Source organism: Phaseolus vulgaris, chromosome 8, assembly GCF_000499845.2.
Source record: "Phaseolus vulgaris cultivar G19833 chromosome 8, P. vulgaris v2.0, whole genome shotgun sequence".
Lineage (NCBI taxonomy): Eukaryota > Viridiplantae > Streptophyta > Magnoliopsida > Fabales > Fabaceae > Phaseolus > Phaseolus vulgaris.
In genome coordinates, this window is record NC_023752.2 from 59,398,523 (window position 1) to 59,470,611 (window position 72,089).

The 72,089-nt window shown below is 32.1% G+C and overlaps 2 protein-coding genes and 3 pseudogenes across 5 annotated transcripts in view; 3 read left to right on the forward strand and 2 right to left on the reverse strand.

Annotated features, from left to right (window-relative positions):
• LOC137825422 (probable LRR receptor-like serine/threonine-protein kinase At1g06840) overlaps positions 1 to 10,846 on the reverse strand; it is a 54,158-nt pseudogene extending 43,312 nt beyond the window's left edge.
• LOC137823405 (probable disease resistance protein At4g27220) lies at positions 2,306 to 7,897 on the forward strand (annotated as a pseudogene).
• A 13,267-nt stretch (positions 10,847 to 24,113) lies between the features above and the next one.
• LOC137825756 (probable disease resistance protein At4g27220) lies at positions 24,114 to 40,798 on the forward strand (annotated as a pseudogene).
• Positions 40,799 to 41,830: 1,032 nt separating this feature from the next.
• Positions 41,831 to 52,351, reverse strand: LOC137825757 (probable LRR receptor-like serine/threonine-protein kinase At1g06840). Of its 4 annotated transcripts, none has more exons than XM_068631522.1 (21): positions 52,222 to 52,351; positions 51,768 to 51,928; positions 50,930 to 51,080; positions 50,384 to 50,455; positions 50,135 to 50,206; positions 49,688 to 49,831; positions 49,477 to 49,548; positions 49,294 to 49,365; positions 47,406 to 47,480; positions 46,914 to 46,982; positions 46,667 to 46,735; positions 46,432 to 46,503; positions 46,208 to 46,294; positions 45,900 to 45,968; positions 45,220 to 45,701; positions 44,515 to 44,673; positions 44,029 to 44,312; positions 43,721 to 43,772; positions 43,293 to 43,543; positions 42,611 to 42,745; positions 41,831 to 42,415 (listed from the first exon to the last, which is right to left on the reverse strand). In XM_068631522.1, the coding sequence occupies exons 2-21, from the start codon at positions 51,865 to 51,867 to the stop codon at positions 42,068 to 42,070; spliced, it is 2,835 nt and encodes a 944-aa protein (XP_068487623.1). In that variant the 5' UTR covers positions 51,868 to 51,928; positions 52,222 to 52,351; the 3' UTR covers positions 41,831 to 42,067. The 4 variants fall into 4 exon arrangements, with proteins under 4 accessions (XP_068487623.1, XP_068487622.1, XP_068487620.1 ...); XM_068631521.1 differs by having other exon boundaries at positions 52,129 to 52,250; XM_068631519.1 differs by having other exon boundaries at positions 52,107 to 52,246.
• A 19,322-nt stretch (positions 52,352 to 71,673) lies between these two features.
• LOC137823897 (root phototropism protein 2-like) overlaps positions 71,674 to 72,089 on the forward strand; it is a 3,309-nt gene continuing 2,893 nt past the window's right edge. Inside the window, exons 1-2 of the mRNA XM_068629218.1 lie at positions 71,674 to 71,916; positions 72,059 to 72,089. The exon at positions 72,059 to 72,089 is cut by the window's right edge and continues 39 nt beyond it. Coding sequence (XP_068485319.1) covers positions 71,861 to 71,916; positions 72,059 to 72,089 — 87 coding nt within the window. The 5' untranslated portion in view covers positions 71,674 to 71,860. The remainder of the gene's footprint in view (positions 71,917 to 72,058) is intronic.

Here is a 72,089-nt window from a genome sequence, read left to right on the forward strand (position 1 = left end):
CTCACACCCTCACTCTCCATTCGTGCTATTTTAAGTTTTCTTGATCAAGAGTTCATTTTGTTTCTACGAAAGTTGCTACAACTGCCACTGCCTCCGCTGCTTCTCCTTATTTTGTTCTATACCGTACGAGATTCTTCTGTTCACGCTTCTCTGCTATTTTGTTGTCACTCTTGTCGTTGCTCTTGCCTCCATTGTCGTCACAGCTCCGTTCACGCTACAGGTTAGTTTTTTTTATTTTTAAATATTTAAATTTTAATTATTACTTGGTTTACAATTATTTATATAGATAATTAGTTTTATTATATTGTATTCGAAATATAATGTATTATGTTTTAAATTGGGTAATTGTTTTAGACGAAACGCTTTGGTCTAAAACGATGACTTTACCTCATAGTCGTCGTTTTAGAGTAATTTAATTTAAAAAATACCACCGCGTTTTGAAGGACAATGTTTAGCCATAAAGCGCTGTGAATATATTGTCGTAAATAGGCCTTTTTGCACTAGTGATCTATTTTTGAGCTTTATATTAATTTTCAACACTTGAAAAAGACTAAGTATGAGAAAAAATTAATACTTTAAAACTAAATAGATTATTTATTTTCCTCTTATATAATATATATATATATTTTCATGGAAGAAAAGACTAATAGAAGCTTAATTAAATCATGAAAGAAGAAGACCTTTATCCGAAAGATAAAAATATTTGATAACAAGGTGTCAGAATCCTCTTCATTAGTGGTGGAAGATTTTATACACAAAGAGTCTATCAATACAATGTATCGTCATACTTATAATGGTATATAACTTAAACTAAAGGAATAAGAAAAAATCGTTAAGACGATTAAGCCTAATATCTATAATAGACAATTTGTCACACTCCTACTTAATGGTCTATATCAATTTGCTGCATCCCTCCATAAGGCAATCAAGGTTTTAACTACCAATTATTTAGTTTCTAAATTTAGTCTCTAAAACCTACCTTGGTTGCTAATTAGATACCAATTTAAAAACTATTTAATAATAATATAAACTAAAATGGTCTCTAATTTAGTTACTATTGCAACTAATTATTTTGGTCTCTAAAATTTGGTTTCTATTTCATAATTTTCTAGTGATATGTCCTTATACAGTAAATTAAAGGAGTGAGATTAATGTGAATGACGAAAAGCATATGACCATTTATTAATTTTGTCTAACATAGTAGCAAGTATTGCATGTAAACTCTTTATTGCTGTAAGAAAGGATAACAAGATTGCGTGAGTTGTAAACATTTAAGGGAGTGATCATAAGAAAATGTTACAAATATATGCATTACAAGAAATCAATTTAATTAAATTAGTTTATTATTGTTAAATAGTTTCTAAATTGGTATCTAATTAGCTACCAAAGTTTTTGCTACCGAATTTAGAATCTAAATGCTGCCATGAATATATAGAATATACTTTATGATTTTTAATATTTCATTTAATGTTATATTATAAGAATTATATCACATTTAATTTTTGGTCAAAAATAATTTCATACTATGATACACTAAAAAAACATCTGTTCGTTAAGTAAAATCTATATAAACTTTTTTCATCTAAAAATATTCATTTTTTTTCTCAAAAGTATTAACTAAATCATTACTATTGAAAATACTAACTATATTTTCAAGAAAAATAAAAATTAGTAATTTTTTAGGGACATAAAAAATACATTGTTTTAAATCTAAATTAATTTTTGTTTTAATTATTAGCATCAATATTCTATAGTCTTTAATTTCAAAATCTTTTTTATGATACTTGTAAACAATCTTTAATAATTATATTATTATCTTCAAGTCATATCACATATTATTTTTTATATTAATTTAATTGTTGGAAGAATATAATGAAGTTATTTTAATTAATATAATTACATAATTATATATAAAAAATAGTTGTCTTGTATATTTGAAAGATACGATTTTTTTTAAATAAAGACAAGTAATAATAAAGAAATATAAAAATAATAAATGTATCATTTTATATATATATATTCATGTATGCTTTACTTAATTTTTTTTAATAGCTAAAATACACATGATAATTTTTCCAATCATTTCATAGCTTTCATGTGTAAACTATTCTTTAAGAATTAAGGCACATGTTAATCAATTTAAAAATTAATTTATATTTTTTTATAAATATTTAATGAATTGTAGAAATATCATATATAAAACACAAAGAGTCTTTGTGCACATCGTTAATACTAGTTTTTTCTTAGATTAAAGAATTTGTTTTTCTCTCTATTTGTAAAATAACAAGATCTATGGAAGGTGTAGGACACCTTTTTAATTTACTATTTTCTTTTAATTGCATGATCTCTTATTAAAATACATGACATAATATCATTTTTAGCTAATTAAAGAGTGAAAAATTCATTCATGTTTAGGAAATTGTATAAATTCAAATGGAGGACTTCTTTTTTTTCTATCGCAACAAAGATTGCAGAATATGCAATAGTTCCAATTTTAGACCATGCTAAATACTTGTGTTGTTTACACAACTTTGCTTTGAATCTTCCAAATGCTAAAAAACAACTGGAATTGACTCGAGAGAGTGTGAATGAGCAAATTAGAGAAGCCACTAATATGATTGAAAAAGTTAATCCAGCTGTTGAGGAGTGGCTAAAAGATGTCAATAAAGTCTTAGATGAAGTAAAACTGCTCGAAGAGAGAATATTGAATGTAAACAAGAGTTGTTTGAGAAGGCAATGTCAATATTCTCTTGCAAAAAATATAGCAAGAAAAACAACTAAAATGATTCAGCTCCATCGTGATAGCAAGTTTGAACCGTTTTCTACAACTATTGAACTTCCAGGCATGAAGTACTATTCTTCCAATGATTTCATTATGTTCAAATCTACAGAAGCATCGTACAACAAACTTATAGAAACATTAAAGAATAAAAGTGTTTCCATGATTGGGTTAGTTGGATTAGGAGGCTCAGGAAAAACTACTTTGGCAAAAGAAGTGGGTAAAAAGGCTGAAGAGATGAAACTCTTTGAGAAGGTTGTCATGGCAACGGTGTCTCAACCACCAAATATCATAAGTATACAAGATCAGGTTGTCGACCAATTGAGTTTCCCATTAAATGAAACATCAGATATAGGTAGAGCACAAAGACTATCAGAGAGATTAAGGAAAGGTACAACTCTTTTAATCTTGGATGATGTATGGGAAAAACTAAACTTTGAAGCTTTAGGTATTCCATTTGATGAAAATGGTAAGGCTTGTTGTATACTTATGACAACTCGAAGTAAAGAAGTATGCACTTCTATGCAATGTCAAAGCATAGTTGAACTTAATCTCTTGAGTGACAAAGAAGCATGGACTTTGTTCACACATTATGCAAACATAATTGATGTCTCCTCGGAAGCTTTGAAAGGTGTGGCAAGAAAAGTTGTTAATGAATGTAAGGGATTGCCCATTGCAATTGCCACGGTGGGAAGCACACTAAAGGAAAAAACTATTGAAGATTTTGAGTTTGCATTATCAAGGCTAGAAAATTCTAGGCCACTAGATATTCCAAAAGGCTTAAGAAGTCCTTATGTTTGCCTTGAATTAAGTTACAATAATTTGACAAATCAATTAGCTCAATCCTTGTTAATGTTGTGTTCTATGTTTCCAGAGGATTGTGAAATAGATTTGGAAGATTTATTCCGATTTGGAAGACGATTTGGAACAGGTTGGACATTTGGAATAATGGAGAATGCAAGGAGAGAGATGCATGCAGCTATTAACATTCTCAAGAATTGTTGTTTGTTAATGCAAGCCAAAAAAAAAGATAAGGTAAAATTGCATGATTTGGTTCGTGATGTAGCCTTGTGGATTGCGTCTAAAAGTGGTCAAACAATTTTCACACGTACTGAAGTGGACCTGGGAGTGTTGACAGATGATGAAATCATGAAAGATACGCATGCATTAGCCTTATGGAATATGAAAGGAAATGATTTTCTTAATTATAAAATAAAATTTCCAACACTTGAAATTCTCTTGCTTTGTTCTAAAGGTGGCATAAAAGTACCAGATGTGTGTTCTGAAAGCTTGGAAAAACTTAAAACCTTAGTAATCATAAATTTACATGAGCGGGGTAGAGCTGTTTTTCCTTTGCCAGAGTCACTGAAGTCGTTAAAAAATCTTCGAACACTATGCTTGAGAAATCATGATTTGGGTGACATATCTTTTGTGGAAAGACTGCAAACACTTGAGATTCTTGACTTGCATGGCTCTTCTTTTGAAGAATTTCCTGTTGGGATAGTAGAATTAAAGAAGTTGAAGCTTCTAGATTTGTTCGAATGTCGGCTTAAGAAAAATATAGTTGATGAAGTTGTAAGCAAATGTTTGCAGCTAGAGGAATTGTATTTGTAAAAAGGACTTTTCACATGATGTCTCTTTCCCCAAATTACAGAGGTATGCTATAATAAATTGTCATTCTTCTAGGCCTTGGGAAGTCCCAACCCTGAAGAAATATGCAAAGTCTAGAGGTTTATTAATACATGATTTTGACGTTACTGTTCAAAAATTTATATCATTACCAATCAAGGATCTCTTTATAAGAGCAGAGTTCCTTAATTTGATAAACCTTCAGGGAGATTTTAAAAATATAATCCCATCCATGGATCCACAAGGCATGAATCACTTGATTACCCTAGAACTCCTATAGTGTGAAAAGATAGAATGTCTCATTGATAACACTATGAATACCAACAACAGTGTACTCTCTAAACTTGTTTACCTAAGTTTGAAATGGTTATGTAGCCTTCTAGAGGTTTTTTGTGATCCCTCATCGCGATGTTCCCTTGAAAATTTAGGAGAGCTCTTGATAAAAGATTGTGGAAAACTGAACAGCATCTCCTTTCCAAGGAAGTCTAAGCTATGCAATCTGAAGATCCTTTCAATATATGATTGTCCTATGCTAACTTCTCTCTTCGTGCCATCCGTTGTCCAATCTCTAGTGTTGTTAGAGGAACTAAAAATAATTGACTGCAACGGATTGAGGCACATAATAGAAGAAGTGGAAGAAGGGAACAATGTTTTTTCAAGCACCCCAAGTCATTCATATTTGACGCTCCAAAAATTAAGGATTATTAATATTATAGAATGCAACAATTTGGAGTACATATTCTCTGAGAATTTAACCGTACGGCTAGTGATTTTGGAAAGTGTGAACATTCGAGAAAACTCGAAATTGAAGTATGTATTTGGAAGTGGAAAGGAACCTAATCATGCAGTTTACCCAAGTGAAAAAGAGACTAATATCATAAATTTTTCTAATTTGCATACTCTATGGTTGTCATCTTTACCAAATGTGATTGACATTTGGCCTCAATATTGTCGTCCACAACTCCCCAATCTTAAGAACTTAGAGTGCATTGATTGTCCCAAATTGCTTGAGTCTTCCATAAGTAAGATGATGACTGCTTCAAATCTCCCGCAAGAAACAACTTCAAAGGTAATATATTATTTCAAAATCATGATATCTTTAACTAACATAACCACTTGAGCATTTATAGAAACATAGTTATTATTTATTATTTCATTAAGTTGATTAAAAATAATGAACTTTAAATATGAATTAACATTGAGATGTTAAGGAATCAGTATACTTTGTCAAGTGATGTTGTTTAAATGCATTAAGAATAACAATCATATCGCAGTAGTTTTTTATCATTACTTTTATTCTGATAACTATCAAGATTACAGTTTATATTCTTATTGTGTTTGAGTAGAAAAATATATGCATAAATTAATCATAATTCTGTGAAATGGATAATCTTTTATCCAGTCTAATAAACAAGTATTTATCAATTTAATCAATTATATTTTAATGAATTGTATTCAGACCTACTGATTATGATTGTTTTTTTTTTCGATTAGTATTGTAATTTTTTTATAGGTTTTTTTTAATAATGAGTTTTGATCTAGTTTTTTGTTTTTATTTTTTAATACATTTTAGGTATGCTAACTCACATTAAGTTTATTGAAAAATAATATATATTATTTTCGAAGATGCAATACATGTAAATAAAAAAAATGATATTGTAATTAGAAGTGATAGATATAAGATTTTGAAGTAGTGTGATATTTGAAGTACGTTAGATTGATGAATTAATGATTGAAATATATGCACTTAGTCCTTTATTTGGCAAAAATAATAAATTAAATCTGTAAAAAATTCCATGCTTTGTATTTATCTTTTCATTACTAAATATGCAATTGTATTCATAATTTTTTTCAAAAACAAGTTTGTTGATTTGAATTAGCCATAACTTATGAAGTGTAAAATGTAAGATATTAAGAATGAATTATGTTGTGTATACAGGATAATCAAATACCATGGTTTCCACTCCAACTTGAAAGGCTTTGCTTTTCTGATGTTAGAGTAAAAGGTCTGTTCCAATTCCAAATGGGAGAAGAAGGGGGCAGTGGAGAACTTCTTCCTCTAAACTTGGATATAACTTCTCTAGAGTTGACAGACTTACCTGAGCTGAACTTTATATGGAAGGGCCCCACAGGTTTTCTAAACCTCCAAAAGCTTCAAGAAGTTCAAGTGAGCGGATGTCCAAAATTGAAAACCATCTTCTCCATCACTGTTGTTACAAGTTTACCAATGCTGAAAGAACTGTATATAAATAACTGTAATGAATTGGAACAAATATTTGATTTAGGTGATGCACGACAACTCCAAACCCTGTATTCTTCCCAACAACTCTGCTTCCCAACACTTTATTTCATTTCAGTTAAAAAGTGCAATAAGTTGAAATGTCTTTTTTATAAGCTATCGGCTAGTCATTTTACCACTCTGAAATATTTGGAAATAGAAGAGTGCTCTGAGTTACACAAGGCTTTTGGTTTTGAACATGAAGCTGATGATGGTGGTGAAGAACAGACGGCTAAAAAGGGAGAACAACTACTACTACAGGAACTGAGAAGTATTACACTCAAAAAATTGCCAAACTTCGTAGAGATTCACCACGGATTTAAGTTAAAAGAAAATGTTGACCGTCATACCGTGGAGGAATGTCCTAAGTATTCTTCAAGTTTATATCTGCATACAGGTAAAATTCACATGTCCATTTTCTAGACACACTAATACAATGTCTTTGGATGATGTTGTTAAGTGAAATATTATTTTATCAGATATGTAAATAGAAGGCTACAGTTAAGCATGTAGAGTGAAGTATGGAAAGTGTGGTATTGATTTAAAAAACAAAGTGTGGAATGGACAATGCAACCGTGTCTCAAGTTATCACCCAACTCATCTCCAACTGCTACAATAAATTGGTGAGATAACGTTTTTTTTTCCGCTAAGAAAACATTTTTTAAATTAACCAATGCTAACTCACTGGCCCCATATAATTATTTTGTAGGGAGACAATTGCTTGAGGAAAGCTAAATCTGTAGTGTTCATGGATGATATCTGAAAAGGAGTTCAAATTGTCTTTTTATATTTGACAGCATAACTAACATGTATGGGTGGGTAGAGCAGTGGAGGGTTGTTTGCATGTTCCTCACAGAACTAAATATGTTGTTTGAGACAAGAAATTTTGTTAAGCAGAACAAAGTGGAAAATATAAGGAATGGCAATGTGGTATCCTCGAAATAAAGAAAAGGGAAATTGAGAAAATGATAAGAGTTTCCCAAAACAATTTGGACATCAGCCTTATGCAACAGCTAGCATACTAGCAGCAATATGTGTGAAGACTCACCTCATCAGCAATATGCCGATAAAAAAAAAAAACAATATGTAATTGTATTCCTTAATAGTTTAAGCACCTTGCAAGTTTCTCTCTAATTAAAAGTTTTATGAACTAGAAATCACAAAGGTTTTAGAATCTTAAATCGGTATTCACCATACATTAAAATAAAGGCTTCCACAGCTTCACTCCTTGTAATGGTAACGTACTTGCAAACACAAGATCACAAAATGCACTTACAATTTCAACAGTTTTGACATGTTGGCATAAGATTCTGGTATGCTATTTCCATCGAAGTTATTGTTATCGAGTTGACTGCAATAACAAGAAGATCCAAAAGTTACTTAAAATATTTATTTATTTTGAAGACTTATTTATTGGTTCAAGTTCAGCTAACATTGTAGAAACAAAAACATTAAAAAACTAAAGCGCCTAAAAGTACAATGACAGAAATTTCAACTTTCCAATATTATGACTTTAGAATTTCTCTTCTTAGGTTTATAATATTCAACTTTAGAATTTCTCTTCTTGCAATTCTGATTTGTAATAATAGGTTAGCATCACTTCACAGTGTATGAGCATGTTACTCCATCTTCACTACAGTTGAACATCTGTCAGCAGTTAGCTTAGGTTCCTTTGTTAGAGTCTGTAGCTTGTTGTTCAGTTAGTTAGAAAGTTATTTTTCAGTCAATTTCAACTCAGTAAGGTCAGTCTAAGTATAAATAACATTCTTTTAATACAACACTGACTTTTATCATTCAGAAATTCTTTCTAAAATTTTCCTCTCAAATCTCTGAACCCTACTATAGTGGCAGAGCATTACAGATCTTAATTACATTCCACTTAATGACCTTACTTCAACTGTATTATTCGAACTTGTAAAAATTCATAATTTCCTTCTTTTTTCCTTGGATCCATAGAGGTCTGAAACACTGGTCTGTGGAGGCCAAAGGGGAAGGGCAAGTTATAATGCTGGTTAAGTACAAACTGATCCCAGATTTCCCATCCATGTCCATCATCACTCACTCTTATCTCTCCCCCAAAAAAACTAAAATTGGTACAGATTTTCTTTTATGAACTACCAAATCATATTTAAATAGTCACACATTTTCAATGCTTCTTTTATTTAACAAAGTCTCAGTAAAACGGTTCTCCCTAAGTTAATCCACAGTTCTATGAAATAACCAATGGCTAAACCGTTTAAAGATGGAAGGGGAGTATCATAACATAAATTTGATTAGAAATTTCCAAGGGCAAGCATCATATCTAAAGAAGAAATTTCAAAACAGAGAGTTCTAATGGTACCTTATATTTGAAATATGAGTATACGTAGTATACTAATAGGTAATTTAATTACATAAGGAATAATGCCTCATATCAGTGCTTCACTTGGCAAAGTGAAGAGAGAGATACACAAAACAGTTATAAATAGTGCTCCACAAATTTTGATAGGGCCACAATGGCAGCGGATCTTATCGTGTAAAATTAAAATGAAAAGCTTAATTCGGTCAAAATCAGACATTTTGTCAGAAAGAATGAAAGTGTCTAATAAGAGATTAAAAACCACAGGAAGACAAGTGAGATGTGCCTGAACATAGATAAAGACATGCATACAAGCCTATTTAACACAATAATAAATCATACAGTATCATTAACTTTGGCGTCTCAGAGAGCTCAGATGGGAGATTTCCTGTCAAGTTATTGTTGTCAAGAAGACTGCATGTCCAAAGATACATCTTGTTAAGAAGATATGAATGTGAAAATGAAGAATTAAATAAAAGCCAGAGAAATATGTCACTGACTGCAATCATGTCACCAATAACTTACAGGTGAATAAGGCTTCCTAATTTGGAAAGTTGTGCTGGGATTTGTCCACTAAGTGAATTGTTGTTCATGTGGCTGCTCCATTGAGAAAAAAAGAAGGCATTATTTTCTTTCATTTTCTTGCAAGAAAAGTCAAAGGTAGACAAATAAAAGAATTCAGTAGCAAGATTGGTAGTTTTTAAAACTTTAGTAACAATAATAAAGAATCTTACAAGTGTTTTGTGCTGTTTAAGTTTGCAAATGATAGTGGTATGGATCCTGTAATATTGCTCTCATCAATTTGTATTCTGTCCAGCACTGGAAGATGGCCAAGCTCTTCAGGAAGATCCCCTGTTAGTTTATTTCCACTCAGAAGTCTGCAAAAAAAATGATTTGATAAGAAAGAAGGCAGAAATATTGTAGCTCCTTGTGTCAAAATACCAGCCGTTTATTTATGCAACCAATTGAATTGAATTTCAGTCCTATAGAAACAAGTATTTGACTTAAACTTCCTAAGAAAACACTACTCTCGTTTTATCAAGATGTGTTTGTTCAAGTACTAATATGTATAAATGACTAGGAAATCAAATCAAAAAATTCATCAAGGTGATATAATAAGACTACTAAATCATTCAATCATGTGTCATAGTCCAGCATGCTGGCCAAGATAGATGACTAAACTTACAAAAGTTTCAAAGTTTTGATATTGCCAATCTCCTTCGGTATACTCCCACTTATGTCATTCCACATAAAGTCCCTTTCAAGAATGCAAATTAAAAGCATTAGTAGAGGAAGTAATTGCAAGCTGCTACAGAATGGAAATATTCAAATGAATCTATATTTTTACAAAAGTTGAAGCTAGAAATTGGAAAATTGAAAAGTGTTCGTATGTAACCGGTTTGCATTAGAAACACCAATGCAGCCACTTCCTTACAGTATTTCCAAATACGATAAGTTGCGGATCTCTGGTGCCAAAGTTCCAGACAGGTTCAAATTCAGTAGTTGCCTACAGACAAAAAGAAAAGGTTCTCAAACAAATGTATCAATAGTGGTAGCATAAGTTGTTCCAAGAGATGTGTCAAAAGGCAATCAAGAAAGTATAATCTGAATTATGAAGCTTACATGTGTATACTACTTGACACTGGATTATTGCGCAGTGCATTAAATTATAGTATTGGTTCTAGAAGTAAAAGAGAATTGATGAAAAGATAGAAAGGTATAGTAAAACAGAAATTTTGCTTTGACTTCAAGATATATGAATTTGTCAAGATACAAAGAAAATATCATCATACAGCATTGTGCACTTATACCTAACAGCCATTGTTGTAGTCACTTGAGCGTACTAACTTTTCTAATTTAAACAGTTACTGATTAAGAAAGTTTGGACTCACAACAGCCATTGTGAATCTATTCAAAACTGAGCAGATTAAAGGGAGAAAAGTTAATAAAACATGGACCAAAAAATAGAGATTAAAGTCATAAAATATTCTAAAAAATATCCCTTGATCAAGGGAAGAAGGTGGGAGAAGTAGGGGTCTGGTCAGACTCTTAATGGCAGTGGAGGCTGAGGTGGAGAAGGAACAGGTTCGAGTGGGAAGTATTACATGAAGAAGAACTTCATAGGAACATATCCAGGATTATTCTAAACAAGGAGGCGAAGGATATTCAGATATGGAGAGGTGATGTTTCAGGGATGTCCACGGTGAAGTCTGTGTTTGGATGCTTATCAAACCAGGGAACTGTAACCAATGATGGGTGTTTCAAAATGCTTTGAAATCCTAAGGCATTGCCCAATGTGGTGATCACTGCATGGAGGGTACTACTAGATAAGATTCCAACAAGGCAAAATCTCATTAGGAGAGAGGTGTTGGTAAATACTTCTACGTGTGTTATGCCAAGGGGTGGATGAATCATCTAAACATTTGCTTATCCAGTGCGTCTATGCTCAACGAGTGTGGTCTCTTTGCTTTAAATGGATTGGTATTCAGTCTAGGCTCAACGAGTGTGTTCTCTTTGCTTTAAATGGATTGGTATTCAGTTTGTACAATGTACAACATAATGACCTGAAAAGCCATTTTGAGAATTTTCATTTATTGCATGTGAGTAACAAGCATAATCTAATCTGGAAAGGTATTTGGGCGGCTATAGTGAGATGCATTTGGGATCATAGAAATAGAGTAATCTTTAAGAAGGGGCATTTGATGCGGAGGAGATCTTCTATATGTCAATCCTTAAGACATGGCTATGGTTGAAACATAGGGCAAAATTATTGGAATACTCTTTCTCATATTGGTATCTGAATCCAGTATTGTGTATTAAAAACTACAGGTAATGGAATGGGGTCCTATTTTATTGGTAGGCAGGAAGGTGATGCTGTGATGCGTACCAAAGTTGGTTGTCCGTGTTCAGCTTCTGTGGAATGTCTTAGTATCATGTAAGGAGGTCATAGTATCATTGCAACAGACCACGACTGCAACAAATATTGATGGAGCGAGGCTCTTAGTCTGGTTAAGCTACGCTGGAGTTCTGCTCAACATTAGATAGGCTTACAAGGAATGGAAGAGTTGCACCAATTAAATATAATAGATTAATTAAATTAATATAAAATCAAGGTATGCATATAGTAATACTCCTTAAAATCTGGATAGACTGAAGTAATGCATCTTTTACTTTCAAGAACAATCAGAAAGAAAAATATAAATCTTTTTTTTCAATCTTGTAAGTTATTAATCAACTTTAAAGTATAGTAAAACTGTGAAAGTCTTCATGCTTCTTTTTTATCACTTCTCATTCTTTAAAATTGCATCTCCACACCATTCACTTAACTTCATTCTTTTTCTTCTTCTTCACATTCTATCTGCACAAATCCTCAGGTACGTTTCTCAAATCCTCAGGTTTGTTACTCTTATATTACTTCTATTTTACATCCATCTCAATCATATAAATTAAAATTACTTTCCAAAGTGGTTCATCTTTTCAAGATATTAGTCATGTACTTTTTAGGCTTCATCTTGTTTTTTTTTTATACAAGTCTAGTTTCACATGTTTATTTAGCTTAGTTAAATCTCTATCCTATCCATGCTGGCCAAGATAGATGACTAAACTTACAAGAGTTTCAAAGTTTTGATATTGCCAATCTCTTTCAGTATACTCCCACTTATGTCATTCCACGTAACCCTTTCAAGAATGCAAAGCATTAGTAGAGGAAGTAATTGCAAGCTGCTACAAAATGGAAATATTCAAACGAATCTATATTTTTTACAAAAGTTGAAGCTAGAAATCCCAAAATTGAAAAGTTTTTTTTTTTATCAGCAAAGAATGAAATTAAATTAAGAGGGATACAAAAGGGGTATCCCAACCCTTTTACATAAACCAAACCACATTAAGAATCTCCAAGAAAAAAGAGATGAACAAACACCCCAGAAGCAATAGATAGATAATGTTTGCTGCATAAGCTAGACATCCTATTCCAGCTAGCACCGTGATCGTATTGGAATGTTATAAGCACTGCAAACTGCAACTAAAAAACCATCAAAATACACCAAAAAATTGGTTATCTCCACCACCTCAATGACATTCCTTCTACCCAGCTTGCAGTGGCACGATTGTAGCACTTGTCACATAATTAATCACTTCAATGCAACATCTTCCATTCGCTCATTTTTGGACTTTGGCTTCCCCCTGTTTGCTCCTTTTAAGCTCACTTTTATCAGAAACCAACTTCCTACTTGTTAGGGTCCATCTCGCACTTAGAATGGTTGGAGTTTACAACTTCGACTTACATCCCCCAACATGTATGAATCCCCACCACAACCTCTACTGCTACCATCCACATGTGAGACCACTAGTTGATCAGCAAACCCACTTAGGGATTTCCACAACAACCAAAACACCACATAAAAAATACAGTTTTGTTTCCTGCAAAAAGAACCCTGAACCAGCATACACCCTGCCTCTATTGGTCTGTTATAAGACACATCAAAACAGAATCCTCCATCATGTCCTTAACATTCTTTTTGACTCCCTTGCATACAAGCACATATGTCCTTTCCATCTTGCACCAGCTGCAGGCCGTGACAAACCCACCAACACCTCCAACCAACTATAAATCCAGTATAGGCCGTAGTCTTAAAACTCTTGGCATTTGGGAGTCCTAATTATAACTTCTAATGCAAAGCATTGGATTAAGAATCCAGTCTACGAAAGAATAAGTAACGGAATGCACCTTGTGCTTCATCCAAAGCCAGGATTTGAGTTGAGCCTTCTGAAACACCTCCTCCGCATCTACTAGCCCTTTTTTTGAATACAATCAGGTTCCTTTGGTCCCAGATATACCTAATAACAGATGCCCAAACACCTTTCCATACCAGATTTTGCTTCTTGCTAGCATTGCTCAGATAAAAACTCATAAAGTGCATATTTAAATCATTTTGTTGAACAAAAGAGATACCTATCCATTTGAAGCACAATGACCATACCCATTGTGCGTATTTACACTCCAAGAAGATATGTTGACAAGACTCCTCCTTAAGCTGACACATTGCACATATTGTAGATTCCATCATCACCCCTCTCCTACTCAAACTCACCCTTGTTGGGATTCTATCCAGCAGCACTCTCCAAGCTGTCACGATCACATTTGGGAATGCCTTAGTCTTCTAAAGGAGATTAAACACATCGGATTGGGTTCCACGAGACTGCTTGGCAAGGCACTCATAAGCAGAATTCACAGAAAAAAGGTCTGGTTCTTCCTTCCCTTACACCTGCACATCCACGTTATTCCTTCTCATTAGTGCCCCTGATAGCAGTGTAAAGAGGTCTGCTTCCAGTGAAGATTCCCACTCAAATTTGGCACGCCTCCAAGTCAGCCTCCATCTCCAATCCGAATTAATCCACACACCAACTTCACCCATTGTTTGCCCCTGGTTTAAGGATAGAGAGAACAGTCTAGGAAACAAGGATTTGAGATCAGAGCTCCCAACCCACACCTCCTCCCAAAACTTTACTTTGTCTCCACACCCTAGTTTCCAGCTTAGTTCTTCTTGAAACCATCATTTTCCTCCTCCCTCCTTGCACACTTTATAGATATCTTTCCACCACCAAGATTGGAGTTTGACTAGTGTATGGACGCTTCCAGGCTCCAACCCATACTTTGAGTCCAACAACTCCTTCCACCTTCCCTCCTCTTGAGAGATACATCACCATCTTCATTTAGCTAGAAAGCATGGTTTAACTTTCGTATTTCTCTTAAACCCAATCCTCCCTCTTCTTTAGGTTTGCACACATCTTCCCAACTAACCCAGCAAATTGGCTTGCTTTCTTTCCTCCAACCCCACAAGATTCTCCTTTGGATAGAGGTAATCCTCTTACAGACTGAATCAGAGGCTTTGAAAAGGGAGAGATAATACAGAGGTATAGCAGAAATGACAGAGTTGATAAGACAAATTCTCTCTGCCATGGATAAAAATCTCTCTTTCCACACACTGAGCTTCGCTTTTAACTTGTTAACGACAGGATCCCAGAACTGCCTCTTCCTGGGGTTACCTCCCACTTCAAGGCCCAGATATTTAAACGGTACTCCCATTTGTTTGCAGTTCAACGTCTTTGTATAACATGCTACATCACTACTTTGAACATTGATGCCTGCAAGCTTTGACTTATGGAAGTTGATCTTCAACCCTGAGGCTAATTCAAACCCCCTTAGGATGGCCTTCAAGGTTACCACGTTATTGAAGGAGTCTTTGTAAGTCAAAACATGAATAAACGTAAATTGAACACATACAATAATGTGTTCACATATAGATCTTATCATATCATGATTCTCACACAATCATACAATCAAGAAGGAATAGGCACTTACCTTGATCCATGAGTGATCCTAATTGAGCAGTTACTTTATCTCCTTTATCCCAATCTATCTCTTAGCAATTCCGTTCTTGTCACACACGTTCGTGATGGTTAACAGTGAGACAACTATTATTTGCAGAGACAGAACCCTATAGCCTTTAGTACCCAATCTCCATCAGATGTAGGTTTTTCATTAGGTATATCATCAGATATATATTTCTCACATTAACCAATGGGCCTTTAATTCTATTATTATTATTAAATCATATTTGGGCCCAAAGCCCAAACTCTAAGTCATGTGAGTCACTTTATAGAAATTAATTTACATAATTTCTTACATTCTCCCACTTGACTCATATGAGTTATAATACTTTCATGATTTAATTATGACATAAATGCGCATTTAAAAGGCCATACATAAATTGGTTCTATCATTATTCATAATCAAGAATACAGAAATAATAAGAGTCATGGCGGTTACATGTCATTTGAATCAACACATTTCCTTCCATGTACTACTATATCATTCTTTCTCCTTAATATGACTTTATAGTGAGAAATCCATAATAGGTTCAAACATAATGTTATTGTCATCAATAACAACATAATTTGTTTTCCACACCATAATAACATAATTTGCATGCATATACATAAAGTAGAAAACAACATAATTTCATAAACTTTATTTATCAATGAGCTCAGAGTGTCAAATAAGCATTAATAACAACATTCATCATTCACTAGTAGACATAATGCCCATATTTACAACATGACCAGTAAATGTTTTGGGCGGTAACCCTTTTGTTAAAGGGTCAGCAATCATAAGATCAGTGCTAATATGTTCTATTGACACTCTATGTTTCTGAACTTCTTCTTTAACGGCAAAGTATTTCAATTCCATATGTTTAGCACCTTTGGAATACTTGTCGTTTTTAGAAAAGAAGACTGCTGCGGAATTATCACAATAAATTTTCACGGCTTGGCAATACTGTCAACAATTCCAAGTCCTGAAATAAAATTCCGCAACCAATTAGCCTGAACTGTGGCCTCAAAGCATGCCACAAATTCAGCCTCCATAGTGGACGCAGCGATGACTGACTGCTTCGCACTTTTCCATGAAATCGCTCCTCCGGCTAAAAGATACACATAACCAAATGTAGACTTTCGTGTATCCACACAGCCAGCAAAATCTGAATCTGTATATCCAATCACCTCAAGGTGATCAGATCTTTTATAAGTAAGCATGTGATCCTTCGTTCCTTGCAAGTATCTTAAAACTTTCTTTGCAGCTTTCCAATGATCCAATCCTGGATTACTCTGGTATCTACCAAGCATACCAACTGCAAAACTAATATCTGGTCGTGTACAAGTTTGAGCATACATTAAACTCCCAACAATAGATGCATAAGGTATATTCTCCATCTGTTTCCGTTCCAAGTCATTCTTTGGACATTGCATGAGACTAAATTTGTCTCCTTTCTGTATTGGAACAGGAGATGTCGAACATTTATCCATTCTGAATCTCTCTAAAACTTTATTAATATATGCTTTCTGAGACAAACCTAATAGTCCTTATGATCTGTCACGGAATATTTCAATTCCTATCACATAGTATGCCTCACCCATATCTTTCATCTCAAAGTTATTAGAGAGAAACTTTTTAGTCTCACTTAATAGACCAAGATCATTAGTTGCAAGCAAGATATCATCAACATATAGAATCAGGAATATAAACTTGCTCCCACTGATCTTCAGGTATATACACCGATCAACAATGTTTTCCTTAAATCCAAAGGACACAATAGTATCATTGAACTTAAGATACCATTGCCTAGAAGCTTGTTTAAGCCCGTATATTGATTTCTTAAGTTTACACACCATGTGTTCCTTTCCTTCTTCAATGAACCCCACTGGTTGGTCCATATAAACATCCTCTTCTAAATCCCCAGTCAGAAAGGCAGTTTTGACATCCATCTGATGCAACTCAAGATCATAATGAGCTACTAATGCCATGATAATTCTAAAGGAATCTTTCTTAGAAACAAGTGAAAATGTTTCTTTATAATCAATGCCATCCTTTTGAGTAAAACCTTTGGCAACAAGTCGAGCCTTGTAACGTTCGATATTGCCATGAGAGTCACGTTTAGTCTTAAAGACCCATTTACACCCGACTCTCTTGCATCCTTCTGGCAATTCTATAAGGTCCCATACATCATTCTGTGCCATTGATTTAAGCTCATCTTTCATGGCATCTAACCATTTATCAGAATTATCATCATTGACGGCGTCTGAAAATGAAACTGGATCATTATCAATACTTAAGTCATTTTCTGACTCTTGTAGATAAACCACATAATCATTCGAAACAGCATACTTTCTTTCTCTTTGAGATCTTCTTAATACTATTTCTTGTGGTTGTTCTACTACAGGTTCATTGTTCTCTTCATGATCATTAATTTGTTGTTCTTCTTCATCGTTGAGTGACTCAACTACATTAGGAACAACAATACTTGAAGTGAAAGGTACTAGTTAAAGGAACTTGTACTCTAACTTCCTTAATCTCCACATTTTGTGAAGTATTACTCCCACTGGTTTCACCATTTTCAATGAACCGTGCATTTCCAGATTCAACAATTCTTGTGTTATGGGTAGGACAGTAAAACATATACCCTTTTGACTTTGCTGGATAACCAATGAAATATCCACTGATTGTTCTTGCATCCAATTTCTTCTCTTGCGGATTGTATATTCTAACTTCTGCCTGACATCCCCAAACATGCAGGTGTCTCAAACTGGGTTTCCTTCTTGTCCACAATTCAAAAGGTGTCTTTTGAACTGCCTTACTAGGAACCCTGTTCAACAGATACATGGCAGTTTTTAAAGCATACATCCACAATGAAACAGGTACAGTTGACTTACTTAACATGCTCCTAACCATATCCATTAAGGTTCGATTACGCCTTTCTGAAACACCATTTTGTTGTGGTGTACCTGGCATTGTGTATTGAGCACAAATACCACGTCTCTCAAGGAACTTAGCAAACGGACCAGGGTGTTGTCCACTTTCATCATATTTTCCATAATATTCACCACCTCTATCTGACCTGACAATTTTCACCTTTCTGTCTAATTGCCTTTCCACTTCATTTATATAAACTTCCAAGGCATTCACCGCTTGCGATTTTTCATGCAGTAAATAGACATAACCATAACGTGAAAAAACATCAATGAAGGTGATAAAATACCTTTCTTTATTGAAAGAACTTGCATCAAAAGGTCCACATATATCAGTGTGTATAATTTCAAGAAGCTGAGTACTTCTTGTGGCTCCCTTCTTTGTGTGTTTTGTTTGTTTGCCTTTAATACAATCCACACATACATTCAGATCAGTAAAATCCAAACTTGGAAGTATTTCATACTTTACCAATCTCTCCATTCTTTACTTGGAAATATGTTCCAAACGTTTGTGCCACAAGAAAGCAGAACATTCATTCACCAAACTTTGTTTAGTGCCAACATTATGATGCGAGGTCATAAGAGTTTCAGCATATAACTTATCGAGATTCAATCTATATAATCCATCATAAAGAGTACCAGATCCAATAGACTTAAGTCTTGCCGCAATATTAGTCATTTCAATGACATGTTCGTGCATAGTACGAGAACCATCAAATTCCATGGTGGTTAATATACTCATTAATGTCCCAACAAGAGACTTATCAGTAGTTTGGGAGCGCTCTTCCACAAATTTCATAAATTCTTTTGCACCATCAGTTTTGGGAAGAGCAGACTTAATATTACTTGCTATGCTCATTCGCATAAAGATACAGGAACAATACTTGATCGCACATGCTTAACATTAATACTTTGAGTCATAAACTAAACATACTATACAGATTCAGAAAACATTCTATGTATACTAATGTTCTCCTTTGGGAGATTCATTAATACACAACATAATGATGCTAATAGTATTAACTTTATTTGGCAAGATGTATGCATTAACTAGAAACACTTGTTATCTTTGGATATACAAGCAAAACTAATAACACATACTCACTACCAACAATCATATTCATTAATTATAAGGACAACTAATCAACCTTTGGATGATCCATAATGCCCTATAATAATGAATTTCCATTTACCCATATATATAAATAATTTAGCATCCATTTTATAGGTAATTGGAATAAAATTTATCAGTAATCTGGAATTAAATAAAACTTAAAGATTTGATCACTTTGGTGATTACAAATCTATCATACAAATAATTCCATAAATAATATCATTAATTGAAATAAAATTTCATCATCCATAATTTGGAATTAAATAAAACATAAAGATTTGATCACTTTGGTGATTACAAATCTATCATACAAATAATTTCATAAATAATATCATTAATTGAAATAAAATTTCATCCATAATTTGGAATTAAATAAAACATAAAGATTTGATCACTTTGGTGATTACAAATCTATCATACAAATAATTCCATAAATAATATCATTAATTGAAATAAAATTTCATCCATAATTTGGAATTAAATAAAACATAAAGATTTGATCACTTTGGTGATTACAAATCTATCATACAATTAATTCCAAAATTTTAATTTAAAAAATTAATACATAAAGCGGAAAAATAATTTTTCATTCCTCACTTTCAATCAATTAATTAAACTTTAATTTAATGAACATAATAAAATTTCATTAAAACTTTAATTAAACTTTAATTCAATGCAAATAAAATTACATTAAAACATAATAAAATTTCATTAAAACTTTAATTAAACTTTAATTTAATGCAAATAAAATTACATTAAAACAATACATAAAACAGAAAATAATTTTTCGTTACTCACTTTTAATTAATTAATTAAATTTTAATTTAAATATAAATTTAATTACATTATAACATAACCTAAATTACAGAAAAGTAACAATTGATTAAACTTTAATATGGGGTGCAACAAAGAATTCATGCATTTCATGATAGCAGATAATAATTCATACATAGATTCACTAATTGGATTCTTTTCATGCATTTTATTATATTATATTATAATATAATATTAATAAAATTGATAACCTAAGGCACAGTAAATCAAATTTGCTTCTTTTCATGAAGCAAAATTTCTTAAGTTGCAGGGATGCCGTTAACCACCCCTTTCACAATGAGTCACCGTGCCGCAGCAGTAACCACTTTCTTGCGTTTGGGTTCAAAAGGTTTTACGTCGTTAATGGCGTTGATCCATAAACCCTAATTTTAAAAATTAGGGTTCTTCAATTGGGATTAATTAAAATTAGGGTTCTTTAATTTTGATGGTTTAGGACAATTAGGGATCTATTATAGAGGAATGGAAACCTTAATCTATAAATCCTAATTTTAAAATTAGTGTTCTTAAATTGAGAATATTTTAAAATTAGGGTTCTTTGAATTTTGGAAAAACATTAATGGAGAATCACAAAAATGAGCAACAAGGCTCTGATACCACATGTAAGTCAAAACATGAATAAACGTAAATTGAACACATACAATAATGTGTTCACATATAGATCTTATCATATCATGATTCTCACACAATCATACAATCAAGAAGGAATAGGCACTTACCTTGATCCATGAGTGATCCTAATTGAGCAGTTACTTTATCTCCTTTATCCCAATCTATCTCTTAGCAATTTTGTTCTTGTCACACACGTTCGTGATGGTTAACGGTGAGACAACTATTATTTGCAGAGACAGAACCCTATAGCCTTTAGTACCCAATCTCCATCAGATGTAGGTTTTCCATTAGGTATATCATCAGATATATATTTCTCACATTAACCAATGGGCCTTTAATTCTATTATTATTATTAAGTCATATTTGGGCCCAAAGCCCAAACTCTAAGTCATGTGAGTCACTTTATAGAAATTAATTTACATAATTTCTTACAGTCTTCACATAGAAAAATAGTGTCATCCGCAAACTAGAGGATGCACACCTCAATCTTCTTCCTTCCAAACTTGAGGCCCGTCAGCAAAGTGGTTTTGCTAGCACTTCTAACTATCCCAGCAAGGCCTTCAGCTACAACCCTCTTCTCCTTAAATCCTCAACAACTTCATTGGCCATAAGAACACTGTCTAAGATCCCTCTTCCTTTCACAAAGGCTGATTGGCATTCATCTATCAAAGAGGGAAACACCTTCTTCATTCTACTAGTTAAAACCTTCGAAATAATCTTGTACATAGCTCCAACTAATGAGATAGGTCTATATTGCTCGAGCTTGGACGGGTCCCTAACTTTAGGAACCAAAGCTATGAAAGAGGCGTTACAGCCCTTCGGAATACTTCTCGTCTCATGAAACAGGGACAGTGCTGCCATAAAATCTTCTTTTAGCAACTCCCAATTCTTTTTGATGAAGTTGAAGTTATAACCATCTGGGTCCGAACTTTTAGTACCTTCACACTGCCACACTGCATCCCTAATCTCTTTCTCAGAGAAAGATGCTAGGAGACCCTCGTTATCAGTCGGAGATAACGACATGAATTCAACTTCATCCAGTCTTACCCCTAAATCTTTCGTTGCTTTGAATCTAACTCCGAAAAGCTTCTTTGCTTCTGAACGGACAGTGCTTGGTTCCTCACACCAATGGTCCCCCACCTGGATGTCCTTCACTTCGTTTCTGAGCCTTCTCCACCTCAAGAGGAATGAAAGAACCTAGTACAGGAATCACCATTCTTGAAAAGTGTTCGTACGTAACCGGTTTTCATTAGAAACATCAATTCAGCCACTGCCTTACACTATTTCCAAATAAGATAAGTTGCTGATCTCTGGTGCCAAAGTTCCAGACAGGTTTCAGTAGTTCCCTACAGACAAAAATAAAAGGTTCTCAAACAAATGTGTCAATACTAGTAGCATAAGTTGTTCCAAGAGATGTGTCAAAAGGCAATAAAAAAGTATCTGAATTATGAATCTTACATGTGTATACTACTTGACACTGGACTATTGCGCAGTGCATTAAATTATAGTATTGGTTCTAGAAGTAAAAGAGAATTGATGAAAAGATAGAAAGGTATAGTTAAACAGAAATTTTGCTCTGACTTCAAGATAAATGAATTTGTCAAGATACAAAGAAAATATCATCATACAGCATTGTGCACTTGTACCTAACAGCCATTGTTGTAGTCACTTGAGCGTACTAACTTCTCTAATCTAAACAGTTACTGATTAAGAAAGTTTGGACTCACAACAACCATTGTGAATCTATTCAAAACTGAGCAATTAAAGGGAGAAAAGTTAATAAAACATGGACTAAAAAATGGAGATTAAAGTCATATAAAATATTCTAAAAAATATCCCTTGATCAAGGGTAGAAGGTGGGAGAAGTAGGGGTCTGGTCAGAGTCTGAATGGTAGTGGAGGCTGAGGTGGAGAAGGAACAGGTTCGAGTGGGAAGTATTACATGAAAAAGAACTTCATAGGAACATATCTAGGATTATTCTAAACAAGGAGGCGAAGGATATTTAGATATGGAGAGGTGATGTTTTAGGGATGTTCACGGTGAAGTCTGTGTTTGGATGCTTATCAAACCAGGGAACTATAACCAATTATGGGTGCTTCAAAATGCTTTGGATTGCTACTGCATGGAGGGTATTGCTGGATAAGATTTCAACAAGGCAAAATCTCATTAGGAGAGGGGTGTTGGTAAATACTTCTATGTGTGTGCTATGCCAAGGGGTGGATGAATCATCTCAACATCTGTTTATCCAATGCGTCTATGCTAACGAGTGTGGTCTCTTTGCTTTAAATGTGATGGAATGCTAGTTTGGAAGCAGAACATGGAGAATTTATCAGCTCTGAAACTATTTGATGGCCTTGTGAGAATGTATATTGGACAATGTTAGATTGAATGTATATTCTTCATCTCACATGATAAACCGAAAGAATCACAATATAATATCTAAAATTCATACAATCAACACAAATGAGCAAAATTGAAATATAAAATATATAAAATCTGTGTCCACTGTGATGAATGGGTCTATCACACTGCTCTAGTCAATTGGGCAAATTGTGTTTTATTTATTTTTTATTAGCTTATATTGGGTTTAAGTGAGAATTATTAATAATGATGTCATTTAAAAGTAATAAAACATTTTGTCCTGATTTGTATATTCGTAACTTGTGCAGAGATGAAAGCAGAAACATAAGAAGATTGGAAAAAGAATTTGTTGTTATTGATAAAGTGAAGAAAAATTAAGGAATGAATTCTATGCCTTACTTGGAAACTGAGGAACTTCATGCTTCTTTTTTATCACTTCTCATTCTTTAAAATTGCATCTCCACACCATTCACTTCATATTTCTTCTTCTTCTTCTTCACGTTCTATCTGCACAAATCTTCAGGTACGTTTCTCAATTCAAATCATCATTTTAGTTACATTTTCTTACTCTCATATTACTCCTATTTTACATCCATCTCAATTAAAATTACTTTCCAAAGTGGTTCATCTTTTCAAGGTATTAGTCATGTACTTTTTAGACTTAATCTTGTTTTTTTATACAAGTCTAGTTTCACTTGTTTATTTAGCCTAGTTAAATCTCTATCCTATCCATGATCTTTTACCTACCCATGATTTACATCAAGATACGTTCATGTTAATAACCCTTTATTTAATGTGATAATTAAGTCATATAAATATAAATAGGATCATAATATATTATATACCATATTCATGATTCATTCAAAATATTTTCTTAAGAGTTTGAATCCCAACTAGACATATTTATGTGGTAATTCTCATTCTCATAAAGTACACATTAAACTCATATACTTACCTATGTCGAAATTTGTTTTAGAGGTGGATTCTTCTCTTCTCTCTTACTTTTCTTCAACCAATATCAAACTACTCAGCTTTCAACACAATTGTCTTTCTATCATCTCAAAACTCAAACGCTTTCTTCCGGTAATACTTTATTCTTCCGGTAATGCTTTATTCCACAAAAATATTTAAACTTAATATTTCTCCGAATAATGGATTATTAATATATCAAAAGTTTATATAAACCATGAAATTAAAATATTGTTCTCATTACATATAAGTAGAAAATATGTATGTCAAAGTTTTATGAGTTACCTAATTTTAACCTTCAAATCAAATAAGATTACATAGAAGTTTTGACCTAACTCTTTTTTCTAAAAAACAAATATACACTACAAGAAAATCATTAAATAGAAACCAATTTTAGAGACAAAAAAATAATTAGTTGTTATATTGACTAAATTAGAGACCATTTTAGAGACTAAAAAAAATCCTGGTTTCTAAATTAGTTTATATTATTGCTAAATAGTTTGTAAATTTATATTTAATTAGCAACCAAGGTTTTAAATACCAATTATTTAGATTCTAAATTTCGTAGCAAAAACCTTGGTTGCTAATTAGATACCAATTTAGAAACTATTTAACAATATTGGAAACTAATTTAGAAACCAAAATTTTTTTTAGTCTCTAAAATGGTCTCTAATTTAGTCAATATAGCAACTAAATATTTTTTGTTTCTAAAATTGATTTCTATTTAATGATTTTCTTGTAGTGATATATGTAAAGAGAACATAATAACACTTTTTACAACGACATATTAGGTCGGTTAAATGAGAACCGGTATAAATAAAAATGCGGTGGCATATTTGTAAATATTTGGCACATATTACACCGGTTGGACTATCCAACCAGTGTAATATGTCCTGCTCAGAGCAAAAAAAAAGGTTTTTAAAAATTTTATCTTTAGGATTACACATAACATCGATTGGATAGAGTAACCGATGTTACATGTCATTTCCAGATTAAAAAATAAAATAATTTTTTTTAAAAATGATATATAACATTGGTTCCTCTATACAATCGATGTTATATGTCATTCTCAGAGTTTAAAAAAATTGAAAAATTTAACTTTAGGCACTACATATAACACTTATTGGATACATAAATCAATGTTATATGTAATCTTCAGATTACAAAAAAGTTTTTAAAGTTTTAAAAATTACATATAACACCAGTTGGACTATGCAATCGGTGTTATATGTCATTTCAGAGTAAAAAAAAATTAAGTTAATAAAAAGATATATTACAACGATTATTACTCATAAACGGTGTAATATATTTTTACCTAATTTTCTTGGCTTGCACCCTCACTCTCCATTCATGCTATTCTAAGTTTTCTTTCTTAAGAGTTTATTTTGCTTTTGCGAAAGCTGCTGCCACCACCGCTGCCTCCACTGCTCCCTCCGCTGCTTCTCTCTTATTTCGTTCTCTTCGTCTTGAGAGCATTCATACCGAACGAGATTCATCTATTCGCGCTTCTCTGCTATTTCGTTGTCACTCTTGTTGTTGCTCTTGCCTCCATTGCTGCCACAACTCCGTTCACGTTCACGCTACAGGTTAGTTTTTTATTTTGAAATATTTTAATTTTAATTATTATTTGGTTTACAATTATTTATATAGATAATTAGTTTTATAATATTGTATTTGGAATATAATGTATTATGTTTTAAATTGGGTAATTGTTTTAGACGAAACGATGTGGTCTAAAACGATGACTTTACCTCATAGCCACCGTTTTAGAGTCATTTAATTTCGAAAATGCCACTACGTTTTGAATGACAACTTTTGGCCATAAATGCGTTGCGAATGTATTGTCGTAAATGGGTCTTTTTGCACTAGTGATCTATTTTAAACTTTATATTAATTTTCAACACTTGAAAGAGACTAAGTATGAAAAAAAAATTAATACTTTAAAACTAAATTGATTATTTATTTTCCTTTTTATATATATATATATATATATATATATATAACTTAAACTAAAGGAATAATAGAAAATCGTTAAGACGACTAAGCCTAATAAATGGTCTCTAGTAGCAGTCTTTTGCTGCCTCCCTCCATCAGGCGGTTTAACTCGTCTGACAGAGCTCTCCATCAAATGGTCTACTAAACATGATTTATAATCAATCTTCATAGTATGCAATGAAATTAACAAAGTAAGTGCGACTTTTAGATTTTGAATGGATGAGATAAATTCACTTAAAGTGAGAGTGTGATCATCCATGATGGTGAGAACATAACGATGATCATGTATGAAACCTTTTAGCAGAGATCACATATGTCCTTATACAGTAAAATAAAGGAGTGAGATTAATGTGAATGACGAAAAGCATATGATAATTTATTAATTTTGTCTAACATAGTAGCAAGTATTGCATGTAAACTCTTTATTGTTGTAAGAAAGGATAACAAGATTGCGTGAGTTGTAAACATTTAAGGGATTGATCATAAGAAAGTGTCACAAATCTATGTGAAAGATATTAGATTTAGGATGTATAACATTAAAATGAATTGAATGATGATTTATTGTGGATGTGTTTAATATGGTAAAGTTCATCCTTTACATCAATTGCACCAGTGCTTACTCGAGTCTTTTTATCCTATAATGTACATGAAGTGGAGAAGAAAATTAGTTTTCAGTGGATATACTACAAGAAAATAATTAAATAGAAATCAATTTTTAAATACCAAAATAATTAGTTGCAATAGTAATTAAATTAGAGATATTTTATAAACTAAAAAAAATTGGTTTCTAAATTAGTTTCTATTATAGTTAAATAGTTTCTAAATTGATATCTAATTAGCTACCAAAGTTTTAACTACCAATTATTTAGTTTCTAAATTTTGTAGCAAAAACCTTGGTTGCTAATTGGATACCAATTTAGAAACCATTTAATAATAATAGAAATTAATTTAGAAACCAAAAATTTATTTAGTCCCTAAAATGATTTCTAATTTAGTCACTATAGCAATTAATTATTTTTTGTCTCTAAAATTGATTTCTATTTCATAATTTTCTTGTAGTGGTAATGAAAACAAGTTTTGAAATAGAAACTAGGTTGAATGCGAAGGAGGGAATCCTTGCCAATTTGTGCAATACTCAAATAAGTAGCACAAACTAATTGACCATATAACAATTTAACTAGAATAGGAACAATTTGGTGATGAGAGTCGAAGTTGAGAAGGAAAACAAGACATGAACAAATTGTGTTTCATTTAACATACATTTATGGTGTCCAACCCTAATGCAATGAGTGCACATTTATCTATGTTCATTGCAAGTGTGTTGTTCCCTTCTTCATAGTTTGAAGGACAATCATATTTTCTATGACATACATTACTCTATATTACTAGTTCATCTGCATAAGTTACAAATAGGGGCTCAATATTGATATGAATCATAAAGTTATTACCCAACAATTTTCATAAAGATAATTTAGAGAAAAAAAGTTTAAAGAAAGAATGAGTTTTAAAAAATGAATAAATAGTTAAAAATTTAATTTATATTTTTAAACATAAGTTAAATTTTAACATTTATTATTTTAAAAATTATCCCTTCTAGAGTACTTACAAGACCTGCCATGAACATATAGAATATACTTATGGCTTTTAATATTTCATTTAATGTTATATTATAAGAATTATATCACATTTAAGTTTATTCTTTAAAATAATTTCATACTATGATACAAAAAAAAAAACACCTGTTCGTTAATTAAAATCTATTAAAACTTTTTTCATCTAAAAATTTTCATTTATTTTTTTTCTCAAAAGTATTAACTAAATCATTATTATTGAAAATACTATCTATATTTTCAAGAAAAATAAAAATTAGTAATTTGTTAGGGGTATAAAAAAACATTAAGTTTTAAATCTAAATTAATTTTTGTTTTAATTATTAGCATCAATATTCTATAGACTTTAATTTCAAATTATTATTTTTATGATAACTTGAAAACAATCTTTAATAATTATATTATTATCTTCAAGTCATATCGCATTACTTTTATATTAATTTAATTTTTGAAAGAATATAATGAAGTTATTTTAATTAATATAATTACATAATTATATATAAAAAATAGTTGCCTTGTATATTTGAAAGATACAAATTTTATATTTTTTAAAATAAAGAGAAATAGTTATAAAGAAATATAAAAATAATAAATGTGTCATTATATACATATTTTCGTGTATGTTTTACTTAAATAGCTAAAATACACAAGATAATTTTTCCAATCATTTCGTATCTTTCATATGTAAACTATTATTTAGAAATTAAGGCACCTGTTAATCAATTTAAAAATTAATTTATACTTTTTCATAAATAATTAGTGTATTGTAGAATTATCATACATACAACACAAAGAGAGTTCTTGTGCACATCGTTAATACTAGTTTTTTCTTAGATTAAACAATTTGTTTTTCTCTCTATTTGTAATATAACAACATCTATTGAAGGCATGTATGACACCTTTTTCATTTACTATTTTATTTTAATTGTATGATCTCTGTCTAGAATACATGATATAATATCATTTTGTAGCTAATTAAAGAGTGACGAATTTCATTAATGTTTAGGAAACTTTATCAATTCAAATGGAGGACTTCTTTTTTTCTATCGCAACAAAGATGGTAGAATATGCAATATTTCCAATTTTAAATAATCTGCAATACATATGTTGTTTCCACAACTTTGCTTCGGATCTTCCAAATGCCAAAGAACAATTGGAATTGACTCGAGAGAGTGTGAATCATCGAATTAGAATAGCAACTAATAAGAGTGAAAAAGTTGAACCAGTTGTTGAGAAGTGGCTAAAAGATGTTGAAAAAGTCTTAAATGAAGTACAACTGTTGGAAGAAAGAATATTGAATGTAAACAAGAGCTATTTCAGAAGGCAATGTCAATATTCTCTTGCAAAAGAAATAGCAAGAAAAACAACTAAAATGATTCAGCTCCATCGTGATAGCAAGTTTGAACCGTTTTCCATTATTACTGAACTTCCAGGCATGAAGTATTATTCCAATGATTTGACTATGTTCAAATCTACAAAAGCAGCGTACAACAAGCTTCTAGAAGCATTAAAGAATAAAAGTGTTTCCATGATTGGGTTAGTTGGATTAGGAGGCTCAGGGAAAACTACTTTGGCAAAAGAAGTGGGTAAAAAGGCTGAAGGGATGAAACTCTTTGAGAAGGTTGTCATGGCAACAGTGTCTCAACCTCTAAATATCAAAAGGATTCGAGATGAGATTATTGATCTATTGAGCTTGGAGTTAAAGGAAGAATCAGATATAGGTAGAGCACAGAGACTATCAGAGAGATTAAGAAAAGGTACAACTCTTTTAATATTGGATGATGTATGGGAAAAACTAAACTTTGAAGCTTTAGGTATTCCATTTGATGAAAGCTGCAAGACTTGTTGCGTACTCCTAACAACTCGAAATAGGGAAATATGCAATTTTATGCAATGCCAAAGTATAATTGAACTTGATCTCTTAACTAGCGATGAAGCATGGATTTTGTTCAGAAAATATGCAAATATAACTGATATCTCCTCAGAAGCTTTGAAAGAAGGTGTGGCAAGAAAAATTATTAATGAATGTAAGGGATTGCCCATTGCAATTGTGACGGTCGCAAGCACGTTAAAGGGGAAAACTATTGAAGATTTTGAGTTAGCCTTATCAAGGCTAGAAAATTCCAAGCCACTAGATATTCCAAAAGGCTTAATAAGTCCTTATGTTTGTCTTGAATTAAGTTACAATAATTTGACAAACCAATTGGCTCAATCTTTATTGTTGTTGTGTTCTATGTTTCCAGAGGATTATGAAATACATTTGGAAGATTTATTTCGATTTGGAAAAGGATTTTGCAAAGTTGGGTCGTTTGGAGAAATGGAGAATGCAAGGAGAGAGATGCATGAAGCCATTGGCATTCTTAAGAGTTGTTTTTTGTTAATGCAAGCCGGAACAAAAGAAAATGTAAAAATGCATGATTTGGTTCGTGATGTAGCCTTGTGGATTGCCGCTAAAAGTGGTCAAGCAATTTTCACACGTACTGGAGTGGGTCTGGAAGTGTTGACAAATGATGAAATCATGAAAGATACGAAAGCATTAGCCTTATGGAATATAAGAACATATGGTTCTCTTAATTATAAAATAAATTGTACAACACTTGAAATTCTCATTCTTTGTTATAGTGGTGGCATGAATGTACCAGATGTGTGTTCTGAAAGCTTGGAAAAACTTAAAACCTTAATCATAAATCTATCGTGGAGAGGATCTAGACTTCTTTTGCCAGAGTCACTGAAGTCGTTAAAAAATCTTCGAACACTGTGCTTGAGAAATCATGATTTAGGTGACATATCTTTTGTGGAAAGACTGCAAGCACTTGAGATTCTTGACTTGCATGGCTCTTCTTTTGAAGAATTTCCTGCTGGGATTGTAAAATTAAAGAAGTTGAAGCTTCTAGACTTGTTCGAATGTCGACTTAAGAAAAATATAGTTGATGAAGTTTATGAAGTTGTATTTGTACTTGGTCAATTACAAAAAGGACTTTTCACATGATATATCTTTCTCCAAATTACAGAGGTATGCTATAATAAACTGTCATTCTTCTAGGCGTTGGGACCCAACCCTGAAGAAATATGCACAGTCTAGAGGTTTATTAGTACATGATTTTGATGTTACTATTCAAAATTTTATATCATTACCAATCAAGGATCTCTTTATAAGAGCAGAGTTCCTTCATTTGAGCAACCTTGGGGGAGATTTTAAAAATATAATCCCATCCATGGATCCACAAGGCATGAATCACTTGATTACCCTAGAACTCGAATGGTGTGAAAAGATAGAATGTCTCATTGATAACACTATGAATACCAGCAACAGTGTATTCTCTAAACTTGTTTACCTAAGGTTGGAAAGTTTATGTAGCCTTGGAGAGGTTTTTTGTGATCCCTCATCGCGATGTTCCCTTGAAAATTTAGGAGAGCTCTTGATAAAAGATTGTGGAAAATTGAACAGCATCTCCTTTCCAAGGAAGTCTAAGTTATGCAATCTGAAGGATCTTTCAATATATAGTTGCCCTGTGCTAACTTCTCTCTTCGTGCCATCCGTTGTCCAATCTCTAGTGTTGTTAGAGAAACTAAGAATATCTGGATGCAGCGCATTGAGGCACATAATAGAAGAAGTGGAAGAAGGGAACGATGTTTTTTCAAGCACCCCAAGTCATTCATATTTGACGCTCCAAAAATTAAGGATTATTGAAATTGATGATTGCAAGAATTTGGAGTACATATTCTCTGAGAATTTAGCCGTACAGCTAGTGAGTTTGGAAAGTGTGGTCATTCTTTATTGCTTTGAATTGAAATATGTATTTGGAAGTGGAAAGGAACGTAATCATGCAGTTTACCAAAGTGAAAAGGAGACTATTATCATAAATTTTTCTAATTTGCATACTCTACTGTTGTTAGATTTACCAAATGTGATTGACATTTGGCCTCAATATTGTCATCCACAACTCCCAAATCTTAAGAACTTATATTGCTATAAATGTCCCAAATTGCTTGAGTCTTCCATAAGTAAGATGATGACTGCTTCAAATCTCCCGCAAGAAACAACTTCAAAGGTAATATATTATTTCAAAATCATGATATCTTTAACAAACATAACCACTTGAGCTTTTATACGAACATAGTTATTATTTATTATTTCATTAAGTTGATTAAAAATAATGAGCTTTAAATATGAATTAACATTGAGATGTTAAGGAATCAGTATACTTTGTCAACTGATGTTGTTTAAATGTATTAAGAATAACAATCATTACGCAGTAGTTTTTTATCATTACTTTATTCTGATAACTATCAAGATTACAGTTTATATTCTTAATGTCTTTGAGTAGAAAAATATATGTATAAATTAATCATAATTCTGTGAAATAGATAATCTTTTATCTAGTCTAATAAACAAGTATTTATCAATTTAATCAATTATATTTTAATGAATTGTATTCAAACCTATTGATTATGATTTTTTTTTATTAGTATTGTAATTTTTTATAGGTTTTTTTAAGAATGAGTTTTGATCTAGTTTTTTGTTTTTATTTTTTAATACATTTTAGGTATGCTTCCTCACATTAAGTTTATTGAAAAATAATATATATTATTTTCAAAGATGCAATACATGTAAATAAAAAAAAATGATATTGTAATTAGAAGTGATAGATATAAGATTTTGAAGTAGTGTGATATTTGAAGTACGTTAGATTGATGAATTAATGATTGAAATATATGCACTTAGTCCTTTATTTGGCAAAAATAATAAATTAAATCTGTAAAAAATTCCATGCTTTGTATTTATCTTTTCATTACTAAATGTGCAATTTTATTCATAATTTTTTTCAAAATCAAGTTTGTTGATTTGAATTAGCCATAACTTATGAATTGTTTTTTTTTTATCAGCAATAAATAAATAAAATTAAGAGGGATACTACAGGGGTATCCCAACCCGTATACATCAACCACTTAGTTACACTCCCCTTTATGACTAAGGGGAGACAACCGTTGTGTGGCAAAACCTGCTTAAAGAACTGTAAGCACAGAACAACAAACCAATTACAACATCATGACAGAGGACCTACACGGTTATGACAGCAGCCTAAATAAATGCTACACAAAAGCAGCAGTACATTATACACCTTGGCATCCAAACACCGCTACACCACCTTGACCTCACCTACACCCTTACCTACATCCACACCTATACTTCCTACCTTTCACCTTTATTCCATTACCCTTCACAAAAAGACCTCCACGCCTCACTTTATCAACTAATGTACTTGTCAACAAAGAGAGCACCAAAGAAAGACCAGCAAAGGACCACCAAACAACATAGAGTCTTCCACTTATAACTCCAGCTCTACGTAACCTCTCTAACCATCTCCAACCAGCAGCCACACAAGCCCTTATGTTCATAGCCATCCACTTCAAACCAGCCAAGAGCATGTTGTATCACTAGGTTAAACGCCACACTTTCACACTAATAGCAGGACCGTGTCTTGCACTCCCTGCACGACAGCATCGCTCTACTGCTTCAAACTGTTTTTGTACATCCTGCTAGAAGTCTCACTTCCAATCTGATTTTGTACACCCTACTAAAATCCATACTTCAGCTGCTGCCACACCTGGTGTGCGTGACACGACTCCAGCAGCAGCTGCCACCTCCACAACACTTTCATCGACCATAACTTAACATCTTCAACTAGAGCTGACTGGGTAAGCAGCTACTACCCGGGACTACACTGCAGCATTGTCCATCTTCTTTAACTGCTGGGGCGCCACAACCATACCAACAACTTGCTTTCCTTACCTAGATGCTTTCCATTTCCAACAAGCAACATGTTCCTGCATTCACCACAAAAAACCACCCCGAAACGGGTTACAGCACTACATATTCCCGCTGTCCAGACATACTCTGTCATACCCCAGGGAACTCAATCCTGCTCCATAACAGGGTCCTACCAAACCAAATACTTCACATGGGGAGCCTAACAGTCTAAGTTCTCCAAATCCAGCACCTCTGAACAGAACAAGAAAAAAAGAGTGCGTCCTCCTTCCAATTAGCAGCTTTTAATGCAGATTGTTGGATTAAGAACCCAATCAACAAAGGAATAAGAAAACGAATGCGCTTTATGCTTCATCCACAGCCAAGACTTGAGTTGAGCCCTCTGAAAAATTTCCTCTGCATCTACTACCCTTGCTGGAAGGTAATCAGGTTCCTTTGATCCCAGATACATCTAATGATGTTTGCCCATACCCCTTTCCAGATTTTATTTTGCTTGTTGCTAGCTTGAAACAAGTGGAAACTTTGGAAATGCAGCCTTAAATCATTATGCTGGACGAAGGAGATATCTACCCAACGCAAACATAGAGACCATACGCGTTGGGCATGATGACACTCCAAAAAGAGATGTTGACAAGTCTCCTCCTCTAACTGACACAAAGGGCACACCGTTGAGTTCAACATCACCCCTCTCCTACTCAAACTCGCTCTTGTAGGAAGTTTACCCAACAAAACCCTCCAGGTTGTCACTACCACGTTTGGGAACGCCTTCACCTTCCACAAGAGCTTATACACTTCACTTTGGTTGCCTCTATCATGCTTAGCTAAACACTCATAAGCAGAGTTCACCGAAAACAACCCCGGTACCTCCTTCCCCCACACTTGGATGTCCTGGACATTCTTTTTCAGAGTGACCCCATATAGGAGTGCAGTAAGATCCCTCTCCAGAGATGACTCCCACTCAAATCTATCTCTCCTCCACCTCATTCTCCATCTCCACTCCGATTCAATCCATTCTCCTAACTCGCCCACTGTTTGGCCTTGGTTTAGAGATAGTGAGTATAGACGCGGAAATAGGGATTTAAGGTCAACATTTCCTACCCACACTTCCTCCCAGAATTTGACTTTGTCACCACAGCCTATTACCCAGCCTAGCTCTTCTTGAAACCACCCTTTTCCTTCTCCCTCCTTACACATCTTGGAAAGGTCTCTCCACCACCAAGACTGGGACTTAACAGGTGTTTGACTACTATCAATTCCCAGATTGTACTTAGATTCCAACAACTTCTTCCACCTTCCTTTTTCTTCCGAAACACACCTCCATCTCCATTTAGCTAGGAGAGCTTGATTAAACAAGCGTATATCCTTACACCCCAACCCTCCCTCCTCTTTTGGTCTGCATACGTCCTTCCAACTAGCCCAAGCAATTGGCTTAGACAGTTTCCCTCAACCCCACAAGAATCTTATTTGAATGCTTATAATCCTTTTACACACCGAAACCGGTGCTCTGAACAAGGAGAGGTAGTACAATGGGACGGCAGTTAGAACAGAGTTAATTAGACAAATCCTCCCTGCCAAGGATAAGAACCTCCCCTTCCAAGCACTGAGCCTTGCTTTAAGCTTGTTTAGAACTGGTTCCCAGAACTGCTTCTTCCTTGGGTTCCCTCCCACCTCCAGTCCCAAGTACTTGAAGGGTACCTCCATCTGAATGCAGTTCAAAATCTTAGTGAAGCATACTATAACATTGCTTTGTACATTAATACCTGCTAGCCTTGATTTATGGAAGTTAATCTTCAGTCCTGAGGCTAGCTCAAAGCCCCTCAGAATGGTCTTCAAGGTTACCACATTGTCAATGGTATCTTCACAAAGAAAGAGAGTGTCGTCTGCAAACTGGAGAATACACATCTCCACCTCCTGCCTTCCAATCTTGAGGCCCGTCAACATATTAGCCTTCAAGGCTTGTCTTACTAGCCCTGCAAGGCCTTCTGCTACCACTATGAAAAGGAAAGGTGCTAGGGGGTCGCCCTGCCGCAACCCTCTAGATGGCTTAAACTCTTCCGTAGGGCTCCCGTTGACTAGCACAGACACAGTGGCTGATTCAAGGCATCCTCTAATCCAAGAGATCCATACTTTATGGAACCCCATCCTGTGTAACATATCGTAAAGGAAATCCCATCTGACCGAGTCGTACGCTTTCTCAAAGTCCACCTTTAAACAAATGCCGCTTCTCCCTTTCTTCCTAAGATCTTCTACCACTTCATTGGCCATGAGCACACTATCTAAGATCCCTCTGCCCTTCAGGAAAGCTGATTGGCTTTCATCTATTATTGTAGGCAACACCTTCTTCATTCTACCTGCCAGTACCTTTGTAATGATTTTATAAATGACACCTACCAGAGAGATTGGTCTATATTGCTCAAGCTTAGAGGGGTCCCTCACCTTCGGGATTAGCGCAATAAACGAAGCGTTACAGCCCTTCGGGATGTTCCCAGTCGCATGAAACAAAACCATTGCTTCCATTAACTCCTCTTTAAATAGGTCCCAGCTTTTCCTGATAAAGTTGAAATTGAATCCATCTGGACCAGGACTCTTAGAACCTTCGCATTGCCACACAGCGTCCTTAATCTCTTTCTCAATGAAACCAGCCACCAGCCCCTCATTATCCACCGTGGATAGGGTCTTAAACTCTACCTCATCCAACCTTACCCCTAAATCTTTCGTAGCATTGAACCTAGCTTCAAACAACTTCTTTGCCTCTAATCGAACAGTGCCTGGTTCCTCACACCACCGGTCCCCCACCTGAACGCCCTTCACTTCATTCCTTAGCCTTCTCCATCTCAAAGATGAATGAAAGAATCTAGTACACGCATCCCCACTCTTAAACCAACTTGCTCTAGCCTTTTGGCATAAAAGGGATTCAAGTTTTTTATCGTTTGCTACTAAGCGGCTAATCAGCTCCATTCTGGTTAACCTTTCGCTTTCCTCAAGGTCCCCATTACAATCTCTGTTGTCAAGATCCTCCAATTCCTGTAGGATCCTTCTCTTTGTGGTATGAAGGTTGCCAAACACCTCCCTGTTCCACACTTTCAGATCTGACTTGAGAAGTTTCATTTTCTCCTTCAGTTTTGCTATTTCGTTCCCCTGGACTGAGAAAGACTTCCATTTATCCTTAACCATGATCTTGAACCCCTTCTCCTGGAACCAAGCATCAATCGATCTAAAGGGTTTGGGTCCCCAGTCCTTCTCCACGGATTTAATCACTAGTGCGCAGTGATCAGAAACCTCCCTTCGAAGAACATACTGTTTGCACAAGGGCCACTTCTGCAACCATTCTTCCGTGACTAACGCTCTATCAATTCTGCTCTTAGCTGTTCCATCAGGTTTAAACCACGTGAACTTCTTACCAACCAAAGGCAGGTCAAACAAGGAATTGGATTCAATGAAATTGTTGAAGCCAGAAATCTCTCTTGACTGATCTCTCCTATCCATGATACCTTTCCTTTCACTTCTACTTCTCACAGCATTAAAGTCACCACAAAAGCACCAGACTGAATCTTGTGAAGCCAGTTTGACATTGGAGAGCTCCTCCCATAGGGTCTTCTTTGCATTCAATGCACAGGGGGAGTAAACATTGGCCACAACACACCTAGAAGACGATTTTAGATGTAGACCGATGACCACAATAAAACCTTTCCCCATCAGGTGATTTTCATAGCTAAAGACTTCTTTATGCCACAAAGACAACAAGCTCCCACTCCCCTCGTCTCCTTTATTGTGAATCCAACCTACTTTATTATCACCCCACCAAGAGAAGCACCTAGCATCCGAGATTTCCTTAGCTTTTATTTCTTGTACACACACAAAATCTGCCTCCTCCTTACCTATTAAATGCCTTATATACCTTGTTTTGGTACCTCCCCCCATACCTCTTATGTTTAGATTAACAATAATCATAAACAACCTCCCTTCTTCCCGTCCTCTATACTTCTCATAAACTTCAAATCTCTTTCCTCCATACAAGAGTACTCGTGAAGAACCTCCTGTTCGTCCTTACGACAGATTATCCTTACTTTCCTACTTATCCCCCACAACTTGGCCGATTCCACTGGCGATTCTGGACTGCACAGCCTTAGATTACAGTTATCAATATCTCCGTCCGAAAGCGAAACTGTTGGCATACATTGTCTGGAGTGAGAAGAAATGGCAACCTGCGGGTATTTGTTGCGTATTCGAACTGATCGCCTTGGATGCGATTTCGAGACTTCCAATTCAACAAGGCCTTTGATCTTGCGGCGTCGCTGGTAGGATTTTAGAAATCTTCCTGCTGGCCCAACATCTTCTCCTCCGCAAAGTGGCTGCTCAATACCAATTCCGTGAGTTTCGAGACCATTTACGTCGCCCTGTGGTTCGGATATGGTGTGACGAAACTGCTCCCCTTGTTGCTCCAGCACCTTCTTCATCGACCCACTCTCCAATTCCAAGAGTTTGATGTTGCAGGCTTCCATTACAGCACACATGGTGTTCCGCTGCTCCTGCAAAGAAATCATCTCCAAACCCCGTGGACACCCATGGCTTCCTTTGGGACGATTTCTCGCCTCACACTCGGACCCAGGACCCGCTACCGCTTGTCCAGGGCCTGACCCGAGATTGTCCACTCCCACATCCACCTTCACCACTTCTTCTTGGGCTTCCTTTCTAACTTGGCCCAAACCTAGCATATTCACGTTTTGGGTGCCCATACTTTCAATATTCACCACTAAACTAGCCAGCTCAGCATGTGCATTAATACTCAAGCGGGAAAATGCACAGGCCTGGACAGAGTCGTTGCCAAAATCAGGTTCCACATATATCTTCTGCCATTGACTTGCCTCCTTGGTGAAAGAATTTCCACCTTTTCCCTGACACCCACTATTCTCAGCAGAGAGCTCCCCAAAACGAGCATTTGATCGTTGCGCCTGACCTCCTTCTTCCGTTCCACCTCCGACCACCCTAACCTTCGCCTGACGCTCTTCTTTGGCCCTAAGGTCGCACTCCTCCTCGCCGTTTTTCACCGAGAAGGATGATTCTTCCACGTAGGTTTCAGTTGAAGAGATACTATCTGAAGAATCATAGTTGCAGTGTGAGCCTTTGCATTGGCCTGCCACGGCCACAGGGTGTTCCTCCTCGATAGAGATGCTTATAGATTGGTCATTTATCCTTATCTTCCTTGCCACCCTAATGTACCGATTATTCTCGATTCTAACTTTCAGACGAGCAAACTCAATGTTTTCCCACATCAGTGTGGCGTCGTCAATATCGATCAGAGTAGCTAAGTCTCCAACCACTCTAGCGAAGCACTCCCTGTTCCAAAGAGAAATTGGTAGGCCAAAGCACCTTACCCAAACAGCCCTATGGCTCACTGTGAATGCTTCAGACCATGGTTGGATGCTATCAAAGACACTATCAAACCAATCTCTGTTTAGCCTTATCAACTCCTCCATATTCTCCCCTCCTCTTGGCATTAGGAGAGCGAAGTTGTCCCCCATCTGTCTCACCCTGACCATACTCATACCTCCTCTAACAAATTCTTCACCCAACTGTTGATAGTCCATCTCCGCCTTGTAACGACCGACCACACTTTCCTCCATCCACGGCAAGGATTGTTTTTTCGTATTAAGAACTGGTCCCTTCCATTCCCACCGCTCATGTCCTCTAACGGCGTCCGCAAAAGATTTTTTCCCCCCCTTCTCCACCCAGACCTCCTTCCCTTTGTTTAGCATTCTGACCTCCGATTCCACTCGCTCCGTCACCCCGTTCATATGCCTTCCCTTAGCCAGAGAACTTTTGTTATTACCTTCCGCCCTAGGCGATTCCACTCGACTTCGATGATACTTCGGAAGATTCACAAAGAGCTTCCTACTACCAATATAAATTTGGTCAAGTTCCTTCTCCAAATTCCCCACATTCTTCACATCAAACAACCTCACAAACCCAAATCTTTTTCCCCACTTGTTAAGCCTTCTAGAAATAAAGACTTCTTTCACCCTTGCCCATCTTTGGAAGATTTTGAACATGTCCATCTCACCAAACCCATTGGGGAAATTTGAAAAGAAAAACGTTGTAGAGTTACTAGGTTGGAGAGATGGTTTCCGTCGAGATCTCTGGCCACCCTGCCTATCTGAAGGGTACACTTTGCTACTCCCCTCTACTCCCCGTACTCGCACTCTGCTGCTCCCCGCTCCCTCCATTTTTTGCAAATTAGGTTCTTACCGAGTGGTCTACTTATGAATTGTAAAATGTAAGATATTAAGAATGAATTATGTTGTGTATACAGGAGAATCAAATACTATGCTTCATTACCAACCCATTCAATCAATTGTTTCCACTCCAACTTGAAGTGCTTAGCTTGACTGATCTTAGAGTAAAAGGTCTGTTCCAAATCAAAATGGGAGAAGGGGGCAGTGGAGAACTTCTTCCTCTAAACTTGGATATAACTTATCTAAACTTGGAGAATCTACCTGAGCTAAACTTCATATGGAAGGGCCCCCCACAGGTTTTCTAAGCCTCCAAAAGCTTCACCATGTTAAAGTGATTGGATGTCCAAAATTGAAAATCATCTTCTCCACCATTGTTGTTACAAGTTTATCAATGTTGAGTGTTCTGGGTATACATGACTGTGATGAACTGGAACAAATATTTGATTTAGGTGATGCACCACAACTCCAAACCCTGGATTCTTCCCAACAACTCTGCTTCCCAAAACTCTATTCCATTATAGTTAAAAAGTGCAATAAGTTGAAATGTCTTTTTTACAATCTATCGGCTAGTCATTTTCCCAGTCTGAGTACTTTGGAAATAGAAGAGTGCTCTGAGTTACACAAGGCTTTTGGTTTTGAAAATGAAGTTGATGATGGTGGTGAAGAAGAGACGGCTAAAAAGGGAGAACAACTACTACTACAGGAACTGGCACATATAACACTCAAAAAATTGCCAAACTTCGAAGAGATTCACCACGGATTTAAGTTAAAAAAAAATGTTAACCATTACATAACGAAATGTCCTAAGTATTCTCCAAGTTTATATCTGCATACAGGTAAAATTCACATGTCCTTTTTCTAGACACAATTACATGTCTTTGGATTATGATTGTTTTAAGTAAAATATATTTATCAGATATGTAAATAGAAGACTACAGTGAAGTATGGGAAGTGTGGTATTGATTTAAAAAACAAAGTGTGGAATGGACAATGCAACAGTGCCTCAAGTTATCACCCAACTCATCTCCAACCGCTACAATAAATTGGTCAGATAACGTTTTTAAGTGTTGTATAAATATGCAAGCTTGATCATATTTGAAATTAATATAAGACATTTTTTCAAACGAAGAAAACCGTTTTTATGATGACAATTGTGACTCGTGTGAAATTGTTTATTTCATAGATGTAATTCTCCATCAAATTAATACACTTACTTTCATTTTTTTTTTTCCTATATGACTCATGATTTTCTAAATTTTAATGCAAAATGCAAAAACTTGTTTATAATAGTAAGACATGCTGAAAATTTTAGTTTTTTGGCTCTAGTTTACGAGGCAATTTTTTTAAGCCTAGAAAAGAAAAACTTTTGTATATTCTAACATCTGAAAAATTTCATTGGGTTAGTACATAATCCATTCTAAGTACATGTTTTTAGTATAACTCATGTTTGTTCTAGCTATCACTGTTGTTTTGCGATTTGATACCAATGCTAACTCACTGAAAAATTATAACATTTTTTAAATTAACCAATGCTAACTCACTGGCCCAGTATTCTCATGTCACTCATTATGGAATAATACTAAAACATTGATACCATATAATTATTTTGTAGGGACACAATTGTTGGAGGGAAGCAGAGTGTTGTGACGAGTTGTGGGTGTAGGGGTGATATTAAAATTTGTATATAAATAATCAATAACAGAAAGAAAGTTCTGTCGGTTAAATATTTATCTCTGTGAGTGTTTATTTTCTTGTTTTAGGATTCAAGAATTTGATAGGGAATAGGTGATATTGTAAGATGTCTAAGTTTTATGTCGTGTATCGTGTAATATGAAACACTCAGTGCTATATTTAAGTGTTTGATTCTTCCCTCTTTGAATTAATTTTTTAGAGTGATTCTCCAAATATTTAGATATTTATCAATTCATATTATCAGAGCTAGTTAGCAAATCCCCGTAAGAACTAAGGAAGAAGAATTTGAAATCCTAATAACCTAAAAGACATGTGATTAGTACTTCAAAAGTACCTGGAATGCACCATCATAAACAAATTTTTGTCGCTGTTACAAAAATTAATTAATTATAACTAACTAGCCAATTCTCTGTCAATTTATCATACAAGTAGCACAAAAAGAATAAATGAAAATTAGTAAATTTGGTTTCATTGTCCAATTCACAAGGTACTAATTAACATCCTCAGATTCAATAAACTATTTTTTCTAAAGAAAGATATAATTTTTGAACTTCTATCTCGGTTTGATGGTTGGTACACTTCCACTGACAAGGTCACTACCTGACACATCTCCTGAAATAAAAGGAGTGTTTATAGTAGATGATGAAGGTTGTGAACTCAATATTGTACCAGAAGAATCACTTGTAACATATTCAACTCCCTTGGAATCTGGCTCAAGTAACATAGCACAGATGTATTCAAGCTCTCTAGCCACTTCTGCCATTTTAGGCCTCTCATCTGGTAAATCTTTGCAACACTTTAAGGCTAAAGTCAAAAATCTCACTGCATACTCAAATGGATAAGACTCAATACGTTTATCAACAACCAGAGAAATTCCACCAGATTGGTATGCCATATTAACCTGAAATAAAAAAGGAAGAAACAAAAAGATTTAGGTCTTACTTAGATAACTTCATTAAGCACTTATACGAAGAAGAAAATAAGAAGGTGAAACGAATTAATCTTCTGTTATATGTTAAAGTTTAACTTCTACACAAGTTAAACCAAGTTAACTCAAATTACCTTTATTAAATTGCCAAGAGAAACCATGACATACCTGTCTAATTATATTTTCACCATGAAAGATTGGTGGCCTTCCAGTCAAAAGTTCCAAAAATACAACACCCAGACTGTAAACATCACTTTTGTCAGTCAAATTACGTGTTAAGAAGTACTCTGGATCAAGGTAACCCTGTATGAGTACAAAAATAGAAAAATTAAATCATTGAACGGATAAAATCAACCTTAAACAATATATAAAAAATAATTTCCAATGAATTAGTTATATACATCTTTGTATTTTGGTTTCAAAGATCCAAACGTCAAACTTATTAAACTATACCAAACACTAACATGACTGGCAGCAGTTATTTTCTACGCATGACTGTCTAAACAGTCCCTCACTTTGAGTTGCTATCAAGATCAAACTCCCTCCCAATGTTTCATATGTGTTGATGGTAATACAGAGAAGTATTTATCTTTTTCTTTTACATAGACTTGTACTATAAATATCAATTACTTGTACTATAAATATCAATTGTAAACTCAGCCTCTTTATTTTTTCAAAAGAAATATGCCAACAATGCTCATCTTTAAGTCATACTTGAATTAAGGCATCGGTCTACTACATTTGACCTTTTTAAATTTTGTAGAATAGTGTCTCATACTTTAATATAATTTAAAATCTCATCCTAAAACACATGCTCAATTATAGTGAAAGCAAATGCAGTTAACCATACCGGGGTCCCCTTTACCACAGTGGATACATGAGCAGGTACATTTCCTTCAATATCTGGAACTGGGGCAAGTCGTGAAAGTCCAAAATCGGCAACTTTTGCTGTGTACCTAGAGTCCAATAATATATTGCTCGCCTTCACGTCTCGGTGGAATATTGGAGGATTAGCTTCTGTGTGTAGATATACAAGACCTTTTGCTGATCCTAGAGCAATCTTTAACCTTAGAGAAAAACTAAGAACATCTTTTGAATAAGCTGTCATCAAACATTACCAACATAGTTAAGACATTGAAAGGCATTTTTTTGATTAAATTAAGAATAAAATTATAACGTTAGTCTCTTTGTACTTGAAACCAAATTGGAGCCAGAAATAAGAACAAGAAAACTTATACAGGAAATACAGAAAATTTGATGATAGAAGTTTAAACAAACCAGAAAGGTGATCCCTTAGGGTTCCATTTGGCATATATTCATAGACTAACATCTGCAAGCACAAAGAAACAAAACAAACAGAACACATAAACTAGTCAGAAAAGGACATAAGATTTAAGGGAGAAATAGAACCAAAATATTTTCAAAGGAGAATATGAATTTGGATTCCCTAACTTTCCTAGCTATAATTCATTGAAAAATACGTCACAATTAAGTATCAAAATAACCATTGCCTTAAGAATCATAAAGAATAGGCTTAGTTGTGCTTTACTCCCTCATTTTAACGATATGCCATCAGGAAAAGTTACCTGTTCACCCTCTTCATCACAGTATCCAATTAGAGACACAAGGTTGCGATGGTGTAGCCTTGATAGCAATTCTATTTCTGTAAGGAACTCCCTCTCACCTTGCAGTGAACCCTCCTGTGCACGTTTTATGGCAACAACAGTGCCATCAGAAAGACGACCTTTATAAACCTTCCCATAACCCCCTTCTCCAATTTGAGCAGACGCACTAAAATTGTTTGTAGCCAAGGCCATTTCTTTGTAATCAAATGATCTTACACCTTCAACTTTTAGCAAGATCCTAGATGCTGTGAAAATTTTAGAAGCCTTTGTTTAAGATATATATAATCAAGTCATTCTTGATGGTACAGAAAAATAGATTTAGAATATATTTATGCCTAAAAAAATATGTGCAATAACATCTAGAGTTCAGATTATGAAAGAGCCAAAGCCTTGAAGACATTTGAAATGGGAAAAAAGTAATAGGCTAACTCATTGTAAGGTACTCACCGTTACGCCGCTTGGAAAGTGCACGATAATCTCTCAAGCGTATTCTCAAAATAAGAATGGAAACAATTGCAGATAATGTAACTGCACAGGCAATTGCACCTAAGATGATTCCAGCCAGTGCACCTTTGCTTATCCCTGAACTTGAAGAGGGAGTAATCGCTGCATAATAAGCCGTATATGAGTACAACTGATCAACCATAAAACAGTTTTCAAATATCATATTCCATAGATGGGATTAACCTTAAATATTCCATATACTATGAAAAGCCTGAGTTCCTAATAAAATCTAGAGAACCTCTAGGTCTGTTTGTACAAGCTTCTTCATAAACAACTTTAGGAGAGAAATGAATTGGGTTTCTCAATCAACTGAAATTAACTTATGCATAAGCTAATCTGTAGAAACTCACTCATCTAGCTATATGTAGCTCTCTCTATTTACTTTTTTTAACTTGTCCATAAAATAATTTTAGTTAGTAAAACGAGCTCATTTCACACTTTTCTTCTTATTCTTCTCTTCTAAAAGTGTTTATAGAGGAGTTTATTTAGACAAGTCTTAACTCAATCTGCATAAACTTTAAACAATTCAATTACAAGTTTCCATGATTACTGTTCAACCACCTGACTGAGATTCAACTTCAATTTTCTTGTTAACAGTGTCTAAGTACTTCTAGGACAATCATATCATCAAAAGTTTTTGTAACTCACCCTCGTTGTAAAGATCAAGTAGAATGAAGTCCAAGAGTTCGTAAGGACCAAAAAAGTCACTGTCATGAATATCCCATTCTCTGAACATGTCCCTAATCCGAATAACCTCACTTGCACTGAACTCACGAGAACTTGTATTGTCAACATATTCTGGAAAAAGCTTCAAGTTCATTCTCAACCGCCCTTCTTCCCATGTAAAACGCTCAATGAACAGCTGATTAGTATGCACACTAAGACCATCTGTCAGGAAGTTCTCAAATTCTTTCACATATGCACGGAAATCTGAAAAACCTGGACTTTTCAACCGATAATGAACAATCAATGGGGCAGCACAGATACACTCCACATTGTATTCATAAGGAGGGGGGCATCCTTGACTTGGACAGACAACAGTGGAGCCTCCATCCTTGTCATTATCACTTTCACGTCCACAGAACTGAACTAAGGAGTTATTATTCGAACATACAGGATTTCCCTCAAGCCTGAAAAACAATGATTTCAATAATAATGTGACAAGTTACCCAAGGAAGATGGAATTCATACTAATCAATGTTCAACAAGATTTGACCTTTATCATAAGGGTTTATATTATTACTTTGAACAAGCATGACAAAGATAAAAGATAAAACTCTCCACTACTCTTACATTAGTGCGTCTGAAAAATCAGTTTAGAAGCTTACATAAGTGTGACATTTGGAGGAAGATTTGTACTGCCTGATATGCTTGTAAGTTGATTATGCTGCATGTACCTGCAACAGAGCAAATCAAAACAAAAAATTAAAAGGCATCTAAGCTAACAAAACAGTTGTATGGATACAAGATGCCTTGGGAATATACAGACATATTCATGTTCTCTTCTCACACATAGTATCACCCACAGCAGAAGAAAAATGAAGAACACAAATTTATAAACCCTAAACCCTAAATTTGTGCTCCAAAATATAAATCTACAAGAGCAAAATTGCACAATTATCATTTCATGTCTTACAAGATAAGTTCCTCGGTTGCATTTAAAGTCCTGTTCTGCCAAATGGTAGAAGAAACAGTGCCACTAATTGAATTGTTTGCAACTGACCTGTCATAGGGAACGACACGTCTTAACAATTGTTGTTTATAGCAGTTTTTTATATATGTGTGTATGTATGTGTATGTGTAGAAATACATTACGGTTTGATGTAGAAGAAGAAAGGGTGAAACAAAAGACAAACTTACAATTTCTGAAGACGTGGAAGACCAGAAAAGTAGGCTGGAATTGTTCCATTGAGCTTGTTGTTTGATAAGTCACTGCACAAGTCCTCATAGTAAGACAATTATAACATAGTCCAATCCATGTAATCATATTTGGAATATTTTCTCCAACCACTTAACATGAGGAAAATATTTGTAAGGGGAAACCCAAATCAACTAATGCATGACCAATAGATTTGTAAGTAATAGATGTTCTTACATGGTTGTCATATTGTCTGATAGCTTATTGGTAGGAATTGATTCATTCAACTGATTGAAACTAAGGTCACTGGAATACATAGAAACAGAAATCAGTTGAAACAGTTACTGACCATCTTGGACGGATTTTAAACATGTGCATTGTCTAACTCATTTATTTTGTCAGGTGCAGCCACTTCTTTTTGATAAAAATCCAATAAAATCAATGCATAAAATAATTTGAAAGAAAATGAAATAGCTAAACTTACAGGTAAGTAAGGTGTGGTATCCTGCTGAAATCAGGAATTGGTCCTTTCAAGTTGCAGTTCCTAAGGCTTCTGATAAAGCCATGAAAAACCAATAAGAACATATGGACCATCAACCTTACACTCGGATCATTTCTCCTCAAATAACTAAATATAAGGAATGACAATGTGGTATCCTCCAAATATAGAAAAAGGAAATTGAGAAAATGATAAGAGTTTCCCAAAATAATTTGGATATCAGCCTTATGCAACAGTAACAAACTAGCAGCAATATGTGAATATACTCACTTGAAAACAATATATATAATTGTATTTTTTAATAGTTTAAGCACCTTGCAAGTTTCTCTTTAATTGAAAGTTTTATGTACTAGAAATCACAAAGGTTTTAGAATCTCTTAAATCGCTATTCACCATACATTAAAATAAAGGCTTCCACAGCTCCACTCCTTGTAATGGTAACTTACTTACAAACACAAGATCACAAAATGCACTTACAATTTCAACAATTTTGACATGTTGGCATAAGATTCTGGTATGCTATTTCCATCGAAGTTATTGTTATCGAGTTGACTGCAATAACAAGAAGATCCAAAAGTTACTTAAAAACAAAAGTAAAGGGTCTAAAAGTTCAGCTAACATTGTAGAAACAAAAACATTAAAAAACTAAAGGGTCTAAAAGTACAATGACAGAAATTGCAACTTTCCAATATTATGACTTTAGAATTTCTCTTCTTAGGTTTATAATATTCAACTTTAGAATTTCTCTTCTTTCAATTCTGATTTGTAATAATAGGTTGGCATCACTTCACAGTGTATGAGCATGTTACTCCATCTTCACTACAGTTGATCATCTGTCAACAGTTAGCTTAGGTTCCTTTGTTAGATCTGTAGCATGTTGTTCAGTCAGTTAGAAAGTTATTTTTCAGTCAATTTCAACTCAGTTAGGTCAGTCTATGTATAAATAACATTCTTTTAATAGAACTCTGACTTTTATCATTCAGAAATTCTTTCTAAAATTTTCCTCTCAAATCTCTGAACCCTGATAAGGTGTCAGAGCATTAGAGATCTTAATCACATTCCACTTAATGACCTTCCTTCAACTGTATTATTCGAACTTGTATAAATTCATAATTTCCTTCTTTTTTCCTTGGATCCATAGAGGTCTGAAACACTGGTCTATGGAGGCCAGAGGTGAAGGGCAAGTTATAATGGTGGTTAAGTACAAACTGATCCCAGATTCCCCATCTATGTACATTATCACTCACTCTTATCTCTCCCCCAAAAAAACTAAAATAGGTACAAATTTTCTTTTATGCACTACCAAATCATATTTAATAGTCACACATTGTCAATGCCTCTTTTATTTAACAAAGTCTCAGTAAAACAGTTCTCCCTAAGTTAATGCACAGTTCTGTTAAGGATGTAGACTGTGAAGGAGTGGTGTGGTATACTGATTTGGTACTGTGAGCAAACAGGAGTCATTTTTTTTTGGCTGACAAAGGGTTGGTGTACCGGAGTGGGTCTGCATTTGGAGTTCTCTGTGCAGCTCATGGGGGCACAGCAGGTGTGAAGACCTTTGGGATCTATACCCAAGGTTTCTCGTGTAGGTTTTTGCCTGACTTTCCCTAGGTTCCCGAGGAAGGTTTTGGTGGTAATTAGTTCTAGAGTCCTTTAGTTTTGTTAAAACACCCTTGGATCTGCCCTTGGAGTTATAAAGCCTGGTTTACCTGCTAGAAGCTCTATGTATGGGTTTGGTAGTATCCAGCAGGGTGTAATTGTTTTTGGTTTTGTATATGGGTTGAGATACCTCAAGTATCTTTTAATTTTATTTATTCATTTCTGATAAAAAAAAATGCACACTTCTGTGAAATAAGCAATGGCTAAACATTTTAAAGATGGAAGGGGAGTATCATAACATAAATTTGTTAAGAAATTTCCAAGGGCAAGCATATCTAAAGAAAAAATTTCAAAACAAAGAAGAGTTCTAATGGTACCTTATATTTGAAATATGAGAATACGTAGTATACTAATAGGTAATTTAATTACATAAGGAATAATGCCTCATGTCAGTTTTAGACTTGGCAAAGTGAAGAGAGAGATACACAAAACAGTTATAAATAGTGCTCCACAAATTTTGATAGGGCCACAATGGCAGCGGATATTATCATGTAAAATTCAAATGAAAAGCTTAATTTGGTCAAAATCAGACATTTTGTCAGAAAGAATGAAAGTATCTAATAAGAGATTAAAAACCAGAGGAAGACAAGTAAGATGTGCCTGACATACATAAAGAATATGCGCTCTATTCATCCAAAAAAAATGGATAACTGAATGAGCTCAAAGCCATGCAAAGAAGCCTATTTAACACAATAATAAATCATACAGTATCATTAAGCTTGGAGTCTCAGAGAGCTCGGATGGGAGATTTCCTGTCAAGTTATTGTTGTCAAGAAGACTGCATGTCCAAAGATACATTTTGTTAACAAGATATGAATGTGGAAATGAATGATTAAATAAAAGCCAGAGAAATATGTCAATGACTGCAATCATGTCACCAATAACTTACAGGTGAATAAGGCTTCCTAGTTTGGAAAGCTCTGCTGGGATTTGTCCACTAAGTGAATTGTTGTTCATGTGGCTGCTCCATTGGGAAAACAAGAAGGCATTATTTTCTTTCATTTTCATGCAAGGAAATGTCAAAGGTAGATAAATAAAAGAATTCGAGTAGCAAGATTGGTAGTTTTTAAAACTTTAGTAATAATCATAAAGAATCTTACAAGTGTTCTGTGCTGTTCAGGTTTGCAAATGATAATGGTATGGATCCTGTAATATTGTTCTCATCAATTTGTATTCTGTCCAGCACTGGAAGATGGCCAAGCTCTTCAGGAAGATCCCCTGTTAGTTTATTTCCACTCAGAAGTCTGCAAAAAAAATGATTTGATAAGAAAGAAGGCAGAAATTGTAGTTCCTTGTGTCAAAAAACCAGCCGTTTATTTATGCAACCAATTGAATTTAATTTCAGTCCTATAGAAACAAGTATTTGACTTAAACTTCCTAAGAAAACACTACTCTCGTTTTATCAAGATGTGTTTGTTCAAGTACTAATATGTATAAATGACTAGGAAATCAAATCAAAAAATTCATCAAGGTGATATAAGACTACTAAATCATTCAATCATGTGTCATAGTCCAGCATGCTGGCCAAGATAGATGACTAAACTTACAAGAGTTTCAAAGTTTTGATATTGCCAATCTCCTTCGGTATACTCCCACTTATGTCATTCCACATAAAGTCCCTTTCAAGAATGCAAATTAAAAGCATTAGTAGAGGAAGTAATTGCAAGCTGCTACAGAATGGAAATATTCAAATGAATCTATATTTTTACAAAACTTGAAGCTAGAAATTGCAAAATTGAAAAGTGTTCGTATGTAACCGGTTTGCATTAGAAACACCAATGCAGCCACTTCCTTACAGTATTTCCAAATAAGATAAGTTGCCGATCTCTGGTGCCAAAGTTCCAGACAGGTTCAAATTCAGTAGTTGCCTACAGACAAAAATAAAAGGTTCTCAAACAAATGTATCAATAGTGGTAGCAAAAGTTGTTCCAAGAGATGTGTCAAAAGGCAATCAAGAAAGTATAATCTGAATTATGAAGCTTACATGTGTATACTGCTTGACACTGGATTATTGCGCAGTGCATTAAATTATAGTATTGGTTCTAGAAGTAAAAGAGAATTGATGAAAAGATAGAAAGGTATAGTTAAACAGAAATTTTGCTTTGACTTCAAGATATATGAATTTGTCAAGATAGAACGAAAATATCATCATACAGCCTTCTGCACTTATACCTAACAGCCATTGTTGTAATCACTTGAGTACTAACTTTTCTAATCTAAACAGTTAGTGATTAAGAAAGTTTGGACTCACAACAACCATCGTAAATCCATTCAAAACTGAGCAGATTAAAGGGAGAAAAGTTAATAAAACATGGACCAAAAAATGGAGATTAAAGTCATACAATTGTAGAACATGTAGATTGCCATCGGCTAACGTTGTATTGGAGCACATAACCCCTGTCCAGTTGGATGTACAGGGGTCTCCACGATCCCATCTGCTCAAATTTCCATTAATATCAAACAAACTTCTCTTTATGCTTCTCAATGCCTCAACTGCATGTTAAAGTAAATGAAATAATCACACTATCAAGAGAGCCAGATGAAAACAACATTACACATTATAAACATATTATTTTTTAAATAAATGAAAAGAAACTATAGCAGCACCATATGTTTTTTGGCAGAAAACCAGAAATGAATGTTTCTATTGAATCTAAATATTACTCCCTCCATCTCCTTTAATTTGTCAAATTAAGATAATGCACACATCATAAGAAGCTTTTACTTATGCCCACTTCTGAGATAAAATAATATTATTTGACTAAAACACCCATATTTTCATAAATGATTAATTACTTTCAGAGTTGCAACTGGACATCTACTAGCTCATATTTCTTGAGGCCATTATTGGGAAAAATTTATTAATATTTTATTGATATTCTAAGTAGTAAATAATTTGAGAGAGAGAACTATTCCAATCACAACAAATAAAATGAGATGTATTATTTTACTAGAGACATATTTATACAAAATTTCCATTTTTTGCTAATAGCTTCACTGATAATATTTTACATTATAACAGAATATATTGATAAAAACCCATTTGATCCACATCAAAGGGGGAAAAACATTTGATAATATATGCAATTAAAGCAACCCATTCCTACTACCACTTTCAGAATCATAAGAAAAATGCAAACCATGGTATTCAAACAAAAGACAAAACGGAGGGGAATATACCTTCTGTGGGGTCAGTGACCTTACTAGCAGCCAATAGGAAATAGCAGAAAAACCACAAACAGAGAACAACTTCACACCTACAACCCTTTGAAAGATACATCCCAGGAACCCAGAACGCACCAAGCCTCTAGATTGTCTCTTCTAGCTTTACTTTTCTTTCCCTAGCAACAACAACACCAGTTAGAAACATTCATTTGCGTGCACTTAAAAACCACCCCATATATGCTTCTAAATCCAAAACACAAATAGCTATCAAATCAAAGTAGAATACCCTTTTCAAAAGCAACTTCATGCATGCATATCCAAGTGAAAGAAAAAAATCCCAGAAAGATGGCAAACCTTAAAAGAAAACCCTTCTTACTGAAAGCTTAGAACAAGAAAAATGAACCCCACTTGCGGGAACAACACAACAGAACCTATCCCAAAAGCACAGAAGATTGTATATATAATTAACCTGAAAGCAAATATTATGAGAGAAGCAACACGTGGACTATAACTTTATATGTGATTATAACAAAGAAGATTAGCATTGAAAACTTAGTATGAGGTGAATGCAAACTTCTGACCAGGTCTCAAATGCAGCGTGGAATTGCAGGTGTAGTTTAGGAGTGGTGACGAAGGCCATCACTTTCATTACTGTAGCTAATTTAATTGTCAACATAGGTGAATGCGTAAGCATCAACTTAACTAATTAGAAAGAGGGAGAGAACTTTTCGTTGTGGAGTTGGTCATTTTTAACTTGTGGAACCAAACACCCAGAGATTCATGTTACATAATTAATCACATTCAATTTAATTATGCAGCTGGTCCTGTTGACTTTCTGGAATCAAATATAGGCTACTAATATAGAATTGGTCCTTAATTTTAAAATTATTTTTGTTTCAAGAGGTGTTACATAAAGATAAGAATATATTTTGTATACTTAATTTAACAGTTGGATCATTGATGGCTGAATTGCACAAGAAAGAGGCACTTGAATGTTCAAACTTCAAAAGAGTAAAGGAACAAATTTTACAAAATGTTCCTTTAAGAATTTATAACATTTTTTATGAAAATAAAGATTTTAGTATATTAAGAATCGACTTTAAGTCTAACTCAACCTCATAAGATCGACTTATGAAATGGAGTTTTCATCCACTTATAAAGAATGAATTGTCACAATTTTTAATCGATATGCGATTTCCAATATAAAATGAAAATATAAGTTATTATGAGTAACATAAAATTCAAATTAAAAATAATTGATCAAATATATAAAAATAAATATTAAATAATTGCATAATTACTCCCACAAAAAGAAAAAATAATAATAATTTTTCATAAAAAAAATGTAAGATATATATGAGTTCAGTTTTTTTATTTACTTTTGGGTGATCTGAATTATCTGACTTTAGTTCTTTTATTTAAACTCTTACAAAAGACTATTTTCTTTAGTTTATAGTGCTATTTTTATAAAAGTTATAGCATTCCTAACTAAGACGCAGAATATATTTCTTTAGTTTTCATTCCTAAGAAAAAAAAATTATTTGTTTATTTTAAGTTTTTTAAAATTATAGTTTTTAATTTCTGTTGGAAACAAAGGCTATAAATAAATTAGTGAATAATACATGGATCAACTTTCTTTCAATGTGTATTATGGTGTAAAATTCAGTGTTTCAAAAAAAGTGTGGGTGTGCGTGATACAATATTTCCTTAATAAAGAAAATCTTGCTCGTGAAAATTTTATATATATATATATATAATCAAAGCATTAACCATTAAATCAGATAAGTTTTTTTTTATATTATGATTTTTATTATACTTATTATTATTAATATAATTTATATTTATTATTATTAATAATAATTATATTAATAATATAATCCGTATGTAATGTTTAGGGTACGAATTTTAATCTGTATATAATAATTTGTATATAATTTGCGATTTTCTTATAGTGGATAAAAGATGAAGTTAAAAAAAATAAATAAAAAAAAATTCTTCTTCTAAAAAATAGTGATTATTTTATAATGATATAAAATTCTCACTTTAAAAATAAAATATTCGAACATCATATTAGTTATCACTTCTACTTTAAAACTATCTTACATTAAACAATATCCATTTTAGATTTATTTACCCCTGATTCCATTTAAGATAATTTAGTTTCACTTTGATGGTGTAAAATAAAATTCTTATATATAAAGGATAAAAAAAAGTTGTGCATATAGACTTGAAGTGAGTGAATAATTTTAAGAATAAGAAGTTGAAGAAAAATTTATATGGTAAACTTAGCATTAAAATGATAATATATTGGTAAACATTTGCTTTAAATATTTTCATTATGAATTAGGAATATTATTATGTTTTTGTTTTTCTTAAATTATGCGTTTCTATAAAAAAATATAAAACATTATGGTTATATAATATATTTTAAAATAAATATTATTTTATTTTTAAGTCACAAGTACAAACAAATATTAATGCAGATTATATTTATATATAGCAAACATAGAAAGCATCATGCACCAAAAGCCAACCAGTGTTCAATTTCGTTTTCATCATATTTAAAAATTATTTGAAGCAGATTCAACTTTGAGTTGATAAATATATATAAAAAGAACAACGGTCAACCAATTTTCTACTTTGACAGAGGTTGACTATATCAAATTCCATTATTCAAGTTAAAGTTTGACAAATTAAGATGTGTTTAGATACAATTCGAACCAATTTATTTATTATATTATGTTAATATGCTTAACATTTTTTAATTAAAAATTATAATAAATTACTTTTTTTAATTTTCCAATCCTCAAATCAACTCATTTTTTTAATTATTATTGAAATACATACTTAATCATATAAAGGCAGCAAAAAAAGTCTAAATCAATATTTAATTTGAAGAAGAAGTCTACTTATGTTAGTTTCTAATCATAATTAAGTTGCCAAATTTGAATTAGTTGCTTGGGAAGGATGAGATCCAATTTACCTTTATTTTAACTTATAGAACTTAATTATATAAATTGCACTTATCTTTACATCATTCTAAATCATCTTTATAATACATATTCTTATAATAGAACTTATTTATATCTTAAATTGCACTTAATAATATCCTTATTATTTTAAAATAGATATTTTTATATTTTTCATAAAATAATACTTATATTATTTTTAATTTTTAAATCAATATTTATCTCTGTATATATTTTTTAATCAATAATATTCATTTTTTATAACTTCAATAAAATAGAATTCATCTCTTTTATTTTATATAAAAATATTATATTCCCTTAAACTTAAATAAAAAAATTGAAATATTTAAATATAAAAATTAAAGCATTTTAAAATAATAAAAATTATATTTTTATTAAATTATAAACTTTTTAAAATGAATATAAAAAAGTTATATTATGAAGAAAAACATTATTTGAACATAAAAATAAATAAATAGTTATAAAAACATATAATTAAATTTATTAATTTATTATTATGTTTATGTATAATTATAAACAACTATAAATAAAAATAAAATAAAATAAATATAAATATTTCTTTATTAATAGCATAAAGGAGATGAATGTTTCACAACAAGAAAATCATGAAATAAAAAAACAATTTTAGAGATAAAAAATAATTAATTGTTATAGTGACTAAATTAGAGATCATTTTAAAAATTAAAAAAAAAACTTTTGGTTTCTAAATTAGTGTCTATTACTGTTAAATGTGGTTTCTAAATTGGTATATAATTAATTGTACCAATTTAAAAATTATTTAACAATAATAAAAACTAATTTAGAAACTACAATTTTTTTTAGTCTCTAAAATAATTTCTAATTCAGTCATTATAACAACTAATTATTTTTTATCTAAAATTGATTTTAATTTTATGGTTTCTTTTAGTGTTTATTTTAAAATCAGTGTGAGTTTTTTTTTTTTTCTTGAACTAGTTTCTCTTAGTCTCTTAGGTCAAAAATTAATTATGCTTGTGATATTCTAGTTTTTGCTTATTTCAAAACAAATTATATTTTAAATCTTCAATTTTTTGTTTACATTTTAGTTAGTATGTTATTTAAAAAAAATAGAAATTTCATCTCATTAAAAATATAATAAAGATAAATATAAATTACTAAAAACATAAGGAAAGTGATTGTGTACATAAAATCAATTGAAAATATAACTATCCTATTAAAAACATAAATAAAGTATTATTGATTTTAAAACTAAAAATAGGTTTTATTTAGTGTGACATGCCCGTAAGTATAGAATAAATAAATAAAGTCTTCATTATAACATCCGATTCAAACCATGGATAAATGATTGTATTTTCTTTAGTGCATTATATATAGGCTTAAATAACAAAAGTGACGCATCACATTCCATAAATTCAAACAACATATTATATACGATATATTACTATATTCATTCAAGATAAAAAAAATATAAAAAAAAAAAAAAGCATACACTATTACGAAACGCAATAATGTTCAATGTTCAACAAACATCAGTGGGTCAATTTAAAGATTTTATAAAAATATGATTACGTTTTTATGGATGATTCACTTCAATTTTACATTCCATTTCACACTCATATACACATTTAATATATGGTTTTGATTTTTCAAAGAGTCAAACAATTCTACGTTTTACCGACAACTAAGATTACTCATTTTATTTATCTCAACGACAAATTCCAATTATTTTATGAATATTTATAAAAGTATCATCTTATCCAAAAATTTATTTCTTATTTTTAAATATTTATGAAACAAATAGTGAAAAGAATTCATTTATGTGAACTAAACAAACCTTCTTCTTTTATGATAAAACCCAAAACTAAATATGTTGTAACTTGAAGGCTAGAACATTAAAAAGATAGAGTTTATTTTTGCTATCAATAAATAGAGAGCAATTTAATACTTTTATGATTACTTGTGCAATATCACCATTATAGGAAGCAGAAATATCACAACACGACTCAAAAAAAAAATGCAAAACACTTACAAAATGATAAAGACAGAATACCTGCCATGAGAAGTTATAGATATACTTAGTATTATACATTTATAGTTTAACTTTTCCTTTCAATTCTGGTCATATGCTAAAGAAAAATAGGTTTTTGGGATAAAAAAGATAAAGTATTATTATAAGTTGTTATATTCTTTTTTTCATATATTGTTTGTTAAGTTGATAGAATGATATAAATTTATTATTTTAGCTATACGGATCCCAATATATCTTAACTAGAAAAAAAAAATATTATATATTTATTACCAGTTAAAAACTTATCATATGAGAGTTAGATTAAAAATAAAATATAGAATATAGAATAAAAAATATTCTTCTCCGTCATCTTACTGGTACAACTTTTATTTATTTCATTGACCACTATAATTATTGTATATCATTATGGTCGCCATCACATTTATGTAAATAGAAAACATATCTGTATGAGAAAAAATATGTATATGGGCCTTCTTAATCTTATTGGTCATGTCTCAACAACCCAATTGTCACTCCAAATACTCTTAATACAAGTTCCTTTTATAAAATCCCTAACCTACCCAGGATCACTTTGCAAAGTAGCCTCTTTATTTAAGTTGGTATGAAACCTAACATCTATAATAACATTTATGAGATAAATTATTATTTTGTTCTTACAGTTCTAAATATTTCTTATATGAGATCCTTCGTATTCTTTTTTGAGTCTCTCTTCCTGTCAGCTTATTGGTATGAAGTATCTGTAAAAGTACTTTCACACTCAAGTCATAAGTAGTAGTAGGCAAAAAATCTAGTTTGATCAAACTGCTCCACTTTTACACTGTTCTAATCCAATAAAAAATCATTTATCTAAATCTAATTTTTAATTTAATCCATATTTTATTATATTTTCATATCAAATTTCCATTTTGTTTAAACAGGTTTTAAAATTGGAAAATCCAAATTTCCAATTCAAATATTTGGAAGTAGTCTCTCTCTACTCCTCTACCCAAACCACCTTTCTATATTTTCTTTATAATTTTATTTGTTTCAATATTTTATTTGCTCCAATATTTTATAGATAATAAATTAATATAATATTTTCAAATTTTAATTAAAATACTATAGGTAGGTGTATTTTAATGTTAATTTTTTTTTATATTATGTTATCTTTAATATTTTTTATATTATTAAATTATAATTTTATTATATTTTCTTAATATTTATATAATATTCAACTCTTTTATATATTACTATATTAATATTATGTTAATTGTTTTTAAAAATATGAATTTTGATTTAAAATACAATTTATTTTTTATATAAAAATATGGATTTGAATCCATAACCACCCTTCATAAGTGATTATATTCAAGTTACAAATCCATGGTTTAAACATTCATTATTTTTTATCTAGAAAGTTTTCACCTATTTATCTTGTAATAGATCATTTTCTATGGAAGAGATTATTCTAGACTAATTCAAGTCCAATGTTCGCTTAATTACACTCTTAGGCAATAATCAAGTTTTATTCTTAATTAATTCTATTATGTGTGTAACTTACCAAATCAAGAGATCGATTCATCGTAACATTCTATAATTTTGACTAAATGATCCAAAAGACGAGTTGTTGTGAGTTCAATACTAATGGTTTGTTTGGTCTGTGTACCATGTAACAAGGTGTGAACTTAATGCATCAATCCCTCATAATACAATTTTCATAAAGACCTCAAAAATAATTCCAATTAAAATTGTTTACTAAATATATTCTTGCTAGATACATTTTTCAAAATAAACTCGTTTAATTTCCAGTTTGCAGTTTGTTATTTAAATACGAAAACTTACCTTGATTCTACTGTAAAAATGTCTCTAAACATAATTTTTCATATACATCAAATATTAAAATTTTCATATTTTATTTTTAAATATAGTATAGACTAATGCAAACTCTTTCTAAGTAAGATAAATATATTTATGGATGGGGTACAGTTTGGACGAATAAATTAATTACTTTCGATTTCCTAAATAAGACATGGTTATCAATAAAATTAGTAATGATTGAATTCCTTTAAGTATGTTGTAATGAGTTTCATTTGCTATTATGTGTATGAAGAAAATTGAATCTTCTAAATAGAAAAATATAATTAGAAAGTGAAATTTACTAAAAGAAAGTTAGTCATATTTTTTAGCAATTTTTTTATTATTAATAAAAATCTATATATATGTTACGCTTTTACATATAAAAAGGAGTTGATAAAGTGTATTTGTCCAAGACGATAATTTTGAGTAAAAAATCTTAAAAGACATTTTTGTCACTCAATAATTATTTACAATTAGTCATATAAGTGTGTGAATACTAGTAACTGAAAGAAATATTGAGATTAAAAAGATAGTGAATTGAAGAAAAGAAAAAAGGTTACCTATATTTTGTGTAATTGGATAAGAGGCACCACAAAGATATTCCAATCCAACTTGCATCATCAATCTGTGTCCAACTTGCTTATAAAAACATATGAAAGGGCCCAATTTAGTTGCTGAAAGCAACCTAGTATACAACAAAAGACAAAAATTTGTGGTTTCCACCTTCGAGGAGAAGATACGGATAAGCCCAGTGGGCCTCACCTTATAAACACTTTCATTCAATTCACCTCACTTATCGTGTAATCTTAAAATAATAACCTAAATAAATTTGTTTACCTAAATTTAAAATTAATTATTTTTAAATAATATATAAAAATATATTTTCTAAATTTTAAATATTTACGCCAATTTTTTATTTTTTTATAAAAATTTTCATATTAGGTATAGTGTAACTTACATCTCATATTATACATATTCATAAAGAATTTTAAGAATAAATTAAAACTAAAATTTGATAACAAAAATTAGATATCAATTTATAAATTATTTATCAATAACAAAAACTAATTTAAAAACTAATAATTTATTTAATCTCTAAAATAGTATATAATTTAATCAATATAATAACTAATTATTTTTTTCTCTAAACTTAGTTTTTATTTAATAATTTTTTATAGTGAAAATACAAAGATAAAATCATCAAAACCCAACTAGCATTATCTATCTGTATCCAACTTGCCGTAGAAAATCATAGAAACCCAATTTAGTTTGCAAAATTTAAAGAAAGGTTTCTGTTTATCATTCTTAATTGTTGCAAACACACTTTTTACACATTAAAAATAGCTGTCAACTAACAAGTCCATTAATTATTTTCTAAATTGTAAAATTCACCAAACTAATCCTTTTCGCCACCTTCAATTCAACAAAATATTTTCATAAGCTAATTAAACCTTAAATCAACTTGTTTAACTCCCCGTAACTTAAACCTCAATTCATACATTCATAGCATTTTCTTTTGTCTTGTAAAGTGCCTACACAATTCTTATTACCGACTGTTCCTTCAGTGCAACTACCAAAGATTTTTTTGCCGATTAAATATTTAGTGTTTGGATGTTATCAATGTTGTAATAAAAACGTATATCTACTATGTTTATAGTGTTTATTATTTGATGTGTATAATCATAATAGTATAATTATTTAATTTATTGTATCTTTTTTTTATCTTGAGATTTCTACATTAACCGATTAATTACAATAAAATTATGAAATAGAAATAAATTTTTAGATACCAAAATAATTAGTTGCAATAGTAACTAAATTAGAGACCATTTTAGAAACTAAAAAGAAATTAGTTTCTAAATTAGTTTTTATTATTGTTAAATAGTTTTTAAATTGATATCTAATTAGCAACCAAGGTTTAAAGACCAAATTTATAAACTAAATAATTGGTAGTTATTTAACAATAATATAAACTAATTTAGAAACCAATTTTTTTTTTAGTTTCTAAAATGATCTTTACTCTAGTTACTATTGCAACTAATTATTTTGATATCTAAAAATTGGTTTCTATTTCATGATTTTCTGGTAGTGATTTTCGATACTAAATATTACTAGATCATCCGATTTCATTACAATTTTGCATCCAAAAAAGTGCTCATAGTCTGTGATACTTGTTTAAGATGAATATGGAGTTTATAAAGTTGTCTTTTAAGAAGAAGAAAAAGAGTAGAAGCCAACCTTTCGTTCTCTTGATCCCCACACAATAAATGTTGACTACGTTATCTATTATATATCAAAGTTAAAGAGGCAAAAAAGTTCAAAATAATATTAAGAGAAAGAGTTAACTAATTTAATTAATTTTTTAAAATACTATCCTTTTATCTTTGTTTAAAATCTAAAAAATTCCATTTAAATTAGATTCATTCTTTGTATTCTAATATTTCATTACTTGGCTTGATTAAATTTCTCAAAATTCAAGTTCGATTTTTATAAATAAATAAAAATATCTAAAAGAGAGACTCATTAAAAGTGTTCGCACAAATTCTTCGAACAAAAATTAGTCATTAAAAATATATATTTCACTTCAAATGGTGATTAAAGTAAAAAAAAAAAAAACTAAAAACAAGTAAAAGAAACTCCTCATAAAAAGTTAGTTTCGTTATAATAATCAAAATAAAATATAAATTAATTCATTAAACGCATCAAAATACAGATATAAATTTTAAATGTAATGCCAATTTTTTAATCTTATTATTTCTTAAAAATTGTTATTTTAAATACGTATTAATTCATTTTGTTCGATTTAATTTTCCGTTTAATTTGCAATATATATAAATTGATATGGCCCAATTATTATTTTTTCTTTTAATTTTCAGTTTTCAATATTTTATATATTTGTTAAATATATAAAATAACATATTTTTTAAAATAATTATTTTAAATTTAAACTTGACTGATTTATTTAATTAACTAACTCGTGATAGATTAGGTTAGACAAATATTTTTAAATGAATCCGATCGAACTAACTCATTTATAAGGTGGATTAAACCCAATGAATTGAATTAATTCTTATCTTAAATTGTATCATACATTAAGTTACGAGTAACTTTGTTATTTTGCTTATTCTAAAATGTTATTTCTTTTGTGATACATTAATGATTAATCTAAGCAGGAATAGAGAATTTTTTTTCTCTTAGAGTTTTTTTATCGTATGAGTTAAGTCATAAGTGATGATTTTCTATACTTAGTTCTCTCATATAGTTGAGTGACGTAAATTTTTTCCTAATTTCTAACATTTTTATATTCTCATCTTATAAATTAGACTAATAATGATTAATCATCATCTTACTTATCTCATTGAGTTTGAGTGAGATAACTTTTTTTTTTCAATTTTTATCACTATCTTGCTTTTTCAAAATATCTACATCACAATTCAATCAATAATCCTTCAAAGATATTATGTGAGATAACCAAAAGTTCTTTATTAAAATTTGAGTCAAAAAGATCCTCCAACACAAGAAAGTCTCTTTGGTATCCTAATGAAAAAATGTTTAAAAAATTGTGATAGCTTCTGGCACCAGACTTTTACCATGTAGTTACTGAACATCTTGCATGATATGTTATAATCGTGTTTCCCTTTCCTCTTTCTTTCATTACCCCTTCTTATAACTAGTCTCATGAACCTTCGTATTTGGTGACAATCCTTACGAGGAGAAATGAGTCAAATGTGCAATCAATTATCGAATTATTCTTGAATTTATAATTTGAATTACAAATTTGTCCTTCAACTTGTGAATTGTTTTAAAGAAATTGTGACAAAATGATAACATTAAGGTATACTCTTTATGAGTGGGAAATTTGTTTTTTTTTTCTCTTAATTCATTGATTATTGAAATTTGTTCCTGCCAGTTGACCAGAACGTGCTTCGTCTTGGTTCCAAATCTTCACTCTATCCCGCCGTGAGTACTTGAAACAGAGAGAACAAAGGGCGTCCTCGCGGCCGTTTGCACTCCGACGATCAAGTCAGCAAGCAGAAAACATCAAACATCTCCGTATCGGAGCACCGTAACTGTGATGCTCTAAAGGCGCATAACTTAATTGTAACTAACTTCTCTCTCTCTCCAATCACTCGTGCATACAGTGTGTAAGCGAGCAAATGATTAGAGTCTGTGTAAAAACGTGTAAAGCATACCTCACTAAGCTTTCAGAGAAGCTTATATACCTTGGGTTTTAGTGCTTACTGCCACGTGGCCCTTCTGACTTAATCGCAATTCCACGTGGAAGGCCTTACGACGCTGTAACCCAACTTAGGGAAATTCCAGCGTGTAAGTCTTCCTTCCTCGAAGTGCGTCTGGCACAAGGGGTGACTACCTGGGTGCCAACTCATGCGCCCCAGGTTCTAGTCACTCGCCCCGGAAGTGTATCAGCCTTTCTCTCGTACCATGCACGTGGCTCACCCCTGGGCGTGACCCTCTCCCGGGTCGTATCTGTCCCAAGGATTCTCCAGAGGTGGCGTGGGTACTTCGCAAGTCAGGTTACTCCCTGCTGGTACTGGGAATATGGCCTTGAAGCCACCTTTCTCTTCTCTTTATTACTGCTCTGAGGTACCGGGGCCCGAGGCCTCCTCGCCCGTACCGTGGCCTCTTATCGTGCCGCCCCCTCCATGGTCTTCCCTACCCGTTATCGGGGGTGACACTATCGACGCCTAAACCTGACGACGCCCAAAGCGGTCAATCCTACTGACTTTCCTCCTTGGGACCTCCTTGGTGGGTCCCACCATATGTTTGATTTTGACCTAAGTCAATGTCCGGGGAAGGATCAGTACAAAATTGTTTTCAAATTTTGGAGTAAAAAATAAATGAAATTCCATAACATACATAGATTAATGTTGGATGGATGGAGGGAGACTGTATAAAAATAACTTTTACCCATTATGTTTATGTTGGATATAATCAATTATTTCTAACACGGAACATTATTTTCACTCACTAAATTAACATTTACTTTGTTCGTAACATGGCACAAAGGCCATGTAATTTTCGTTCTAGACATGTTAATGTCAATTTGAAGTTGTCATTTCACATTGTTGAGATTAAAGTGGAGTGTAGACATAACACAAATGTCAACTTTATTTCTTTTAATACCAACCAAGGGAAGCACTAAAATAGATAACACTCACTTAGTTTTGAGTAGGGCACTCAAAATTTATGGAGCCTTCAAATCATTATATTATGATATTTTTAAAGCTTCTAAGCATTTAATAAAATAGCTACATCACCAACACTTTATTTCTTTGACTTTAACCACATTATCATTATTATTAGTGATTACAAATTTTTAAATGGATTTATAGTCATATTAATAATTAAATTTCAAACAACTTCACTAATTTTACAAATATAAATATATATATATATATATATATATATAGTTCTAAAATTATAATAAATATTTCTAAATATATTTTTACAATTTATATACATAATTATTCACCATTCAAATGTAATTTCCACACTCTTAAAAAAACAATCCAGGAATATATTAGTAATATTTTACGTAACACAAATTTTACTATTTTCTTAGTCATATCAATTTTATCTCATACAAACTTTTTTTCTTATTTTTCACTTATCTTCTCTTAGTGCAAACCCATCCACTTTTCTATCTCTTTCTTCGTTTTTTTTTTTCTTTTTCTTTCCAACCACCCCCAATTTAAACTTGCATGGAACCCTTTCTCTTCTATCCTTTCAAAGGACTATAATGATTTATTTTAATCAGAGAGGATAAATGTGAAAATTTGAGGGAAGAAATTTAAAGTAATTTGAAATAAAAATATGAAAAAAATGAGATTATTTAAATTAAGATGTATAATGAATTTGTAAGAAAAATTTAATATAGTTTCTAATTGATGTAAGTGAATTTGTAATTTTTTTAATTAAAATTTATAAATCGATTTTTATATTTAAATATATTTAATTAATAAAATATAAGATATTTTTGTATAAATTTAAATTAATTAAAATTTTATAAATTATTTCTGAAAATATTAAATAATTATTTTTAAAAAATACAAACAAAAAGAATCCGAACCTTTCATTATTCGTAAATATTACTTGACCTGGTAGAAACACAGCGTTTAGACTTGCCTGTGCTAATAAAAATAATTGATTTTAAAATAAAGTAGACAATTCTACAAACTTATGTCTTATCTCTCATAGATGTTTTGGTTGTAGTGCAATTTTTTCAATTGTAAATAATGATAGTTTGAATTATGTGGAGTACGTCAAAATCAATGGTACGTCATGTTAAATTTTACTATATTTGTTTCTCTTTCTACGAAAATTACTTTAGAAGCTTAAAATATGTTGTTTTATATATAAAAAATACTAATTTCATCCAACCAAGGTATATCTAAGTTAATAAAGAAAGTGAAAGAAATAAAAAACAAATCAACAATTTCTTATAAAATATTTCTGAACATAAATAAATATATATATATAAAAGGAAGAAGAAGAATTTTAATTTCTTTTAGAAAGTTCACTACATTTTATTTTTCTCTTCACTATTGGATGAATATTTGCCTTTTCTGGCTTTCCCCATTTTATTTAACAAATTATAAAATATCAAATGAAGAAAAATATTTCATAAACGCGTTTCCTCTCATAAATAATAAGCATACATAATTTTGAGAGAGGGACATATTTTCACAATATTTTAACTTTTGTTTGTTAAAAAAAACATTACACTCTGGTAACTTCATTCTCATTTCTGTTTTGTTACACACTAATTACAGGTAGAACAATGATTTTTTTAAATAAAAATTATAAATGAGATACAATGATTAAGTCATTAACTAAATATGGTGTCTAGTCAACTAAACTCAAAAAAATTATTAATTTAATTAAAAAAATATATTAAAACACATATGAATAGAAAAATAATATAAAAAAGGTGTATAAATATGATTTTTTTTAATAACCTAAAATATAAATCTTTATCCGTGTAATACATTCCTCTTTTATTTGCTTAAATTACACAAATTATTCTTTAGCTAAGAAATCTTGATATTTTATGTTTAAAATAAAATTAACTAATCAAGTTTAATTTTCATTTAAAATATTTTTTTTTGGTTCATGTATATTAGTTTGATTTTAATAAGAAATTTTGTTATGTTAAAATAATTAGAATAAAATAAAAATAAAAAATATTTAAAACACGAGATTGCATTGCATAAAAATCCATCATCGAGATTATCGATTTAAAGAAAACTGATGTAAGCTTCATGCATATAGTGGATGAAGATAACATAATAATGTGAATTAAAGAAATGAAAGTGAGAAACAATAATAGTAAACAGAAAACAGAGGAAGGGAATAAAGATAGGACACAATGAAAATCACAAGCTTTAATTCTAGAGGCTTAAGACTAAGAGGAAAGGAGAAAGATAGACATTTAAGGGATATAATTAGAAAGGAGGAGATTGATGTGGCATGTATCAAGAGACTAAGTTGGCAATTATAATCTCGGAGAAATTTCAAACAATATAGGGAGATAATAACATATATTGGATGCACAATGTTGAAGAAAATGGAGACAGAGGCATACTAAGTGTATGAAAAAAAAAACTCACATTAAGTATAATTAAATATTGTAAAACTGATTTATAATGTGAGATTTACACCCATTTTAACACTATAAATGTTCTAGTCGATAACAAATAGTTTGATAAGCTCAAAAAACACTCATTAGTATAAACTTTAAATGATTCTAACTTATAAGCCGAAATTTGCACTCATTTGTATACTACAAAATGTTATAATATATAGTTGATGTGCGATCTCCAACAAGACTTCATAATTATAGGGGGAATGGAGAAAAGAACAAACAACCTGTCACTATTGTAAATGTGTGCTCTATAGGTATGCTTAGTGAAAATAAAGTAATGTGTTTATGTTGAGTTATTTCGTTTATGAATCGTCCTTAATGTATATATTGGCTAAAACAACATTACTGAAATTATCGCGTGTTACATTATTTGTTAAGTAGATTTGTCGTGTATCTCCTTATCTTATCTTGATGCATTAGTTTTATTCAATCGGTACAAAACATTTAACAATTAAAAAACATATTTAACAAAATATATATAAATATAAAATTTAGCAATATTTTCAATTATAATATTATAAAGTTTAAGCATGAATTAAATATGTTTCGGTACCGCCAATATAATCGTTTAGGAGTCAACGTACTGAGACGCCTTCTAAGAATAAAACCGTGAGGAAACACCTACCTTCAAAATGAACAATACTTCAAATGTGATTGACCCTAACGATGATATATGTCGAACTTGAACAAAATCATTTATAAAATAATCAGATTAAAATGTAACTCTTATAGAATATTACAAATAATCATTTCACTTTTAATATAACTTGCTCCTTTTCAAATTCATAAAATTAATTAAAGTTATTATATTATAAACTAATAATTGGTTTACCATTGTTTAAACAATTCTAACCTTAATTTTAATAATTTATTTATTAAATAAAATATTTCAAATTATTTATTTTTAATTATAAGAATTAAAGAATTAACACTTCCATAAAAGTTCGACTAACCAATTTCTTAAAAATAATTTTAAAAAATGAAACTTCAGGCTAAGAATTCGTTCTCTCCAACCCACTTTTTAACATGAACAGTCATTTATAATATTTAGGTACATGATAATGAAAAATATATATATTATATATTAGGGTTTATATTATTAAAAAAGGTATAAATATGGATAAGAAAGATGGTGGATCCAAGGTGGATTAGACAGGGACAATGTGGAGTGTACGGCTGACGTGGCGCATCTGTATCCTAGTATCATTCTGCTGTCGCTGTCGAAGCGTCACAGCCACTTGTTTTTTGTGTGGAGGAGATACGCTGCCCTAATTTGCTGAATTCAAATACATGCATGTGCATGTTGCCGTTTCAATTCCTCCCATGCACTTCACATCCCATCGCCATCTTCCACCCAATTCTTCATAATTAGTTTTTGAAAAATAAACGTAGACTCTCCAAAATTTATGAAAAGAAAAAACAAAAGGTAAATATTCTAAACAATTATATTGAAAGTAATTAAAGAAAAAAATTAAATAAAAATAAGAAAACAAACAAAATTATATAATGCATGACTCTAATAAAAAATGAAAAAAAACTATTCAATCCAACAAATATAAATGAAATTGACTCTTAGCAGTGGTATATTAATGCACGTTACTACTATTCTTTACTTAGTACTTTTTTATCGATTAAAAATAAATAATTTAATTAAAATATTTAAGGGATATTTAATTTTATATAAAAAAATAGAAGCAAGATGCGCAGTATCCAAAACACCAATTTACTTAGTATATAAACATAAATATTTATATATTTGTTACATTACTATTTAATGTTATTGGTTTGGTTCAAAAAAAATCGTTGCAAGGGTACTCTTTAAATCAATTTAACTTTATTAATTTTTAAGGATCACATAGAGACTAGAGATGAATATATATGTCCACTAGTATAAAATTTTTATTTATGAGAATACATTTATAACATTTTTACGAATAGACGTTGTCTCTACACGGTGATATTTTTTAAATTAAATTCGTCTAAAACGATAAAGTCGCCTTTTTTATGAAATGTTTTGGACTAAAATGATGACTTTACACCATAGCCGCCGTTTTAAAGTCTTTTTACTACACTAATTCATTGCGCGTAAGTTACGCTTTCATATTTCTTATCTTGTGACGATTTGTTTTCCTCTTCTTTGCTCTTTATGCTTCTTTTCATCTCGAGTCATTGTCATTTTCGGACCATTGCCATCTTCGAGCCAATGTGTAAGTTTCTTTCGAGCTCTCTACTTCTTCTTCACCATTGTTTATTTGTTTATTTTTGTTTCTCTTATTTGTTTATTTTCTCCATTGTTGTGAAGGTTTTGATACCTACTAATGTTTCATTGCCTTGCACGTTGTTCTTTGGGTTTTCACTGTGCCTCCATTTGGTTCTTCGTTGCTGTCACTGCCATTGCCATTGTCGCCGCTCTTCACCACCACCATTGTCTTCACTCACAAGGTTGGTGGTATTTTAAATTTTTTAATATTTTTTTAGTGTTATAAATTTTTTATTTTTATTTATTATAATTTATATTTTTTAATTTTTTAATTTTTTTTTAGTTTTTATGTTCGAGTAGAATTATTAAATTATTAGATTGTAGATAGTTTTATATTATTTACTATTTATAATTAATTAAATGATTTTAATTAGTATATTTAATATTTATTATAATTTGTATTTATTATTAATTTATATTATGTTAGTTGTTAGGTTAGAATAAAATTATTGTTTTGGTATTGAGTTTGAGGGTGTTCGATCCTGGACGATTGATACGTGTTGGTATTGAGTCTGAGAGTGTTCGACCCTCGATAATTGATACCTGTTCTATTGAGTCCAAAGATGTTCGACTCTCGGCAATTGATACATGTTGGTATTGAGTCTGAGGGTGTTCGACCCTCGACAAATGTGAGATTTTACAATCATTAGTAAACACCTGAATAACCACTACAGAACATAATAGATCGAAATTAGATTAATTATGTTCACATAAGTGATGAGTATTAAAGAGGAGTAAAAGAATTTATACAATTTGTTCAACGTAATGCCAATAATAGTGGTAATGATGGAGTAAAGATTAGGTGTCTATGCGTTAATTGTTTGAATGGAAGGAGATTGAATGTTAAGAAAATCATGGAGCACCTTCTATGTGATAAGTTTCTTTGATCTTATACAACTTGGACATGACATTGTGAATTCTTGAATTTACCACGTGTTTCCGTATCTGAAGAATATGTGGGATCCGATGCATTACATGGTGAAGTACATGATGATCGATTGGAGGACATGATTCGTGATGTGGGAGATGAGTCTTTTGCAGAAGCGCATGGATATAAACGTATGTCAAGTTATGCAAAGACTTCATTGTATCCTGGATCAACTAACTTTACACGATTTTCAGCGGTGTTAAGATTGATAAATTTGAAGACAATAAATGGATGGACTAATAAAAGCTTCACGGAATTGCTTCAATTGTTGAAGGATATGCTTATAGAGAAAAATACTCTACCTAATCGTAATTATGAGGCCAAAAAAATGTTTTATCTGATGGGTATGGAGTATAAAAAGATATACATGCATGTCCTAATGATTGTAAATTATACAGGAAATATTTTAAATTGTTGAAAAGTTGTCCGAGGTGTGAGTTATCATGTTATAAGTTGAAACAAAAAGATTATGATACTATGGAAGAGATAGAAAAGCATGGACCCCAATGAAGGTTATGTGGTATCTTCCCATCATTCTAAGGATGAAGTGATTGTTTTCAAACACAAATGATGCTAAGAATCTTAAATGACATACATATGAGAGGAAATGTGATGGAATGTACCGACATCCAGCTGATTCTATTCAATATAAGAAATTTGATGACGAGTTTTCAGAGTTTGGTAAAGAATCAAGAAATATCCGACTTGGTTTAGGTACAGACGGAATGAATCCGTTTAGTAATATGAGTACGAATCACAGTTCATGGCCTATGGCCTATTTTACTAGGAGTTGAAACTTGTTTATTAAGCTTTTCTATGCTAATATTTTTAGCATTGAACTTTATACGGTGCTCAATAATGTGCTTTTTTTTCTTCTCTTTCTTAGGATGGTGACATTAAATTTGAACATATAATATCAAGCACCAGTTTTCCTTCCTGCATTTAATTGGTTTTGGTACACATCTTTTCTTTTATCACTTTTGATACTTCATCTAGTTAGGATTATCAGCGAGAGGAACATTTTGTCACACTCAAATATTGAGGTAGACATTATTTTATTATTTAATGTTACATTATACAGAAGTTCATAATCGACGACATGATTAAGGTCAACTCATGTTTGTTATTTTTTGTCTCTCTCAATGAGAATTATAATTGAGGGGGCGAATAACAAAATCTAACAAGCTGGATATGGTAACTCGAAATTCCTAGGAGTTCATGAATGAATGATTCGCCCAAATATGATATGAATGCAAGCTTTTTTTCTTTCATCCTTTAACTTTTTCTTCTGCTTGCTATTTACAGGGTTAACCCACCAAATTCTTTCTTCTGCTTGGTAATAACCCACCGACTTTCAGCTTTGAATCAATAACCACTAAACCAATCCTTTGTGGACTATAATTTTAGCAAGTACTATTGATCAATCTGGATAACTTCCAAGCTTCCCATGTGCAAATTATGTGGGAAGAAAAGCTACACGCCAGAAATCCTAAACATTAAAGAATAAATTCTAGAAAGTGAAAAACAGAAAATGAAGGTTAAGAAAAAGGAAACAGAATAAGATAACCTCAGGAAGAAAAAAAATAGTAGCAAATAGAGGTCGTGTAGCTACAAAAAAATTCATTGCTAAAGGTCAATTTCAAACTTCCCACTTGTATGGAAGCAGCTAGCGGGTTAACCGTGAGCTTGGTTCGAATCAATAGCCTCTAAACATGAGTTTGAGTAGAAAGAAGCAAAGGCAAACAGCTGCTTTTTTCAGAAGCAACTCATTGCTGTGAATATTGTGTCCTTGACGGTGACAGGTTAACCAATGAAAGTTTATTGGGAGTCACTGAACTCGTGTAGAACAGTTTTCATATGATATACATTCAATTTTTTAACTATAAAAATTAAAATATCACTGTGTAGATAATGATTGCTAAGAATCATCTAATAATTTTCTGAGGCTAGGAATTAAAACATGGAATATCATTAGATAAGAGTACTACATATATAATAATTTTCATCATACGTGATTAGTTTACTTTTTTCCTCATCTTTCAAATTACCTACTTATCTTATAACATTTATTCACCTTTCTTTTCTCTTCATATCTATCATCTGTGCTACTCCCTTTTCGAATTAAAAATCTATGAACTGTCTTAAATTTAAGTTATGAAGAGTGTGATACTCTGAGCTTAAAAAGAATCACTTTAATGAAAGGATAAATAAGACAACAACAAGCCAGTGAAAAGAAAGCATGCCAGACTTGGACCACAGTGACAAACTCAACTCATTACTAGACAACAGTCACCGTAATGAAATGAATGTACAGGAATAAAAACAATCTCCTTATAGCAACAACCAAGCACGCCATATAACCCGCTGTTACTCTCAAACCCTTAATCTATTCAGACCACGAAAAACCAACTACATCATCCATGGCAACCCCCAGCCCCACCAGATTATCCCTTGCCATGGAGAGAACCGGGCAATGGTAAACACCACTCGGCTCCTTCATTTTCAATATTCTCACGACTTAACTTATTCTCCTATGCACAGTTTCAAGAATCAATTAGTGAGTTGTGTTAATGTTAGTTGTTATGAGAATAAATTTCATGAATCAATTGTTGTTGCAGGATTTTCTCCCCAGAAATTCCAACCGATGTT

What these genes read in the sequence shown, in the direction of transcription:
- LOC137825757 (XM_068631522.1), bottom strand. Translation starts at nt 51,867, where the DNA reads ATGTATCTTTCAAAGGGTTGTAGGTGTGAAGTTGTTCTCTGTTTGTGG. An exon ending in TCAGACAATATGACAACCAT is followed by an intron (nt 46,504 to 46,666) that starts GTAAGAACATCT and finishes GGACTTGTGCAG; the next exon opens with TGACTTATCAAACAACAAGC. An exon ending in CTGTGGTAAAGGGGACCCCG is followed by an intron (nt 42,746 to 43,292) that starts GTATGGTTAACT and finishes GTACTCATACAG; the next exon opens with GGTTACCTTGATCCAGAGTA.